The sequence below is a fragment of the Haemorhous mexicanus genome, chromosome 10 (assembly GCF_027477595.1).
Source record: "Haemorhous mexicanus isolate bHaeMex1 chromosome 10, bHaeMex1.pri, whole genome shotgun sequence".
NCBI classification, from domain to species: Eukaryota; Metazoa; Chordata; class Aves; order Passeriformes; family Fringillidae; genus Haemorhous; species Haemorhous mexicanus.
Genome location: NC_082350.1, coordinates 4,317,969 through 4,390,057, shown reverse-complemented (window position 1 = coordinate 4,390,057; position 72,089 = coordinate 4,317,969).

The following is a 72,089-nucleotide window of genomic DNA, read 5'->3' as shown; positions in this document are numbered from 1 at the left end:
GGATTTACCAGCCTCATCTCAATCCTTGCTTATGCAAAACTTTTGAATGTGTCCAAAGACAAAGTACACACTGAGGACTTTTTTTGCTGCTTCTTTGCAATGGCCAAAATGTATTCATTCCTGGCAGACAGCACAGCAGGCATTGTCAGTGTACCCCAAATAACTGTTATGCCCCAAGGCAGGGACTGGTAAGACTTTCATTCAGGTCTATCAGATAAAGGATAAGTTTATTTTACAGCCAGCCAGAGATGCACAAGCTGGAGGTTGACTGCAGCTTTACCAGGTAAACTTTCTTTTCCAGGTGTGCAGGTGCCAGCCCTGCTCAGCTCTTCTCTGACTGCTCTCACGTGCAGTGTGTTGGGATTATGGAAAGCAGGAAGTCTGCTGTGTCACATATTTTGTCTGTTTCTAGTTCAGAGATATTTGGTTTGCAGGAGAGAATGTGTGTGTATTTTTTTTACTCTAGATTTTCTTCCCCCTCTGTCTTTTAGCAAGTTTAATTGCTCATTCAAAGTCACAGGGAAGCACACACTGGCCCTGTGTTTTGATGAAACACCTAATGACTTTGGGCATGTGATTTATGGACACAGCTTCAGTTACATGGGGACTTGTGTCAAAACAGGCCAGAGATAAGCTTGCATTTATCTATGGAAGTTAAGGGATAATTATGTGAAAGCATTGCATTTTAAAAGAAACAAAGACAGACCTGTGGGAAATGCATTTTCACAGCATGTATTAGCAAAGCCCAATCAACCTCCTTGTGGGAGGACAATTAACAGAATTAAAAGTTGGAATTTTAATTATCATACAAATTAGAGGGAAATTAATCAGCTTGTATTTTATGACTTGACTTGGCTTTGAGTGTTGCTGCTCAAATTTTATAGCAAAACTTTGATTAATTGAGACACTGCATGAAAGCATAAAATCCTGACTTAGGGAGCATTTTAATGCCTGGCTCAATTTCCATCTGCCACCTACAGTATGGGAAGCAGCAACAATGAGCCCGTGCAGAAGCCAAGCCTTTGTTTGCCCCAGCAGAAGTGTCCAAAACCATTTCTCTGCATGTGGCCAAAATTGCTTTTTCTAAAAACCTCCTCTTTTTTATCTTCTAACTACTCAACATGTTGGTTTACACCTAGCTAGATTCCAAAGTTAGAGATTTTCACTGACTCATTGGAAGAATAATTTCACTATTAACCAAAGCCCAGCTTTTGCTTTGGTTTTGGTTTTTTGGTTGTTGTTTTTTTTTTTTTTTTGTGGTTTTTTATTTTTTTTCTGTCTTGGTTTTTTGGTTTTGATTTTTCTATTTGTTTTTTTAGTTGGTTTTGCTTTTTTTGGGGGGGTAAATGTTGCTCCCTTGTGGGTTGTCAAGAGTGAGGAATTTCATGTGAAATCTAAAAGCTTGGGTGGGACCTTTGGAACTTCTGCCCCAGACTCAGCAATGCCCTGCCTTGGCAGGTATTTGAATTTTGGTTTGGGTTTTGCTGATCAGAACCTGAAAGCAGTTAGAGGAATTTGTGGCACTGTGGGAGGATGGCAAGTTCCAGTTCAGCAGCTGAAAATGTGGTTTTGGTAAAATATTTACTCTTTTTTGATTGCTCTTTTTCGCCCCAATAACAGAATTTGAGGTTTGGTTCCAGACTGATAAAAGAGTCAAACCCTTGAGTGCTCCTTTACTAGAAAATGGGAGATCTAGATCAAGGTTCCCTACACAGAGAAAGGTGCTGAATTTGGTATTTGCACTTTTATCTTTCTCTTCCCTCCTCTTCCTCTAGTAAATACCTGTCAGGTTGGGTCTGCACATCCTGAAGGGTAGTCTTGCCATATTTGACACTGAAAATCAAAGAAGGCCTAAAGCTAAGCTCAACCCAGGGAAAAAATTAAATCAAACACTTTTCACTGCTTTGTTTGGGTCGTAAATATAAAATTCAAATACCAAAGTCTCACAAAAAGCAAACCTGTGCTTCAGTCAGAACACAAAGCACAAACAGATTGCAGAATAAACTAGACTGCAATTTTATAGGGTCTCAAGTTAAAAGAGGTAGTTTAATTATGATGCTGGATTTAGTTCAGAGCTCAAGTAATGATCTAGGAAGCTGGAGAGAAGCACTGGAAATGACTGCGTGCTAATGAGGACCCCAGTTGCAGCTTTCTGTGCTGGTTAATTTGCAATCTAAGTGGAGATCTGTTGGCAAGCCTATAAAATGAGGTTTTGCAAAAGTAATCACCACTTCAAAGTCTAGAGATACAGCCCGAGGAAGCAGAAGCACGTGGACTGGTAAATTTCCACTTTGAACATTGTTTGGAAAGTTGACATTGTTGCTTCCTACCTGCTGAGCTGAGGAAGGCAAATTGTCCTTCCTGACAAAATAGATCTGGAGCTCACCATTTCAAAATACAGATAGGAGTGGGGTTTGGCAGCTGTGCCAGATGTGCCAGCTAACTCAACACTGTCCATTTAGAAACACTAAGATGTTTGTGGATGTCTGGCTGGAGGGCAAGGGTTCAGTCTGTTTTCAGCTGTGGTTAAAGCATCCTCTCTTCTGCTCTGAATGTGCTGCTATTCAGTACTCAGCACTTTTCTGGAGTGGATCTGGGCATGACATAATGTGTGTTTTGGGGTGAATTCTTTGGCCACCTAAAGGTGAGCAAGGCCTCCAAAAGAAGTCCTTAAAGAATGGCAAGAGTGCTGTGTTATGTTCCCTGTGGAGTACCAGGTTGGTTTTGAGTGGGAAAGTATGGTAGGTAAGCCAAACATGCTACTTCAGACTGCCCTGAGTAGGGCAGTCTCCCTTCCCCTTCCCCTTCCCCTTCCCCTTCCCCTTCCCCTTCCCCTTCCCCTTCCCCTTCCCCTTCCCCTTCCCCTTTCCCCTTTCCCCTTTCCCCTTTCCCCTTTCCCCTTTCCCCTTTCCCCTTTCCCCTTCCCCTTTCCCCTTTTCCCTTTTCCCTTTCCCCTTCCCCTTCCCCTTCCCCTTCCCCTTCCCCTTCCCCTTCCCCTTCCCCTTTCCCCTTTCCCCTTTCCCCTTTCCCCTTCCCCTTTCCCCTTTCCCCTTTTCCCTTTCCCCTTGCCCTTCCCCACAGGGCTGCAGCATTAGAGGGACAGAAGAAAGTCAACGAGCTGGTAAAGGTCCAAGGATTTATTGCAGAGCAGGTATTATGCAAATCCAACTAATTACTTCACAGAACTGTCAGGTGGTCTGAAGGGACGTGGCCATCAGGATCTGCACCATGTCACACTTTCACTTGCCTGTCAGTTTGCTTTGAGCTAGGTTGAAAACAAAATGTTCTGTCCAAGGTACAAGTGCAATGGAATTACTCTTTCTTTTCCTAACACCTCGGTTTTCAGGCTCAGCCAGAGAAGTTGGATAAGTTGCAGGGTTTGAGTAGAGGCTCAGAGAAGGCTGGTGGATGTAGAATAGATATTTTCAGTTGGCAGGGACCTGCAGTGGCCATCCAGCCCAGCTGCCTGAGCAGAGGTGGCACAGAGGAGTGCCAGAGACCCACAGCTGGTTCTGAACAAGTCCCTGCCCAGGGTGAGCTCAGCCCCTCTGCCTAAAGAGCTTGAGACACACGGGCTCTGGAGTCACCAGTTCTCTGGCTGTGTCCCTCAGGGCTCCTTTGGGAAGCTCCAGACTGTGTGCTGTGGTTTGCAGGGACATTCTAGAGAGGAGCTTTGCTTGGCAGTGACAGAGGCATCCTGCTCCAGGACAGCACACCTGGCTCAAAGTAATCTCTGATCTGAATAGTAAAGGCAACAGGTTGCAGCCTGGACCCAGTGGTTAAGGGAGGGAGAGGTTTAGTTTACAAGATAGAGTCACATAAATGTCTTAGTCAAGGCTTCCATAACTGGATTTTTTAGGAATTATTTTGCCAATGGTGCTTGCCAGTACGTTAAATCAATTGTCCCTGTCCTTAAAATGAATTGAGGAATCCTGAGCTGTCATCCAGTTTAGCTGGGGAAATGGGCACATTCATGACCTCCAGCCTTGCCACTGTCTGCTGAAGCAGTAAAAGGGCTCTGAGTTTTCCCCCAGAGTTTGAAATGCAGAAGTCACTGACCCCTGTGTGAGATGTGGGGTGCCACTGCATCCCTGTGGTGAAAGGAGCTCCTTGCAGGGGACTGAACAGCAGAGTGGGGAGGAAACCAGGAACCTCTAGGCTGTCAGTGCTGCTTAAGGGAACTTTGAGCAGCATCCCTGCTCAGGGTGTCAGACAGAGCCCACCTGAAGGCTGCTGCAGGAGCATGTGGCCCCTGGCATTCCCTTGGCAATCTGAGCTCCCTGTGGGGCTCTTGGTGCCTTGCAGCCTCCTTGCTGTGTTGGCCTGGGAACACTGTCTGGTTGTAGGTCTGGAAATGAAATGCTTACACCATGTGGCATTTGTTACTTGAATAATTTTTCCTTTTAACTTACACACGCTCTTAATTTTTGACATGCAGGGTCACTTGAGATGTGCTCTGAAAACGAGGGGGTAGCTGACTCCTGTGACTTGATTTAGCCCAGCTGGCAAACTCACTCAGAAATCAAGAACTCTGTTTAAAAAACAGATGCTGCAATTGAACCTAAGTATTCTGTGGTAAATGGAAGTGTTTTTTAATTTTCTTTTAAGTACTGGGGTTTTTTTTTTTGAAGCATCAGGAGTTTGTTTCAAGTAAGACATGTACGTAAATGTTAGAAAGTTTTAAGTGTGCTTACAAAATGGGAAACAAAGCCAACATAAATGAGAAGTTAAATGGTTTACCCTCACTGGAGGGTAAATGTAGGGTAACTGTGACAAGAATTTCCCAAACACAGTATCCATGTGATGACTTGGCATCCCAGCATATGGCTCACATTAAAGTAAACCCTCCAATTCTGTACTCCAGATAATGAAGTCTACTTTTCCAATGATTGTGGAAGTAGTAATTCTCTTATCTAAAACCATATGTTAGAGGGGAAAGAATTCCATTCTTGCTAAGTAATTACTATTGGCAATTAATGAAGTACAGACTTCCCTGCCTAGAGTATCATTTTCTAACGTCACATTATTTTACAGATGCAACCCATGTTTAGAGTTATGTCTGTGGAGCAGATCCTATGAAATGCCTGGTCCTGACCATCCATGGAACATTAGATTAGGCAGGCCCTGAAAGCAGTCAGGATTTCAGGTCTCCTGTTCCTGGGCTGTCCTTACTGTTGCACATAGCTGGGCTTTTAAGCCCTGCTTTCACCCATCTCGTGCAGTCAGGCCTTATCTTGAGATCTGAGAACTCAGATTTTTAGTAAAATCTCCTTTTAACCTCCAGGCTTGTTTAATGGGACACTCACTGGAGCAGATACAGATGGGTGAGAGTCTAAACTTGAGAACAGAAGCAAGGAAAACCTTGGCTGGGGAAGAGGGGAAAGTTTGCATGATGCCTGAGTTCTGACAAGAGTTTGCCCCAAATGTCACATGAATTCAGTTACCATCTCTTTAACAGAAATCCTGTACAGCTTGGTTGACTTGGGGCCAGCTGCAGCTATTGTGAAAAGGAGACTGTTCCATGCCCACTCCAGACTGAATCTCCAGCTTCTGAACTGGAGGGAAGGTCTGAAGTGCTCTGCTTTCATCACTTTTAGTTCAAGTGCATCAGCACCTATCTTCTCTCCAGCATAACTTTCAGACCCCAGCCCCTGTTCACTGTCACTGAATGGTGGCATCAGTGGTCAAAAGCTGGCCTGGAGGTTTTCTGGCTGTGCCCTTTGGTGGGGTCTGTTTCTGCTGTCAGTGATGGGCATGCTCTCAGCTGTGGACCATGGCTGGGGTTGTGCATTCCCTTGGCAGCACCACTCAGTAAAGACAAGGGCTCTCCTGGCAGGTGTGGTGATCTTTATATTTTGGGAGAGGGTTTAGAGTTATCTCCTCCAGCTGGGCTTGTCTCCTCAGGGAGCTCTGAGCACTGGGCTCTGTTACAGGTGTGTATGTGCTCTTTGTTTTATTAATCCTGTTTCACTGGGGGAGAACAATGTTTTAAGTCAGGGAAAAGGCATTTGAGGATGTCTCTGAACAATGTTTGCTGTGTGAGACCTTCTGCCATCATTGTGCCAGTGCCTCATTTCACTGGGATTAGAGCAGGACTAGCAGTAACTCAAAAATACAGCTGCTCTTAGAGTTATTTAATTTGTCAGCTCTCTAGAACTTTACTTGCAAAATTATTTCATCTCAAGCAGGATCAAGCTATTGCTCTTGTGCTTCTAATGGACTGTATTTCTAGTATGGCATATGATAGGTGGGATTCCCTGATTTTGATATCAAATATTGGAGATGCACTGCCTTGTAAAACTGCAAAACACTAACTGAGGTCCTAAATGTGTAGTTTTGTCTTCATTTTTCTTAAAAATAACCAGTTCCTAGGGTGCCCTAATATCTTCCTACTAATGAAGGACATAAATCTTTCTATATAAGTATTACACAATTACAAAGACAATGTTTTTTTTCAAATTTGAACTCTCTAAGAGGGGAAAAGCACGGATGAGTGAGCTTTGTATTAAGTTAGTAGAGATAATTATAGGCTGGTGGTGTGAATGATTTTTATTCTTTGAAAACCTGTGATCCACCTCTCCATCCTGAAATCCACATCCCTACTAGCTAGAGGCTCCTAGCTATGCATCTGCACACTTTTTCAATCCATGAATGGATGGGAAGAATATAGGCTGCATTATCTTCTAATGCTTTGAATGCCACAGATTATGGGGAGAGTTCCAGGCTAAGGCCTCAGCCACCCTCAAGGAGGTATTCCACCAACAGATTTCTGAACCTTAGGATGCTAGATGAGGCTGAAATAGGAGAATCTGGTTATGTGGGCTACTGCTCTGGAAGTAATTTTACCTACCAGAGTCAAGATATTGAATGAGAAATGCATTGTGTTCTTGTGTTCAGTCTTAGTGCTGCAGATGGGTAGGCAGCATCCCTTTTCCCATCCCTTTTCCCATCCCTTTTCCCATCCCCTCCCATGTGCAAACCCAGGGCACCACAGGGAATATTCCTCTGTCTGCTCTGGGGTGCCCTGACCCCCAGGGCAGCACTGACTCTGACCCTCATCCATGGAGAAAGTTCCCCAGACTCCAAGACAGACTGGAACCCCCAAAAGTGTGCAATAGATTCTAGAGAGCAGTGTGGCTGTGTCACTGGGTGAGAAATTGAGGGTGTGGGATTTTTAGGATGTTGTGGATGGAAGCAACATGGAGAGCCCAGGGTGCTGTCCTGGGTTTCTTCTTCATGCTGCTTCTTCCTCCTTCTCCATGGGTTTGGGTGGCATTTTGTAATTGGGCAGAGAAGTCTGCACTGGGGGCTCTGTGGGATCAGTGATTGGGGTAAAAGGGAAAATAATCCAGGTGTCAGCTCTTCATGGGATAGTTTAGTCTTAAAGCCTGTGTGCCAAGAGATTGTTGGGCATTTTGTGCCTTCTAATGAAAAGGTGCTGCACTCCCAGCAGTCAGACTGTTTTACTGATAGGAAATAATAAACACCTGAGTCCCAACATGAAACCACTGTCTCAAATACCTTCAATCCAAACCTAAAAAATCTCCTTTGGCTGGGGAAGATCCACTTTCTGTGGGCAGTAACATGAGCTCTGCCCAGGCTTGGTGCTACAGGTGATGGAGCTGTGCCACTGAGGCTGTGCTAGAACAGCCCTCTGCTGCTGTTACACTTGAAATTGCTTCTGCTTTCTCTACATCTTGCTTTCAAATCCCCTCTCCCCATTCTGGTCATGTTTCTCCAGCAGTATTTCATCAGTGGGAGTTCCTGTTCCCTTGGCTATTGCTGCATAGTGTGATGACCAAAGCTTGCTTTGTGAGAGGGGAATTTGGGAGTAAGAATAAAGGCAAACCAAAATTGTGGAGTGTTTTTAACTCAGTGGTGTTTGAAGCTGCAGTTCTCCATGCTGTGCCAATTAGCACATTTCCACAGGAATCTGAATCTACTGTGATTTGAATGGAAGAAAACTGCACTGACTGTAAGCAACTTTCTCAGTCTCATTTAGCCTCTATTTGAAATTCTGACTTTGAGCCATTTCCAGGTATGAGCCTATTCCACGTTGGTTTTAAGGAATTGCTATGTAGAACACAACTGCTCTCTATTCCAGATAATCTAGTACCTCCAGACTGATGGACAGGATTTATTTGCATTTTTTTCCTCCAAGCTTGTTCTTTGTCCACCTTTGATGTTTTGCATTTGCAATGCTTGTGAGCAAATTGTGCTCAAGGAAGGGTATGGCTTCCCTTGCTCTTGAAAGGATTCTTGCTTATCTGGTATTGAGAGGGTCTGGCTTATCTGGCTGATGTTGAGAGGGTTCATCATAACTTTGATGTGAATTGGATTGATGTTATTTTCAGATATATGTTACCATCTTAAAGGTTTAGGTCAGTGCATGTTGCTTTTGGTATGCAACGTGACTTTCCAAAGCTAATGCTTGCTCCTTATCCTTGTGCATTAGAATTTGAGGCTTTCCCAAGTCCTCCAAAGTCAAACATCTTGCTAAGAGGAGCACAATTGCTTTCAGTTCTAGCTCGGTGCCCAGGGCTGCAAACATGAGAAGCAATCCAATTTGATTTGTGAATTCTGTTCTGTTCTCTGCACCACCACGTTCACACGTGGCTGCTGGGATGGGAGCCCTGCTCTCCTTACTGGTGCCTGCATTGCCTAAAGATTTATTTTTACCAGTCCTCATTTTTCATGGGCATCAAGTTCTCAAGGCATTTTCAAAGTGCTGGAAGATGAACCTAATGCAGTAACACACGTGTGGTTTCTTTCATTATGAAAAACTGTGCATCTTCTAGACTTAAATGATGAAAGTGAGATGAGGACTCTTACCCTTTGCAAGTTTTTTAGTTCCAGCAGTTTTTTGCTTGGATTTTTTTTTTTGTTTGGTTCTGTATCAAACTGAGGGCAATGTAGAAAGGCTTGAATGTCACTGTGCAGATTATAAAGTCACTTTAGCATTCACTCAGACCTAGAGAGAATGGATCTGTGGGCCCAGAAGCTGTTTATAGAACCATCACCTGATGCTATTAACACTTCCATGAAAAGTCTGGACAGTAGATGCCATGGTTTTCTCATAAAGAGTGTGTAGGAATTGAAAAAGATTTTCTGGTAGTTGTGCAGATGAATCTGCTTCTGCCTAAATTAAAAAAAAAAAAAAAAAGAATCAGACTGAAAGAGGGCAAGTAACTTGAACCAGGTGAGCCAAAAAGAAAGAGAAATTTTAAGTCCAAGTTCAAGTTACTCATCACTGGCCTGCCAGACTCTCAGTTCTCTCTGTGGAATGAGAAAGAATAACTTCTTCATTTGTACTTACAAGATTTTATTGCAAGTTAAATTAACTTTTTTTTTTACTCTAGGGAAGGTTATGTGTAATAATTGATATCCTCAAAAGAGAAATCTGTGAAAGATACAGCTATGTTACCTGTCAGTTAAAGGTTAGCATTTTAAAAGAGGGAAAAGAACCAACCAATTTTTCCCTGTGGGGAGAGGAGATATTTGCTATTTCCATGTGTGACTGTCTTATATAATTTTGAATAACTTATTATTCCTCCTCTACCATTATCCTTCCTCTTTCCCCACGTTAGACACCAATACAGTACAGGTGGTAAAGGATAAAACACTTTCCTGGATAGAACATCTGGCTGTTTCATGATCTGGCTTCTGAGCAGTCTAACCCAAGGGTGAGCTTGAACTGACTGACTGAAACCTGCCTTCATCTGCATCACCTACTTGCTCTTTGAGTGAGGATTTCATCTTGAGAAGCCATTTCCTATGGTGAAAAACAAGAGAGAGTTCTGCTTTCAAGTTTTAAAGAAGGTAAATATTTTGGATTCTGGCTTCTGTCTTTCTGCAGAGATTTGTGTGATCTCACCTGATGCTCAGTGCTTATGAAGACACCAAAGATATCTTTTGCCAGTACTCTTTAGTAAGTATCACATTATGTTTCACTGTGTGCTTGGTTTCTTCTTTAAAATTCCATGTATGGGATAGGAGAGCTTATAAACTTTATTTAAAAATAAAAAAAAAGTATGTGCAGGTTTTAGTTATGCTGCTCACATATCTAGAAAAAAGTCACATCTCCCCAGTTTGCCCTTTTAATGAGGTCAACCCATTCTAATTAAAGAACTATTGAGGAAGAAACCTCAAAATATAGAAATAAGCATGTGTTGCATTTAGGCATTCCCATTTTACACACTCCATCCTTATTTCATTTAAATGATTGTTTCTTTTTTCTTTCTTTCTTTCCCTCGTTAATGTTCCAATAACAAAACGTTTTGCTGAATAAACTGACAAGGGAAATCTATGCATAAATTCACAAATTAGTGTTCATTTTCCAACTGTGATCTGAATTATTGTCTAAATAATGTGGATGAAACACCTATTTCAAGAGCTGGCAGGATTTCTCCTTTATTTTGTCAGTGTGTATTTCAGTGTTTTTAGCAGAAGATTAATACACAGAGTATCTGTTAATAGCAGTAAATTGTCTAATGATATGCTCACCATCTTCACATGGGAAACAAAATGTTCTTTTCAACTGCAGATCTTAGGGGCTATGTTTGTGTGATAAACAGGACATTAGTGTAATTGCCAGTTTTACTTGTGCTGCAATGCCATAGAAAATGGCTGGATTTCCAGCATGGTTGGGAGTTGAAATATTTATCTGAGGAAGCCAAGTGCAGCCTGCTTGCAAGAGCCAGACACAGCAGATTAACAGCAGTGAGGTTGGTGTTTGAGTCAAATGTCTGGGGCTGCCCATCCTGGAATGCTCCCCACTTCTGACAGCTGGTTCAAGTGCAGAAAGGATCCATTTCCTCTTCTGGCTCCATGCTTAAACCTGGCCATCCAAGACCTGGATTAATTGCTTGGCAGGGTTTTTTTAGTGTCAGGCTTATTGACAGGAAATTACTTGGAAAAATCTCTGGGAAACTTAGGACAAACACTGACAGAATTGCTACATGTACTGCTTCTGACTGGTTACAGTGGCTCTCCCAGCATCAGGCTTTGCACTGTGGCAACCTGAAACTGTACCTTGAGATGGAAGCAGCATTCCTGGTTGTTGCCCTAAGGTAGAAAAATCATAGAGAAATCTTCATAAAATCAGGCCTGCTCTCTTGGAATCAGTGGCTGGCCTTGTCAAAGCTAGCATTTTGCAAGTTGCCATGTGAAAGCAATCCTGGTGTGAGCAGCTCATTAGCATAACCATCTATTTCTGGGTAAACCAAACAACTTGCACCTGTATGAACTGTTCTTGCACTGTTAGTTTTTATTTTTCTATCTCTTACAAACAACTGAACAACTGTCTGTGCATGTATACAGAGTTTGTGACCAATCAATACAGGATAATAACTTGTTACTGACCAATAAAGTAATTGGCAAGAAAGCTCCTGACCAATTGGAGTCCCACATGGGGTCTGTAACACTGTATAAAAAGGAGATATGTGAATCAAGAATGGCCTTTTTCCACCATGAAGAAACTGGAGTCCTGTGTGGTTTATTCCCATAATACCTGGTGGTACTTGAGTGGAATGTAATCTACAGATTTTTCAGGTTTAGACAGAGATATGTAACACCAATTGAATTTCCTACTCTCTTTCAAGGGATGTGGATGAGAACAAGAGTTGAAAATTAATGCCTCTGTTGTCTTAATGGAAGTAAAAGTTGCTCCAAGCAGTTTCTTAAAAAGCAAGGAGTATGCCAAGGGCTGTATGGATACACACATGAACAACCCTGAATGCTTCCTGCTCTGCAGTAGGTCCCCTGGGGAAACCCAGAGTGCAGAGTTCCAGCAGCAACTGCCTGGATCCTCTCTCCTGGGAAAGCAGGGAAAGCTCTGTTGGTACCTTTTGGTGCTCTTCTCTTCACCTGAAGTAAGGCAGGGAAATTTTTACCCATGGATCCTCCTGAAGCTGTGCAGCTCACTGGTGTCCATGTGAGCCAAAGTCAAGTCCAGGAAAGGATGCCTTCCACAGTCATTCCCATTAGTTACCTTGGGGTTCATTATACTCTAACATATGGAATTTCACATTGTGAAACACAAAAAATTAGCCTCCTAATATGGAATTGAAGTTCCTGCTTTTAAAAGCTCTTCTCATGCCAAGTACTTTTTCGGAGTGCAACTTGTAGCTGGCACATAGAAGGGAAGGGTGATGAGGTGGTGTGATGTCTTTCACAGGAGCACTCAGGGATCAGTCTGACTTCTTTAAACAGTGGTTTCGATTTTTTTCCTTCTCAGCTTGCTGCACATCAGGCATTCTTTTCCACTCTCATTTGTCTGTCAGGCATATCACTTATCTTGGAGCTAGTAGAAGGCTTTAGACCTATGATTTTTATTTTTTTTTTTGGTGGTATAATGCTATTTCAAACACATTGTCTCAGTCTCAAGTTGGAGGAATTTTTACCTCCCTCTTCTGTAGGTGTTCTCCTGGAGTTGGATGGTCAAATTTTGTAAGAGATATCTCATCAGTGCTTGTCCCAGCTCTTCCCTAAGTGATTGCATTGGATGGGCAGAAAAGGATGGATAATTGCCTATTGGATTCTGCTTAGGGAAGGTCAAGGTAGTCTCTGCCTGGCCTACCCTGAGCTTGTCATACAACTCTGTTATTACAGGGTTTATTCAAGCCTGTAATCAGCTGAGTTTCACTGAGATGGAACCATCTGCTTCACTGAGTAATTTTTTTTTTTGTGGCAGTGTGGTCACGCTTTGTCTACCCTTGACAGGATGGATGAAATGTCCACAGATTTTCTGTTCTGCACCCATTGTATTCTTGCTACTTTGAGTTTTCATTTAAGGAGCAGGTTAGAGGAAAGAAAGGAAAAGCTGTGTGGTGCAGTTGAGATGGTGGAGGGGAGGGATGGCATCCAGAGGAACCTGGGCAGGCTGCAGAGGTGGGTCTGTGCAACCTCATGAAGTTCAACGAGGCCAAGTGCAAGGTGCTGCACCTGGGTCAGGGCAATCCTCTTGCAGAAGTAGTCCAGCACAGAGGCCAGCTGTAACATTAACTTCCAGCAAGTGTTTGAAGGGGTTAAGACTAGACTTTTTTAAACACAATCCCACTCATGTCTGCAAGCTGGGTGGAGAATGGGCTGAGAGCAGCCCTGAGGAGAATGACATGGGGGTGTTGATGGGTGAGAAGCTGGACACGAGCCAGCAGAGTGTGCCTGCAGCTCAGAAAGCCATCCTGGGCTGCACCAGGAGAAGTGTGACCAGCAGGTCAGGGGAGTGGATTCTCCCCAGCCACAGCAGGCAGCTGGAACAAGATCTTTTATGTCCCTTCCATCCCAAGCCATTCTATGAGACAACTGTCACTTAATGAGTGCATGGCTAAGGATGAGATTTGTCCTGTCTTGGTTTGAACAGACAGGTGTCTGCTGAGGAATGCAGGAACCTCTCTTGAAATGGGAAATGCAAACCCTCTCCCTCTGAATTATTATGATTTTGAAATTAAGGGGCTCTCAGGCAAAGATATGGGAATAGGAATAACAGTTATTTACTAGGGAAACTAAAACATACAAATGTAATAGTACAAACAAAGAAAACCACACATTGCCAGAGTCAGACCATGCCCTGTCCCCTGTGTGTGTCAGGGTGGTGGCACAGTCCCATCCCAGGGGGGCTCAGGGTGGTGGCACAGTCCCATCCCAGGGGGGCTCAGGGTGGTGGCACAGTCCCATCCCAGAGGGGCTCAGGGTGGTGGCACAGTCCCATCCCAGGGGGGCTCAGCCCTCCTGCAGTGCCAGCTGTGGTTCTGCTGGAGCAGGGATCCTGCACAAGGGGGGAGTTTTCCTCTGCAGCTCCAGGGCTGCTGGAGGAAAACTCCAGCTGCTGGAGATGGGCCTGCTCTCCCTCTGGGAATGCAGGGCAGGAGAAAGCTGCTCCTCTGGGAATGCAGTGGGCAAAGGCTGCTGGGCTGTTCCCAGGGCAGATTGGATCCAGGTAGGAATGCTTGGCTCCTCCCCTGGGCAGAACATCTCCCCATGGGATGGTGGGATTTGATCAGCCCTGCAGGGACACTCAGTGGCCATGGACAGCAGAGATCTCCTGGAGGGAGGATGGGCTGTGGGAGAGATAAAGAAAAAACTGCCCCATGAACAGCAGAGACCTGCCCCAGCTCTGACAGATGGGGATAGAACACACACTTACCTTACAGCCCAGGGCATGTCCTCACTTAAATTTCAATCTACACTACAGGAGTGTAGTGCAGCCTGGATATGGCAGCATTTTGAACTTTGTCTAGGATTTTTAAGTGTACTTCTGGCAATGTTGTTTTGTCAAGATTATGTTAGTCCCCTTACAAACTTGTTATCAAGCCTGCATAATAAAATTTGTTATGCCTGCATGGAAGCTGCTATGAAATCCAACCATACTGTAGAATATCTTCAGGCCTTGGAGAATTCCATACATTCCAGTAATGAATTTCATAAGCATTAATTCTTGAAAGTTGTGTTTAATGTCTGTCTGGCCTTGGCCAAATCAAAGTCAGACCCTAGTCTTGCCTGTTTAAGCTAAAAGATCTCTGGGGAAGAGAATATAAACCACTCTCTGCATGTGCTTTTGAGGCTGCTTGAAAATTCTCTTTGATGCAAGTTTTAGCCTCGTCTCAAGGGTCTGCCTTCAGACTAGTTCAAAACCAGCTTTGCTGCTTTTTTGAGGTTTTACAGTGAGGTGAGGGAAAATCCATTAGATTTGAGGTTATAGAGTCTGTGCTAAGGAACTTAAAATTGTGGCACAAAGGCTGGGATGCTTAAAAAGTGTAAGAGGCTGGGTCACCACCAGTCCTTTAGACCTTGGCAGCAACAGAGAATTTTCTAGAAAAGTATCTCCTGCTGTTTCCTCATGCCATGATATTAGAGAAGCACTAAAATAGGTGGATGGGGTTCCAGAATTTTGGAATAGTGTCAGTGCCAAAATGTCTGATACAATGCTCTGGGCTTTGGTGAGAATTTGGGGTGAGTTTTTATGGGGCTTTCTGTGAGACTTCTGGTTTAGTCATACCGACTTACACATGGGAATTATTTTATCTTTATCCAACTTAGAAGTGCAATTCTCTTTAAATAAGATTTATCTTGAGTCTCAACATTGGAGAAGTTTACCCAGGTTGGAGGTGACCTGTGTGGAAGAAGTCTTTAGTGTTGCTCTTCCTGAGCTGCTTTCAGGTGACAATTCTTGTAACTGAGATTTTGGTTTCTGAGTCCAAGTTCAGCCCACTGATTTCATGAAAGTAGTTATTTCATAAGCTAGTGGCTTGTGTCACAGCCTAAAAATAATGTTTTTAAGGGTTTGTTTTTTTTAGGAAAGGTATATTCTACACCTGCCTTTCACCCTTCTGTCCCTGGGGCCTGCTATTTGATTTCCCAGGGGCAGTGTCTCAAGGGAATGTATGATACTCAGTGTGTGCAATGCTTCAAGAATTACATACTGGAAACCATAAAGAAACACTTTAGTTGGTCCATGGAGATGAGAGAAATAAGGACAAGAACTAAGAATTATTCTGAGCCTGTGTAAAACATCTCTTGCTGCTTTAAGTAATCAGATGGAATAAATTAAATTATGTGGGCTTTCATGAAAGACAGCTTAGCTGTCTTCAAATACAAAATTCCTCTTTAATTATTGTGTTCTGAGCCTTTGTCAGTGTGGAAATACTTTGTCAATGTGGAATGAGTATTTAGTTGGTTATGAATTTATATTGAAGAAGAGAAACTGCAGTATTATATCTATGTGTTTGCTTCAGCTTCATTTGGCAACTCAGAGCTCTTACATCCATTTGGAGTTCTTTTAATGTTGAAATTTTTTGTCATAAGAATAGCTTAGCAAATGCTCCATCTGAACAATTCATACTGTGTCTGCACATGTGATATTCTCTGCAGATGTGGTCTCTTTTGAGAAGGGGAGAGAAATAAATTCCCTGCTTCCCAGCTGAAGGAAACAACTGTCTCTCTGGAACAAATCAGAGGTTCGAGGCTGAAATTGCTTGAAGATGATGCCTAATACTTTGTTAACATCCTCTGGTTTGGGGCTCTTGTACTTGAAAACAAGAGGGTCACACTGAAAATAAACCAGGCTCCACATCTGGCTTTTCCTTTGAAAAACCTCTCTCGTGGTAATGTGGGTGAACTGCCCACCATCCCACCATTAACAAGTTGCTGACCTTTTTTTTTTTTTAATATGCTCAACTGAGTGTGAAGTGACAGTCTCTGTTTTCTGCTCTCCCTCAATGAATAGGCTGCTTACATCTGGAACTGGGGCCTGCTGCTACAGAAGATGCTTTCTGCATATTTTCCTCCACAGAAAATGGATGCTCCCTAAGCCAGTGGCTCTGGGCTGCTCCTTCTTGCAAACCAGGTGCAGATGGAGCAGTGAAGTGCAACTTTTCAGAGTCTGGGGTAAATTTAGGAAAGAAAGGACCTGTCTTGTGGACTGAGAAGGATTGCTGGGTGCTTTGAGCTCTTTGAGCTCTGCCACTGTGGAGTCAGAGTAGAGGAAATGGCATTGGTGACTCAGTACATTAGAGTACTGAGCCTCCCCTGCACAGACATCAGTTGTGTTCCCTGCAGGAAAATTCACTTATTCACGCTTGGGGAGGTGCAGAAGAGGAAGGGAGGGAGTTAAAACAGTTCAGTGTATACAGAAATCAATGGAAAGAGTCACATTAACTTCAGTGGATTTTGGATTTGGAACTTAAGCTCTATTATATGCTCTCTTCAATAAAGACCTTCTGTTTTTCTACTTGAGCAAAAGTTCTTGAAGACTGAACTGAACTTTCCCCTCAAGGTGCTTGCACTGTAGATTTATTACAGTTGCACTAAAGCAGCCATTTCTGTGCTTTTAATACATTAACAGGCTGCCAGTTGGATAAGATTGTATGTTTGGGTGGAAAAGAAATCTAGAGATGTGCTACAGACAGTGCTTGGAATGGTAATGAGAATGGCAGCTCATTAGGATTAGCAATGCAAAAAAGGTTCCAGTTAATGAACAATGAAAACATTTTGGCAGTTGCAGGGTTGATTATTGCAAGGCTGTTCATGCTGCTATAATTTAAGCATCTAACGTGACCGTCCATTATCAGCTCAGATTTCGAGAGGTTTATTATTCCATCAAAACATTAATTCTGTGCTGAGAGCTGGCGTGGAAGGCAGGCAAGCAACTAAGTTGCATTATATGTGCTGTTTTCTATTTGCTAGAGACTGTAAATGAAGCCAGCAGCCAAGTTCCTTAAGCCCAAATTAAAATGCCTGCTATCTTATTCTGATTAGAAGGGCTTGAGAGAGACTGCATGGGCATGAGCAGATGATGCTGCTGGAGAGGGTCCCATTCAGTTCATGGGCAAGCACAGCTCCAACCTGTTTTGGAGCTGTGGCTGTAGGAGATGAACCCTTCTGAGCACCAGCTGGGGTCAAGTGGCCCTGACTGAGATTACTTTTCGATGTGGAGCAGTAGAATTTTGTTGCTGCAGAAGATGGTGAAGCTTGACTTTGCTGTCCCCATGGAAAACAAGTGCTTTGCCCCTGACATCAGCTAGCACTGGGCTGACCTGCACAGGAAAAGTTGCTCAGGAGAAGAGTAGGGGATAGCAGGAGAGATGGGGAGAGCAGCTCCTGACTGGTGTGTCCTCTGCATGAGAGTGCAAACTGAGGTTCCAGTCTGACTGAAAATCCAAGGCTTCAGGCTATTTGCTTTTCTGGGCTTCTTATTACTTTGGTTTTAATCTGATGTGCAACCAAAACCACTTCTGAATTCGCAGTCAGCTCTAGTCAAAGCTGGTTTTCTCAGTGTTGGCAACTGTTATGGGCAATTCCTAACAGAGTAAAAGTGACCACAAGTAACTAAAAATAATGCTCTGTTCATAACCCAGGGATTGTTCTGTGGGACTGGAAAGATCTTCAGCTTGGAGGGAAGATTTCCCTTGACTTCTATTTTCCACTCTGATTATTTTTTAATTTGTTTACTTCCATCTAAATTACTCATCCTCTGTCTAATGGGGCTTTCACCCAGCAGTCCCCAGTGCCTGGCTCCCCTCTGCAGCAGATGGTGAGAGTAACCTGGCCCTGCTTCCACCATCAGTGAGCAGCAGAAGGTGCTGCCAGGTTGTTGGATGCTGTGGATGCCTTGTGGTTGTTACAGTTTAGCTGTAGAAAATTATGCTCCCTGACAATTAAGTAGCACAGTTGGTATTAGGCAAATGTGAATATTATTGTCTAGAAAATGGTACAGGGCTCTAATCAATGTGATTTTCTTATTGCTGTGAAATTGTCTGTGAAAATAGCAGCTCAATCTGATTCTTTGGTAAACTGTGAGCATTATTCCATGGCATGGTTGAGTCTGGGCAGAGGAGGGGTTTGATCACTCCTTCACCAGTTCTACCTTATTAATTACTGTGGAGGGAATTGTTCTCTAATCACATTTTGGGTTAGAGTTGGCAGCATTGTCACTAAGAATGGATCAGATTTGATGTGCTTTGTGATGTTATGGTTTTACCAGGGAGATGGTCCAGCAGTGGGCTGGGTCCCTTCTCATGCTGATATCCCACATAGCATAGCTTCTATTTTAACATCATGTTATCATCTAAAACTATATTTAACACACTGCTTAAGAGAATTAATGCAGCATAACTTTCTAACACAACACATACAATGTTCACTTTAATATTTGTGGAAAGCCAATCATAAAACATGCATTTTTCACATGCAGCAAGGTACAGGCTGCAGAGTCCAGGTCTGTACAAAGCAGAGCAGCTTTTGAGGTGCCAAGGAGCCCAAGCAGGGGGCAGGACAAGGAGTGCCTGGGGCTCCCTCAATCTTTGGGGTGCTTCAGCAGAGAAGCTGCCTGCCCTGTGGAACACCACACCTATCCCATGGTGACAGCACAGCTACTCTGCAGAAAGCTGCTGCCACATCTCAGGGAGTTAAATTTTCTCCCAGATGGCTTACTAAGTTGTTGTGATATCCTGGGTGATTCCCTTAATACCTCCTGTGACAGAGCTACTCATTTGCAAACTGTTTGGCAGAAGGTGACATTTGACTCCCTCCCGGAGCTTTTCACAGCACTGACAGCAGCAGAAGATAGGCCCCCCAATTTACCCTTGTCAAAAAAATGACTCTGGAACTCACTGACAGACGTGTTGTGTGAGGAGGCACTGCTTTTAGAGCTGCTGTCTACAACTGAACTCGTGCTCGCATTTCCTGAACCAGCATTTTGATGCCTTGTGCCATTGTGGAAAAGCTGTATATCAGCACAGCATTCTGCTGACCATTCAGAACAGCCTGTACATCAGAAGAACACATTATGAGTGCTTATCTCAAGTCAGAGCCCTGCCAGTGGGGATAACTGTGTGATAACAAGCAAGGTTACCTGAGGCACAGGAGGGAGAGTGACATGCACAGACACATTTTAGATCATGTCCTGCCTTGGTTTTTACAGACCAGACAATGATATTTTGAAAATAGAACAGTATTTTCTGTACAGAGTACGAGACAGCCAGATGTGTATTCTGTGGCAGGACTGGAAAAAACTGCCTCTTGCAGCTCCCTGTCTCAGAAACAACTCCATTCTCTATGTTTCCATAATACAATTTTTATCAAAAGTTCCTGCTCTGGGTCTTGGGTGTGCAGATTGTGTTGCACAGAGTGAGTGTGCTGTGCATAACCCAGTATGTACTCAGTGTGCCTTGCTCTTCAACCAGAGAAACAGTGCCTGGTACCAGAGTTCACCTAATGGGCATGGACTGAGGCTGGCTGCACGATTTCAGGCCTTGGCAGTGGATGTGGGTTTATTTGTTTGGGTTTTTCCCCTGAAAGCTTGGTTCTCCTGGGTTTATTTGTGTGGGTTTTTCCTCTGAAAGCTTGGTTCTCCTGTGTGAAAGGTGTTCTCCATGTGGAGGGATGGGTGGGAGCTTAGGCAGTGAATACAGCTTCTGTGTTCAGGTCAGAATAGCTTCTGATACAGAGGTGTGTGTGTATGGGCATATCCTACCTGAATCAGGGTGTTTCAGTTTTACTGGCAGCCTTGAAATGAACCCCTTAGGGATCTGAGTCACTTCAGCTCATTATATTCTTTTGTTCTTTTTGGTATTTGTGGCAGTTTTGGGGTTTTTCCAACCATTCTTTACAGAAGGCTGCTGCGAGCTCTGGGCGGATTTTTAAAATGCCTTTGAAGATCATGATACAGTGAAAAATATGTGAGGGAAGAGTTTCATCTTGTTGGGCCAGAGCTTTCATAATGACCATGGAGGCCAAGTCTGGGGGGCAGCTGCATCTGCTGGTGTGCTGGGAGCTGTGTGTGGAGGGGCAGAGATTGGGAAATGCAGCAGCTGCTTCTCATCTGCCTTTGGCATTTCTGTGCTCTGGGGTTCGTTCGGCAAAGGGAGTACAGCCTCCACCAGGAAGGAGGTTTGTGCTTCCCAGCCATGTTCTTAACTTTTCTGAATTCACTTCTTTGGATTTATATTGGGTCAGGATTCTGCTCCACCTGTCATTTCCTCTTTTTAGGGGTGGCAGCTGCAGGGATTGAAAATACCAGGCAAAATACAGAAGCTGTTAGCCTTGTAAGGCACATTGGGAGTGGAGGGACACTTGTCAGAGAAGCTGGACTGAAACAGAGACCTTGGAGCACTTATAGCTGAGGTAGGGAGCTGGTTTTGACCAACACATGTCAGCTGGTTTGGGAGATTTTTATGGCACAGTGAAATTAATTGGAGTTTGCTAATTGTGTTTGCAGTAGCTGCTGCACTCTGGCTAAAGGAAACACTGCTGAGACATCAGTGTGTGTCACAAACATCGTGCACAATTAGTGGTTGGGTTGGGCTTTTATTGTTGAGCCTGGTTCTTATGTTTACATTTGGACACATTGGAAGGTCCCTCCATATCCTGTGGGTAGGGGATTAAAAAATCTCCCATTGAGTTTCCTGGTATTTTTGGGGTCCCTCATCGTGGGGGAGGAAAGATGAATCTGAATCCATGTTCTTAGAAGGCTAATTTATTATTTTATGATATTATATATTATATGATATTATATTATAGAATACTATACTAGACTATACTAAAGAATAGAGAAAGGATACTTACAGAAGGCTAAAAGGTAATAATGAAAAACTCATGACTCTCTCCAGAGGCTCGACACAGTTGGACTGTGGTTGGTCATTAAGTTAAAACAATTCACATAAAACCCATGAAACAATGTCCAAACCACATTCCAAAGCAGCAAAACACAGGAGAAGCAATTTGGATAATTATTGTTTCATCTTTCTCTGAGGCTTCTCAGCTTCCCAGGAGAAGAGATCCTGGTGAAGGGATTTTTCAGAAAATATGACAGTGACAGAGTCTCTTAGTAATTGTGTAAATAATTTAACTTAACTGAATAGCAGCACCAAATACTCCTCACAAATATGTAGTGAGTTTCAAGGGATCCAGCTATCCTTTACCCTCTTCTGCAAAGTATTGCTGTACCTTACAAGGAGCCCAATTGATTTCACAGGAGCTACTAATAGATTCATACTCGATGCATAAAAAGTGGCATTCAGCATGGAAATTAATTCAGCTTTGATTGTGATCTTCTCTTAATATATTTCTAAAAAAAATTTAATTGGATAGCATGAGTATTCAACAAACCAGCTAATTTAACTTAATCTTGCACTGTCCTTATTAATAAAAAAAGCAAATTTCAATTTGTAATTCAGTCTCAATGAAAATCTGACTCTTCATTTGAAGAAATGTGATACGTGGAGACAAAGTAACCATTTCCTGGTCAAAACCAAATTTCCCCCTGGAGCAGCTTGCTGTCCTTCATCCTTTATACAGAGACCAGGCACTGAACTTCTGTCTTCAGGGCTGATGTTCTAAGCTGTGCCATGTGAATTTCCATGTGGTGGGAAACAGCCCTTGGATACAGCAAATAAGGGAATATACAGAAATGCACAGGCTTTTTAAAGAACCTGCTTCAGGTTAATAACTTGAGTGGTCACCTAGGCTCTGGTTGCTCCAGGAATTTGGAAAGCTTTCCACATGCAAGGACTGAGCCTAAACTGAGCTCCAGGCAATGCCTTCATTCACCAAGTTATCCTCCAAGGTGACAGGGTGCTCTATACAATAGATAATATGGCAAACCTTGGGAATAGCTCATGGACTTCTGGCTAACATATATGTGAGGAAAAAAAGCAGTCAGCACATAATGGGACCAAGAGAAACGCACTAGGAATTCCAAATCTGATCTATGTTTTGTAGAGAGAGCATGAAACCTGCTCAGCAGGCATTGACCTTCTCAGCAGAGCATATGAGCAGGGGATCTTGCACTCTCCATGGACTCTGAGAGCCCAAACTGAATTGAGATGTACTGATACTGGCCCAGCAAGAAAGCTGTTGGCTCATTCTCTGTGACTTTTTGCCATGGTGTATGGAGGCAATTCTTTTCCCTTGCTGCTAATGATGTACAGCACAATGTGCAGGGAATGGGCTGGCAGAAACCCCAGCAAGATGCAGCTGGAAATGATGGTGGGTCAGGCAAAGGCATCCAGTGATGTTGCCAGAGTCCACCTTTGCCCAGGGTGATATATTTGACTGCAGTCAGTCAGGAATTTAGCAAAGCAGCATCTGTGAGTCCTCTGTGGGCTGCATGGAAACCAGCAATGTTCCTGGAAGCTGAAAAATGAATCATTATTTTCCATGGTTCCTGTTTTATGGTCCTACAGGGTCTTTTCTTAGGCACTGAGGGCTGTTTTAAAAGGAGTCCTTTTACAGTTCATTAGATGGTTAAGATGAAGTTATGCAACGTCTGAAGTTTAAAAGCTGCATGAGATTTGGGAGTGCTGAGAGCAGGAGGTGGCAGTTTGGTGAGTGAACTCAAGAAGGAGCATTTAATGAAATCAGCAAAGACAAGACACTATTGAATTAGCCCATGAAAGCTGTTGCCCAGGGAGCTGTAGAAGTTGGGAGCTCTGGAGAGCAGCCATTGATGTGGATGTGGAATGCACTCACTATTGTGGTGTCAATTTTTTCCAGAGGGCTGTTAAGCTATAGTCCTGGGATTTTAATGGATAAATGTGATTCAGTGAAAGCAAAAGATTCCTCATCTTCCAGTTGAAATTTCTTACATTTTCTTCAGAGGATTCCAACAAGACCTGTGAAACCTTTAGGTCTAATCTAGCTGGGCAGTGCTGTATCCAATGTTCATGCTACATTAGATATTTGTCCTGTGAGAAGTTCTTATTTTTCCTGAAAATTTAAGACTTTTTTTGTCACCATTGAGTCAGGAACAGAATAGAAAGGTGACACAGACTCCAGGATTATCACAAGGCAAAAAGCCCTGAGTTTATTAGAACTCCTCATTTTATACTCTGTTTCTGATCCAGGTAGACCTGATTGGTCATTTAATTAACACATTTTACATCACTGTCTAATTAAGAAGACACCCTTTGGTAAACATCTTACGAGAAAACAACTGTTCAAAATACCAGGTACAGAAAGTTAAGATAAGAATTGTTTTCATTCTTTTCTCTGAGATTTTCACAGTTTTCCCAGAAGGATGCCTGGGAAACTATCTGTTTCTCTCTGAGAACATCCACATTTGCTCATTTAACCTGATTTTTTCCCCAACTTTACTGCAGTTTCACTGTCCACTGCAGTTTCACTGGACTATCACAAGGCAGTGAACATGAATTATACTTTTCCAGTGTCTGTAAGGATTGGGTTTGGGAGCTGAGATTGCAAGCCAGCAATTTGTTCCAACCTCCCACTAGATTCAATGGTATAGGTTAATTATTTTTTTCCTTTTTTTCCCATTCAGAAACATTACTGCATCTCAAAGTTAGGGGAAAATTGGATCAACTTTAATGATCACTTTAATGACTTGTCCTGACAGTCTGTATTTCTTCAGGAGGAAAACATTAACTGTCCCTAAGACACTTGTGTTTGCCAGACTGTGTTGTTACTTGCAGTGGCTCCTGCTTTTGGTTTTTGGAAATGGTAAAAACTACTACTACTCATATTTTTTTAAGAGACAACCAGTAAGTTTAATAGGTACTCAGGAAAATACTTTTGTAGGGGCCACATGTGAAAAAACCTTGCAGAAATCACTTAAAAATACCTTAGAATACATTTTTCTTTCTTAGTGAGGGTGCCTTGACCAGATATTTGTAAGGATAGGAATGATGAAGCTTGGATGTTGGAGTAATGAAAAAGCCTAATATTGTATAAAGTTTGAATTTGATAATTATGCTGCTTCTTCAGTACATTGATAATCCAAACAAATTTTGGGGGGATCTTAGTGGATCAGATTTTGTGGATCTTCTTTCAAGATACTGGCTTTTGTTTTGCATTCAAAGCATTCAGGGCATTGAGCTCTGCTTTACAGGTCTCTAAAATGTGCTCAGAGTGGAGTCTGTCAGGTGATGATCTGCTCTTTTAGGTGCTTAAATGAGTTTAAAATCATAAAAATTCCTACTCAAGGGGTGATTGCCCCATGCCAGCAAGAACTGTGTGGAAATCTGAGCCCCCCTGGAATTATCTGTAGTGAAGCAGACTGAGGGTGGTGCTTGGGAGGTCCAGCAAAACCATGTAAACTGTGAAAACCTTTTCATGGCAGTTCTGCCTTCAGCATCTTTGTCCTTTCAGCTTGTATGTAGCTGTGTGACATGATAGTGAAAGCACTCATTTTGGGACCAATTTAAGAGCAGCAACTCTCAGTTCCTGGTATTACAAAAACTCATTTTAATTTGCTTTAAGATGTGCCACTCCTTCTGCTGAAATCTCTTATTCTGAATGCCTCTGGCTTGGGACTGTTTGCTCTTGGACTCATGTTTGAATGCAGTGAGCACCACATTGGAGTTCCTGCAGGATGGTCTGTGGTGTTTGTGAGGTCCCCAGGATGAGGTGAGAAATGAGAATCTGACTCCAAGTTCTCAGAATGCTGATTTATTACATTATTATATGATATTATGATATGATATTACCTTGTATTATATTATTATATGATGTTATGTTATATTATGTTATAATATATGAAATTCTATACTTAAACTATACTTAACTATAGAGAAAGGATACATCAGAAGGCTAGAAAAGAATTAATAATAAAAACCCATGATTGACTCAGAGTCTGACACAGCTGGCTGTGATTGGTCATTAATTAAAAACAATTCACATGGAACCAATCCAACATTCACCTGTTGGTAAACAATGTCCAAGCCACATTCCAAAGCAGCAAACACAGGACTAACAATCAGATAATTCTTGTTTTCTTTCCTCTCTGAAGCTTCTCAGCTTCCCAGGAGAAAATCCTGGGCAAAGAGGATTTTTTCAGAAAATATCATGGTGACAGTGGTGGTGGAGCTTTGCTGTAACAGCCTTGCCAGCACTGACTTGCTCGGGGATGTGTCAGAGCCTCACAAATATCTCCAGTTAATGCATTGGTGTCATCCCCCCACTCTTCCCCCTGCATGTTTTCAGAGCACGATTGATTTCTCCAGACCTCTCTCAGTGTTTGGTTTGTGTGGAGCTGCCTGACAGGCTCCAGATGTGGTTTGCCCCAAGGCAGGCAGCTTGGGTTCCCCCAGTTCCCTGCCCTGGGAGCTGGGAACTGCTAGCCCAAAGCTGGCCTGTAATGCATCCTCTTCCTAACCCCCTGTCCTAGGGTGACGTTAGGATGCTTGGATCCCCATTCAGGTGTTCTGTGTCTGCTGGATGTTATGTTCTGTGCCTTCAGGGCTGGCTCTGCAGAGTGGAAGTTTGGTTTTGTTTTGTTATCAGCCGCTCCCCCACGGCTGGCAGGATGCACAGAGATGGGGCAGTGCAGAGTGCTGCTCTTGCTTTTTGCTTGCTTCTGCTTTGCTCCTGCTCTTGCTTTTTGCTTCTGCTCGTTAGTCAGTTTAGCTAAGCAGTCCAAATTTTTCCCTGGACTGGGCCCTGGCAAACACCCAGAGTCTGCACCTTGAGGCTGCAGCAGCTGCCCCAGGGCCAGAGGGACTGATAACAGAGCCACCACCCCAGGAGAGACTTTCTGAATTTGTCATCTTTGTCAGAGCAGTGACAGAGTGGTGTCACCTGGTATTGTTCATTTTGTGTGCTGGGGTGCTGTGCCTGTTAAATAAACAGGTTTTTTCCACTTCTCTCTGAGGAGTCCTTCCCAAACCGGTTGGGAGGAGGGGCCGTGTGGGTTTGCTTTCTGGAGAGGCCCCTTTTGGAGGTTTTCTCCCAAATTGGCCCTAAACCAGGACGCCCCCCTGGGATCACCTCCCTGGGGTGTATCAGCCATGAGGTCGGAGAGGATTCTCCTCGGGGAACAGCCTGCCCGACTCCTATTGTTCAAACTTAATGAGTTCATGGGATTGACTCTGCTGCAATTATTTCTTGGTGATGTATAACAAGTAGCTGTTCTTACAGGCTTATAAAATGTTCCAAAGCTCCATTAATTTGCCCTTCATTAGCTGTGTAATTTTGCTAATGACCTGAGATATTTAGAGGCATTGTCCTGTGAGAATTATGAGTTTCACTGTGAGGCCTCACAGAATCACTGCACACACAGCTCCAGCACGTCTTACTACCAGAAATTTGTTCTGCCCTGCTGCATCTAATTGTATTTTTTACTTTTGAACTGAAGTAGAGTCATCTCCTATTGATAAATGAATAATTATTTCATATACAAAATTACACATTTAATGCAAGTTTGCATTGTTAGAGTGTTAAATGATTAAATTTGTTAATTGTTTAATGTTGCTGGACATGATGATGCATTTAACCATTACAGTTTTCCACTGCATTGCCTTTTAAATTCTTATGTAGTGCAATATGCATTCTTGTTGCCTTTTCATCAGGTGTTAATACTAATGGAAATTAAAGGTTAGAGTCTGGAAAGGGAAGTATCCTGACTGTGATAACTGGAAAAAAAATGATGTGTGTCACTGGAGACCACAGTTGGTAAGGTGGTGGCTGAGGAGAATAGGGTGTCTGAAATACTCAGCGAAGTGGACTGTTTCATTTCCATTTTGTATTGTGCCCCCTCCTTCTCTCCATTGGTAGGATTTCATTTTTCAGTGTGAAATAGCAAAAACAGGGGAATTTCTTAAGAATTGTTGTGAGGGACAATGGGAGTAGTTCCTACTTTAGTCTGTCTGAACATCTCTCGTTGTCCATTAACCCTGAAGATTTGGATGGGATTTGTCCCATTTCCTTCCTGTGATAAGAACAGGAGTAGAACCTTTGTGAGGCCTGGACTCTGCTGTGCTCAAGAGTGTAAATCCTTTGCTTGGAGAAGGAAGGATTGGTCTCTCTAATGGAGTGTGGTGGAGAAAGAATCCCCGTGGCCTGTGTCACTGGGCTGGTGTTGTTTGTGGAGGGATGACCAGGATGGCTCCATCTGCCTTGGCCACTGCTGCTGCATGGGAGCATGGCTGTTTCCTGGAGTGAAGGCAGCAACTGAACCACGGGGAGTACCAAAATCATGGAATCATGAGTTGGAAAGGACCTTAAAGCTCATCTCATTCCACTCCCCTGCCATGGGCAGGGACACCTCCCACTGTCCCAGGCTGCCCTGAGCCCTGTCCAACCTGGTCTTGGACACTCCCAGGGATCCAGGGACAACCACAGCTTCTGTGGGCACCCTGTGCCAGGGCCTCTTCACCCTCACAGGGAAGGATTTCTACCCAAAATCCAATCTAAACCTTTTCTCCATCAATGTGAAGACATTCTCCCTTGTCCTGTCACTACATGCCCTTATAAAAACTCTCCATGTTTTTTGTCAGCTCCTTCAGGTACTGCAAGGCCACAGTTAGGTCACCCCTGGTCTCTTCTCCAAGCTGAACAGTCCCAACTCTCCCAGCCTTTCCTCAGAGCTGCTCCATCCCTCTGATCATGCTGGTGCCTCCAAAGCAGCCTTTCCTTGCTGTGCTGGGGACCCCAGCTCTGGATGCAGCTCTGCAGCTGGGACCCATGCTGGGGCAGACCCTGCCTTGGGGCTGGGGGGCTGCATGTCACCAGGGAAGTGCCAGGGGTGGGCAGCAGAACTGGACAGAAATGCTGCATTTATGTCCCACAGCAGCCCCTTATTAGACTGGGCTTTCAATTTTTTTTCAATTTTCCCTCTTTCTGCAGCTTGTACCTGTAAGAAGCCAACTGGCCTCTGTGTTTTGGGTCCAAGATGAAGGGTTCCAGAAGGGTTATCTTTACTGATATTGAAGTAAATCAGCTTTGATAGATCAAGCAGATCAGGCAACATCATATCACCGCTAGACCAAAGTTGAAACAATCCCTAGGAAAGCCAGAAAAGCTTTAGAAACTGACTTTAACACTATCTTTGAAAGCAAAGTCGTTTTGCTTCAAGATTATCATCACAATTTAGATGCTGTACATTGTAGTCGGATAAAGAGGGAATTTGGCAGATGAGCTTTTGCCTCTGGAGCCTCCAGATGACTGGAACAAGCTTCCCTTTCAGCTTAAATCAGCAAACAGCATAATCCCCTTTAAGCCTGGGGTTTAAATGGCTGTTTGAAGGAGGATTGTGCAAAATCTATTTCCAGTAATATGGTTACTGGAGCTAAAGAGTATGTGTTGTTTTCATGAGATTTTTGGATGGCCCTGTAGTGTGCATTAAATTATTGCAAGAATGACACAGTTGATGGCTTTCACTTAATCTTTAGGTGTATGGGCTGGGCTCTTTGGTAAAACTGAAAGCACCTCTTCGTTCTTGGACATTTTTTTCACCATGTTACACAAAGCAGCTGTCAATACCCTGAGCATTCCCTCTGCAGGAAAGGTGCTTGTTGTGTCCATCAAGGGTCAGTTAAAGGTCCCTCTCCTGACATGTAATGCCAGTGGGGGAGAAATTGGTTGAAACCAACAGCAGCAGCCTTTCCCCACCTGTGTGCTGGCTGTGGCATCTGTACCTCAGGCACTGAGGCTGTGTCCTTAGTCCTGTTCCTTTTTGGGGGACATATTCCTGCTGAAAATTGCCTTTCCATTCTGGTTGAATGTCACATTCACATTGTCTGAAATAATCCCTTCGCCCAGGATTTTTCTCCTGGGAAGCTGAGGAGCCTCAGAGAAAAGGAAAACAATTCTTATCTCATTTGCTTCTCCTGTGCTGTGCTCATGTGGAATGTGTTTGGAGATTGTTCACCCACAGGTGATTGTTCCATTGCATTCTGCTGGGAGTTGTTTTCACTCTTTGGCCAACCAGGGCCAAGCTGTGTCAGGGCTCTGGAGAGAGTCAGGAGTTTTCATTATTATGTTTTTGGCAATCTGTAAGTATCCTTGCTGTATTCTTTAGTATAATATAATATAGTATTATAAAGTAATAAATGAGCCTTCTGAGAAGATGGAGTCAGATGCATCACTCCTGCCTTTGTCAGGGCATTCCCTGCAAATACAATAGTTTGAAATCCTGATTTTTATGGAATCAAGGCCAGATTATGCTGCACTTCTCCCTCTCCTGGGTGGCCCAGCCTGGGGTCCAGCTCACTGGAGGCTGGGAGCCTTCTCCATTTCTTTGGGCATAGTGTTCCTGAATTTAAAAAAAGCCTCTTCATGGGCTTTGGTGACAGAGTTATTTTGTTAAGAGATTAACTGTGTGGGAATGTCTGTTAGGAATATGAGCAAAGAAATTTCCTGAAAAGCTGCAGGCAGCACTCAAATATTTGAGCTAAATCACAGGTTTCTGCAAATAAATCACCACATGTTCTCTGCCTTTACTAGAGGAACTGACAGTGGTTCTACCAGGAAATAAATACCAAAAGCAAATTTCTTACCAGATTTCCCCATCTTTACTGGTTTTGTTTTAAATGTGTTGGAGTACTTGTGGACTGCTCTTCCTTATTTCTGTCTTCCCCCATGTCAAAGTTGAGGGCAGAAGCTGCAGCTATCTTTTATAATTTTCCAAGGGAAGGAGGAGCAATTAATATTGAAATAATATGAAAACTATCAATGGGGGAAGAAGAGTGTTTTATTTTAAGACAAATGCTACTTCACTCATGCTCTCATGAGCACCAACATGCATGTAGACAGGCCAGCATGCAGGCAGTGAGGCAGGTTTCCCACGTGGATTCCTCAAAACAAAGAAGAGGACAAGCTATGCTGGCTCCCTAGTTCCTATTATGCACCCTGCAACCTTCCTAAGGTTAATTAAGTATGTGCTGGTGTGGATTGTGCCCTTCAGGAGGTCACAGTGGTTGTGTTCCTTTTGTCTCTTGTACCTCCCTTCTCTCCATTTAGGATTTATTTGTTTTCTTATCTAGGTGTTGACTTTTATCTCCCCTTACTCTGTGTCTTCCCACCACTGTTTCTCCATGGGTTCAGTCTGTATTTCAATACCCTGTATTGTTCTTATCTGGGTTGTGTTGGATCCTGACCTGCTGTCAGCATTTGACACCCTTTTTATCCCTGCTCCTGCTGTTCCTTCTGCTGTTCCACCACACCCAACCCTTCCATTTGCTCCCCATTCATGCCACTCTCCACATTGCTATGAGATATTTCTACAAAGTGGCCATAGGAGTTTTCAATCTGTACCATCACACCCCACTCTGTATCCCTGCATCCCCCTGCAGCCTGCTGTGTGAGCCTGGCAAGTTGCATGAGCACTTAATTTATTTATCATTTCATATTTCAAATAATTAAGTGAACTGCTGGCACTGCACAGATAATATCTGTAGATCTTAACAACTGATCATGTATGGTTATGGTAATCTGGAGAAAAGGCAAATGAACTATGAAAACTGCTTCATCTATAAATAAAACCATTTAGCTTCAAAGCAGTATTGCCATGGAAATTCTTCACTGATAAAGGATGGGAGTGAGGCTTTTCTCATTTAGATTTCCTGAGCCTTTTTATTTTATGCTGACAAGATGCCAGAGGGAAAAGAGCTATAAACTCAGTATTGCATATTTAAAAGATGGTATTTTATTTCATCTTCTTCATTCCAAATCTTTCCATTTACAGTATACAGCCATGAACTGAAATTTGTAACAAATGAGGAAAAAGAGATAGGAAGTACTGTTGCCAAGGTAAATCTGGTGCTTACTGAAAACTTTTGAGTTTGTTTAGAGGTAGCTTCTGTCCTGTATTTGTAAATACTCTTCTAATCAAAAAAAAAGCTAATCAGAAAGCTTTCTCTGAGCCACACACAAGTTGAAGAGCCTCAGAGGACAGCTGAGAGAAAACACAATCCAATCTCCAGCAAGGCAAGATTCAGAGGATGCCTGTCTTGCTGGGGCTTGCTCTGTCAGAGCTCTGGGTAGGACTGAGCTCCATGTGCCATCAGCCTCCCTGCTGTGGCACTGAGGAGGGACAAGGAGCTGCTTAGGAGCTGTCTTGGATATTGCTCTGCACCTTCCTAGCAGCCTGAGTCTCCTGTGCCTTGTGCCTGCTAATCCCTGCACAGCAGAGTTAGCAGTTATCACCTTCTTCTGCTGTTCTGAACCCATAATTCTGCTATTACTGTATTTGTGGGGTGGCAGTGGTGTCTAGGTGAGGTAAGGGTAAGTTATCATATTTCTGTGGGGTGATTCAAAGCAGTTTATAGTGTTTCTTCTGACAAAGTTTATGCTAAATTATGTTGTCATGGACTGGGTATAAAGAAGGCATAAAATCACCCTTTATTTTCTTTTTGTGAGTTGGCAGAAGTGAACAAATTCAGTGCTTTGCTTCTCTGCCTACTGTGCTTTTTGATTTCATAGCAATTATCTGCATTTACCCTCTCCTAGAATGACAATTTGATACTGAGGTCTCTAGATCCTACCAGGCTTTGGTTTCTGAATCAAACACAGAGACTGCTGGATGAAGATCTTATATGGAGCTATGAAATGTTGGATCACACCTTTCCTCCTGTGTCTCTCTCTGGAAACTCCTCACACAGCTGCACAATCTTCAAATAAATCTGGATGGAGAGTGGTGCAGTGATACAAATGGAAGCCACCTAACAGCAAGGTATGGAGAAAGAGCTCAGTTCAATTTCCATTTTTTAGCATACATTAAAAACAATCAGGCAGAGCAGCCCATCAGTGTTATTGGGAGAAGCCTGGCATCTTTATGAGTTAGTGATCAACAGTTAGGATAACGCTTCCCTTTATTGATCAGAGCCTGCTGCATTCAATTAAAATGAGGAGTAATTGAATGAAATTAAATCCAGCTCACTGGGGGCGACCAAGCATGCCATGCACGTGGTGAATGTCACCCAAAGGAAAACTTCACACTGGTAATGCATCCACTGAGCCATCCTGCTCACAGCAGGGGCTGGCTGAATGCCCTCTGCACACACAGATTGCTGATCCCTGCAGCCTTGGCTCAGGGATGGAGGAGTGCAATCACCTGCTGAGTGTGCACCTCATTTTATCTGCCCCTGGTGACAGGCAGAGGCGTTCCCTTCTTTGAGGAAGTGTGGTTGGGATGGCATGGTCAGAGAGAGAAAGCCAGATAAACCTTCCCAGGAATTGTTCTGGGCAGTTTGGGAAGGCTGAGGGAAAGAATGTAAAAAATCTTGCAGTTGGTGTTTTGAACAGTTATTTCCTGGTACAGATGGATAATGAGACGATTGGCTCTCACAATCACAAGATAACTATTGTGGGAATATTAAGAAAAGCTTTAGTGATGTATGGTTATGTTATTGTGGTTTAGATGTCCTCTGTTCTCCCCACAGCTCCCTTTCCCCCCTGAACTGTTGTCTGGAACAGGTACAAGAAGCTGCACAGGTGTCCCTTGCATGGGGCAGTTGGGATGGCAAGGCTTGGTGCTTCGGGGTGAGGCATGGCAACACCTGACCTCCAATCCAGGTACAAAGCAGTCTGCACTGATAAATGGCAAAGCAGAGCTGCCTGACAGACTTTGGCAGGGGCCAGGGCTGGCTGATGAACCCCCAGGGGTACAAAAGCCTGAGCATCCATCCTGAAGATGAACTGGCCATGTGGTGTGCACGAGGGGCAGTTCCCAGCACTGTGAATTTTTCCTTATGTAGTCCTTTGTTGTGTTTTTGTTAAGTTTAATAAACCTCTCTAAATGTTCAAAGTGAGCAGTAGTTTCTCACATTTCTCATATGGTGGTTTACCAGAGGGTGGTGTCTTAATTAGCCAGTGGTGCCATTGTGTTGATTAAAGGACCAGTCAGGTCCACCTTTATCTGAATAGTGTATAAAAAGGAATGGGTTTCTACTAAATTGGATTATTGGCCTTCTGGAGACCTAGAATGTGTCACTTATCACCTGTTCCTGACTCAGTGGTGACAAGGAAGAGCATCACTGACCCATCCTGGGTCTGAGAAACAGCCACTCACTTTTCATAGTTTAGGAAGGTTTATTAAACCTTATCAAAAATACAACAGAAGAGAGAAAAAAGAAAAAAGGTTACAGCACTGGGAGCAAAAGATTTTCCCTGCCATGTGCTCAGCCCCCTCACAAAGGAGGTTTTTCCCTTTTTAACCCTTTAACCCCTCCCAAAGTTCTGTCCATCAACCCCTTCTTCGCTGTCCAGTGGGGGAGATCCCTTCCTCAGATCCTGACTGGAGCTCAGGTGTTCCATAGTGCCAAGCTGACCTTCCCAGATGTCCCAACTCCAGCTGTTCCTTGATAACCACGTGAGGGGGTACAACATAACTATAAATCTATAAAACTTTTCCTAACCCATATACATGATATTTGTCTGTTCATTGTGAGAGTCAACCATGGCACCACTCATCTATCACCTGGGCTCTCTCCAAACCCATGCTGCAAACAGCAAAGCCCCTGGCTTTGGGTCACCCTGAGAGGGAAAGCAGCACACAGCTGATTTGCAGTCAGAAGTGCAGGTTCCCTTGAGAAGGTCATGTCTGACAACCCAAAGGAGAAAGCTTTGTTGATAAGACAGCAGACTTTAGGAGCATCAAAGCGTTCAAAATGGCTTAACACACAAAGCAGGGAGAGTTTGGCTCCTCCGTGACCCTGGGAGAGCTGGATGCTTTCAGCACACCCCTCCTGGCTGGCTTTGCCTCTCCTCAGCAGATGGTGTTGCAGTTCTTCCAGCCCTCCACAGCCAGACACCGACAGGGGCTTGGTTTGCTGGTGAGCCACAAGGTTATTTCACTCCACAACGCTTGATTTCTCTTTTTCTCACCTGCAGAAATCAAAGTATTCCCATACCTATCACTTAGCAGTTACTGCTCAGAACAGTTTGTTGCCTTTTCAAGTGGAAATCTACAGATTTGTCACCCTTTGAGGATTAGATGAGTGATCACCAGCCTCTTGCCAGGAGCACAGACAGCTTTGGCTCTGTGCTTGGCTGTGCTGTGCAGCAGTAAATTAGACCACCACTATCTTCTGTGGGGAAATGCCAATAGGACTCCTCTGGCGTCCCCAGTTGCCCCAGGAGGGAAAATCATCAAAGCCAGATTTTTCTTTTTTCTTTTTTCCTGAGAAGATGAATTGCAATAGTGAATTGTCCTCTAGCTTGCCTTTTTATTTTTTTTTTTCCCCGGGGAAAAAAATGGAGATATTTCACCTGTGATAACTCCTGTTGCATTTTTTCATTTTTTGCTACAATTTCGACTGACTGCTGTAAAACAATCCCTGGCCTTGTGCGTGTGAAGGTCAAACAGCAAATGAAAAATCTTCATTGAATGCATGGAGCAAAGGGAACATGAAAACAGATTAAATGTTTTCTTCATCCTCTGGAATTAGTTCTATTGACTTGGTAAAACTTCGTTTTCTGGACTAACAGGCTGCTGGCCAGCATGTTCCCAACTGCATTGGGGGTTCCTTTTTCTCATGAGGAATTAACCACAGCCCACATTGGTGCAGTTTTGCATTTGGCAGTGAACTTCAGGCAGAAGCAGCTCACATTTTATGGTTCTCTGATTTGTGGAATGTGTAAAAATCAGCAGAGTGAAGATAGTTAGCTTTGCATATTTTTTAAATCACAGAATCACAGTTTCTTTGGCTTTGTTTAATCTTCCAAATTCATGGCCTGACTTTATGATACTTTCTTCTTCAGGAATCAGGATCTGTAATGCTTTAAAAGCCTATGCAGAGGCTGTTGAAAGCAATAATTCCGTTTTGAGGGCAAGATCATTTGTCTGAACATGGTAGTTCTGTGTTGGAAGCAAGAGGGTGGGGAAGAAACACAGTGAGAGACATACACTGAACTGGTTTAAAAATTAAACTGGGCAAAGCTTTCCCTATAGATAGAAGTGTTACTTTATCTGCTGAACACTGATTTAATAACACAGAAACTCTTCTGGCAGTGAAGCTGGCTATAAAACTTTTATGTCACCGTAATTAGAGAATCAGCACCTCAAATGTAGGTTTTATTTAGTGATTTTTTAAATCACTAAATTGCCTTCAATGAACTTTCTAACAGCAAGACTTTCCAAATGAGCTTTCCTCTTTTTCCTCTTTATTCTCCCACCTTCATGCTCTGTGGGAGCCAAAGGGCTTCCTATGTCTTGAATGCTCATTCTAGGGGCAGGAACCTGCTTGAAAAAAATCTTGCCAATTTTTTTTTTTTTTTTTTGCATGTTCCTTTGACCAGAGGAGCATTTTAAAGATTCCAAAGAGGACGTTTCCATCTGGCACAGCTGTGGCCAGATGTCCTTTACATCTGACAACCTGGGAATGGCATCCTCAGGAATTACAGACTGCTAAATGAGGGAGCCTCTTGTGGGAACTGAGCAGAAGCATCTGCAGGAAGTGCTGGGTGAGGTGGAGGTGTTTGGGCCACTGCTGTGTATTCTGTTTCCAACCATTTGCTGGAAGAACCTCCAAGGCTGAACAAGTCAGCTCCTGCTGTTGCAGGCAGAATTTTACTTTGGGTTTATTCAATTTGGGATTAAAGCATTCACCTGCAAGTTAGTGTGTGAATTTTGCTTTAGCTACTTTAATCCATTTTCATTACTTTTCTGTAGACAAATCCACAATTCCTTCTTTTGACCTTTTTATTTTGTTCTTGTGCTTGCTTTATTTTAGCAGGCTGTGATAGGTTGTGCATCAGACATCAAGTTCAGCCTTCAATGGAAAGAAACAAGACAAGATGAGGAAGATAATTAATTTGCCTGGTGTCTGACAAGAGCCTTCTTATTACATATACACTGGTCTTTAATTATGATGATGATTTGGGGCTTTTTTTGAGGGAAAATGAGACTTCTCTGTGGGAGAAGAATATATTGCCTACAGCAGTATCTCAGGCATGAAATATTGTGATCAAAAAACCCTGATGAAGGCAGGAATGATGGATCTGACTCCATGTTCTCAGAAGGCTCATTTATTACTTTATGATACTATATTATATTAAAGAATACTATACTAAAGAATACAGCAAGGATACTTCCAGAATGCTAAAAGATAACAATGAAAACTCCTGACTCTCTCCAGAGCCCTGACACAGCTTGGCCCTGGTTGGCCAAAGAGTGAAAACAACTCCCAGCAGAATGCAATGGAACAATCACCTGTGGGTGAACAATCCCCAAACACATTCCACATGAGCACAGCACAGGAGAAGCAAATGAGATAAGAATTGTTTTCCTTTTCTCTGAAGTCTCTCTCGCTGCCTTTCAGCTTCCCTGGAGAAAAACCCTGAGTGAAGGGATTTTTCAGAGAATGTGAATGCCACTCTGCAAGGATTCTTTGGCTATCAAATCCTTTCCCCCACATCCAGTTCAGCTGTGTGGTGCTGGGAGTGTGACAGAGGAGAGGGAGTTGCAGGGGCCAGCCCAGCTCAGCCACCCTCACCTCCCCGTGGTGGCAGCAGGTGGGCAGGGCTGTCTGGGAGGTTTTCCTTGTGCACAGCTCAGAGCAGTGGTGTGGAAGAGCAGTGATGTGCTCCTGCTAAACAGACCATCATGGGAATTGGCTTCAGCTCTCTGGAGCTGCTCATGCAGAAACTTGTTAAGGACTGCAGAGGTGAGTGCTGTCTGCCTGGTGTTACACAGCTGCTGTGTTCAATCCATGCTGGGTCTTCGTGGGTTAACCATTTACAAGTGTGAGGTTTCTTGTGACATGCTTGGCCAAATCTAATGTGCAGACTTCAATTTGATGTGAGCAGAGTGTTGAAAAATGAAATGTTTTTGAAAGTTAAATTGCAGTCATTTATATGAAAATGCCTCAGGTAACTCGTTCCCCCCCCAGCCCCCCCAAAATATACTAATTTTATAGCACATTAATAATTCATGTGCATATTGGTTGCAGACATAAAGCACAAAAATATCCATTCTTCTGTAAAGCACAGATTTTTGAAACAAATAGGAATTGCTATGATCTGCTGATAGTACTGCTTGATTAGCTCCATACTGTTTAATTGCTGGTGAATGCTCATGAGCATTCGTGGACACAAATGAGAAACAGGATCCTCTGCAGTGGTTTGCAGGAAGTGCCCAGAAACACATCTCCTGTGCCATCAGATTTATGGGCACAGCAAGATTCACTTGAGGCAGCCAAGTTCAACCCTTGGCTGCACTCTGGTTTGCTAAGCCAGTGTGGGAAGAAGATATTAAATACAAGGGATAACACAGAGAGACACTTCCTCTGGGCACTAAAACAGGGATCTCCAGGGAGTTGTTGATTTGTGATGAGTCATTCTCTGTCAAGAGTCAAGGAGGGGCACGTCTTACCCTCCCAGCTCCTGCAGCACAAATATTTTATAACAGGGACTCGGCCACTAAAGGTCCTTTGGCACATTGCTGTATTAATATTGCCCTCTGAGGTTTTTTTGACTAAACATCCTGGTGCCATTAAACATTAAAAAATCCTTTATCTCTGCTCCCAGGTGTGTGTTGTATACAACAGTAATGTCCTGCTCACACGTGGCTGAGTTTTTGGGGTGTAAAACAGACCAACAGCCCCCATCCCGTTAGCGCTGTCAGAGCTGCTGTCCTACAGAGCTGAGAAAACTGCCTCTCACTGCATTTGAAGCTGGTGTAGGTTCTGCTCTCCTGGTGGCACTTGGGCTATAAAATGAGTTGGATCAGGTGGATACCTTGATGCCCATCCCAGAAGGAGCTGGAGAGTTGAGTGAAGCAGGCCACAGGTACATGCACAGCTCAGGTGTGCTGATGGAACTCGACTTCTGCTGCTCTGGGGCAGGGTGTAAGTCACTGCCATTGGAATGAGGGACTTAGGCAAAGTGAATTTTACTCTGGGTCCTGAATTTATGCATTAAACTCTGTCACCGTGATATTTTCTGAAAAATCCCTTCACCAGGATGTTTCTCCTGAGAAGCTGAGAAGCCTCAGAAAAGAAATGTAAACAGTAATTATCTGTTTGCTTGGAATGTGCTTTGGAGGGTGCTTACCAGCAGGTGCATCTTGGATTGGTTCCATGTGAATTGGTTTTAATTAATGACCAATCCCAGTCCAGCTGTGTTGGACTCTTTGGGTCAGTCACAGGTTTTTATTATTCATTCTTTTCTAGCCTTCTGATGTCTCCTTTCTTTCTCTTTAGTATAGTTTTAGTATATAATAATATAATATAATATAATGTAATGTAATGTAATGTAATGTAATATAATATAATAAATATAATATAATATAATGTAATATAATATAATGTAATATAATGTAATGTAATATAATGTAATATAATATAATGTAATGTAATGTAATGTAATGTAATATAATATAATATAATATAATATAATATAATATAATATAATATAATATAATATAATATAATATAATATAATATAATATAATATAATATAATATAATATAATATAATATAATATAATATAATATAATATAATATAGTATAATATAATATAGTATAGTATAATATAATATAGTATAATATAATATAGTATAATATAGTATAGTATAGTATAATATAATATAATATAGTATAGTATAATATAATATAGTATAGTATAATATAATATAATATAGTATAATATAATATAGTATAATATAATATAATATAATATAGTATAATATAATATAGTATAATATAATATAATAATAAATCAGCCTTCTGAGAACTTCTAGTCAGATTCTCATCTCTCATCTCATCTTGGGGACCCCCCTCTCACAACTCCACAACAAAACTCCATGCTGATTTTTCAGAAATGCCAGAAGTTAATGACTTGTTTGCTTGATTTTACTTCGCCTCCCGTGATTAGTAATTAAATATGGCAATGGAAAGCATTCCTGCTCCAGGGGATGGACTGTGGGAGACATGGTCATTCTCTTTCAATCCTGCTTGCCATAGCAGGCAAGGCCAAAGCAGTTTAATTTTTGCCAGGAGGGTTTCCCAATGATCCATCCTTTTGCATTTGGGTGTGGAGTCAGATCCCCTCTGGCCAGGGGAGCGTGGCCATGTCCTGCCTGGAGCTGCTGGAGAGAGGGGTGATGGTCACTGGGAGGATGAGGCCCCAGAGCAGTGTGTGGTGCCTCTTGGCATGCAAGTCCAGCTGCCAAGAGAGCTGTCCCTGAAATAGTGGGGTGTGATGAATCCACTCTGAGCAAGCTGCTGCAGACAGGAGAAGCAGCCCATGAAATATGGGAATGACTTTGCAATGCAGGATGATGAGAACCCTTCTGGAAAAAAAAAAAAGAAAAGATGAAAGCTCTTTTGCTGCAGGTGAGGCATGCTGGGAAGAATAACTTGCCTGTGATTACTCTGTGAGAAATATTTGGGATTTTTTAATCCATCAGCGCATTTCTGTCAGCTGTTGGCAGCACTAGGGTAACTTTATTCAGAGATATGTTGAAGATATCAGTGTACAATTGGAAGAAAGCAAGTCTGAGCATGTCACCTCTGTTGCTGATAAATGTCAGCCCACTCAAGGTGCTCAACAGTTTTCTGCAGAAGTTTTAAAGTTTGCATTAAAACTCTTCTTTAAAATTGCTTTTCTGCAACATAATAATTAATATTTACCCATTTACAATAACTTGACCAAGTTTGCATAAACACATTTCAATAAAATTCTTACACATTATCAAACTGTATTTAGTTTTCCTTGAAAATATTTCCAGTTATCCTTGCCAGTCTTTAAACAGCTTCATTAAAGGATTTCCCTGATCAGGTCAAAAGAAATGCACTGGGAAAAAAGGGCAGCATGAATGTGGAGTAGAAATGGGAGAGATTAAGTGTGAGATGTTCAGTTCAAGTGCCTTTGTTTTGTGTTTGGAAAGGTATTTTAAATGTATTTTAATTAAATACTAATTTAATTTTAAATGTACACCCAAACTTTACAACACCCCTTGGTGGTGAAAAGCTTAGGTCTGCCTTAGTAGAGAAGCTCTGTTTTAGAGGTTTTTTCCCCCTCCAGAATTTATTTCTTCTCTGTCTTTGGATGTATTGACTGCAGGACGTGGTGTACAACATTATATTTATGAGCACTTTTAGGAGGGAAAGTTCAGATATTTAGGGCTGCAGACAGGGAGGTACTAATTTGAATTTTTTACATGCAGCTCCCAAATATTCTTACTCTTAAAAGAACTGGCCAAGGGAAGTTTGGCCAAATGCAGCTATTTCTTATATAAATTATTTCATGGGTCTGGTTTTTAATTTCTCGTGGTGCCAGATGCTAAGGGATACAGGCATTTTTTAAAAACAGAATAATAATGATAATTGCAAGTATATTTTGGGGAGTATATTTTAGAGGAGAGGACTGCAGCAGGACCTTTAAAAACTCCAAAAGACTTAAAGAACTCTGTGCTGGGTTTTTGCTCCTGTGGTCTTTTAGTGAGGTGTATTTTCTTTTGAATGTGCCTTTGAGGACTCTTGAACAGTAAGAGAGAATAATCAAATCACTTAAGGGTTGATATGGCTTTTTCTGTGGATTATCTGGATGTGGCTGCAATAACAGTGTTGTTTTCCTCTGGCAAATCACTGCTGTGGGCTGCCATGAAATGCCTGCACACTTAAACTTTATTGCAAATTTAAATTGCATGATTTTCCCGGACAGTAATTCCCCAAAGCATTATAAACCAAATCATTAATTGCTGTTCCTAATGTGCACCATCCATTGGAAAACATTAAGCAACACTCACAGTTGCCTTTATTGTTATTGCTCTTTCAATCCTTGAGGCAGCAGATCATATGGAAACTCCTGGGCAATCTCAGAGTGACATCCTGAGCTTCTGACAGAGATGGCTTTGGGCTCCAGATGTTCTGGGACCATACGGTATCTGCATATTGTCTTCAAGAATTATTACAAAATGGACTGTTTTGGAGGGGAGAGAGAACCTGATCATAAATATTGATCACTGCAGCTGCAGCTTGAATTACTGTAAAAGTGTCATCATGGAATTCCAGACTTTTCCTGTTTTCACTCACTTTTGTCTATTTTCCATACTACTTTATAAGTAAAACTCTATTTTTCAAAGAACCCTTTGGTAACCCTGCAGATTGTCTGCAAACAAACTGAGCATTTTCTTGACAGGAACATCTGAACTAAGATGCACTGTACACACAAAATGCAATTCTCATCAGGAGATCTAAACCCAGTGGCTTTCCCTGCAGAATCCTGGTGTCTCATTTTACCTCCAAACCCCTAATAACCCCAGCTGTAGGGATGAACACTGCTTTTCTGCCTGAGTTCCACTAAAACCTGCTGCAGCCTCATGATTAAGCCTGAGTGCAAGGTTTTGTTGAATTTGACCTTTTCTATTTTTCCTGCAGATAAGTATATTTCCAATTCCTTGAGAACATTTGTTTGAACAAAGCCACCCATTCCTGGGTCTGCTGGAGTGCTGTGCAATGCTTGCTTAGGTGTTGCTTTCTTCCTGAGGCCCCTTGATCCCAATGGCATCCACTGAAGGATTTCTTTCATGGGGTGCCCTGGGGTGGCTTTATGATGCTGAATTCCATCCCCATTTGTCTGTTTAGCCCTGTTTTCTCCCAAATTTGCCCTGAAGAAGGACATGGGGTCACAGTCAGTGGTTCACAGCTCACTCTGCAGGTGTGGAGTGAGCCCATTTCTGGTGTCCCTCAGGTGCAAGAGGAGAGGGGCCCTGACCATCCAGCTTGGATGTGGCACGTTCAGGGGAGATGGGCTGCCTGTAAAATGTATTCCCTAGAAGCACAGAGACAGTATTCCAGGTGGGATCTCATGGAGGTGGGGTAGCAGAGGAGAGTTAGATCCCCCACCCTGCTGGCCATGCTGCTTTTGATCAGCCCAGGACAAATTGGTCTTTGCTTGTAGTGGGCTTTCAGTGCTGACTATAAACTAAGGCCTTTGGCTTAAGAACAGGCAAAAAGACTGGGGAGAGGGTCTAAATCCTTAAAAATTTCTAAAGAATCTTCTTTTGATTTTGCTTTTAATTTGTGGCATTAAACAATGGCTCTGTGTGCCTGCTTGCAGAGAGCTGCCTGCATATTCTGTAGTGCTGATCAAATAAACCCCAGGTGTCGAGTGGGCAGGATGCTCCTGATGCAGAGCACCTGACTGCTGTCTCACACCCAGGGGGCTAAAAGCACTTCTGGGACCTTGTGCCTTCTCAGTGATGTTTTGCTAGAAGCTGCTGTGCTACTCAGGACACAATGGCTGTGAGTGGATTAGGAGAGATTTTGATGCTGAATGTGTGGAAGATCTCCTGTTTGTTTGTCACCATCATATTTCCTGAAAAATCCTCTTTGCCTAGGATTTCTTTCCTGGGAAGCTGAGAAGCCTCAGGGAAAAGGAAAACAGGGAGAGTGTCTGGGTTCCTACACTGAGTTACAGTGCACTGAGTTCCTTTTGGAAATGTTAGGAATTCATTTACCATCCTTGTGCTTCACTTCACTCAGCTCTAGGAAATGTCACAACCAGAGGGATAACAGAATATTACATAATTTCAATGCATCCCTCCCTTCTTGCCCCCAAAGTTGGAAATGAATTGAATGTAATCTCAATTTTTCCTCAAATGCAGTCCAATGCCCTTAGATAGGAGTGCAGGATGGTACAAAGGATTTCTGCACACCTCTGGGCAATCCTTTACTGAACCAGGACTCACCACTTGGTTTGCTCTGCAATCCTTGCCTTTGCCCTCCTGTTGCAATTGCTTCCATACCCAAAATTTGGTTTAGTTTTCAGTTAGTTACTAAGAATAACTCAATTACCTAAGTTACAAAATTGAATCCTGATTTGTTCCAAAAGCCAATCACCCTAAAACCACCAAGTCTCTAAAAACACTTTCACTAAAAGAAAAATATCCAAATTCCTGAATGTCAGGGAAGAGCTGCTAAGAAATGTCACTATACAGAAAGTGCTTGGACCTGGTAGAGGGAACCTCAGAGTCCAGCACCCACTCACCATCACAATGACACGTGTTAATGAGCACATCCCATCCCACTGCAGGGCATTTACAAGGTTTAAAGAAGTGGATTCCACTTCTGATCTTTGCTTTCCTGTCCATGATCCTCTCACACTCCACCATGACTCCACACTACATTTTTCTTGAACATAGGAGGGCCCTTTTCAGTGGCCTCCAAGGAATCCTCAACAGTGGAGCAAGCCTTCAGGGATAAAGGAAAAAGATTATTGAACTTTTAAGCCATATTCTTTCCCCTCACCCAACCTCAAATACAATAAATTTAATTTACTCCAGAAGTTCCATCTTAATTTATTCCAGCATATCCTTGTGGGATTCTAGTTGAAAACTGGCAAATCCAGCAAACAAGTCAGTTTTGGATCAGAGCTCTCTGTTTGTCTCACTCTACTCAACCAACAGATGAGCTGACATAATCAGTGCTCCCTGGAACTGCCACCAGAGCAAAACTTGCAGGATTTTCACCCCAGAAACCTGCCCTGGTGGCAGGGTGAGAACCTCAAAATTAGCACTCCATCTGAAAGATTCCAATAAATTCCTCTCTTGCTAAGCAGTTTGGAGACTGTCTTTAAAAAAAAAAAACAGTAAAGGGAAACTCCTTCTATTGGAATGTGTTTGGAGATTGTTCACCCACAGGTGATTGTTCCATTGCATTCTGCTGGGAGTTGTTTTCACTCTTTGGCCAACCAGGGCCAAGCTGTGTCAGGACTCTTTTCACTATTATCTTTTTAGCATTCTGTAAGTATCCTTGCTGTATTCTTTAGTATAGTATAGTATTCTTTAATATAATATAGTATCATAAAATAATAAATGAGCCTTCTGAGAACATGGAGTCAGATGCATCATTCCTGCTTTCTTTGGGGCAAATACAATATGAGAAGAATGATGTGGTAGCACAAATCACCCAGCATTTTTGTATGGGGCTGTAACTGTGCTGAAAAAGGGTGGATGTGAGCCAGGATTATTACTGGAGAGCTGAGGGACAGAACAAGAAAAATCTCATCTTCCTTTGGTCTCTAACTGGCCATAGTAATTGGCCTAATGATGTTATCCTACAGTTATTTATGTGCAGCAGTTCTGGGCTGGGTTTCATTTATTTATGTGCTGTAGAGACAAAGATATGCATTTTGATAGATACCATATGACTCTGGTTCTCATCCCCCAAATTCTTCCCATTCCCCTCATCTTTTATAGGAGCAAGAAATAATAACAGATGTATTTCTTTCCATAGTTTTAAATGTTGGGGTTTTAGCCCACTGCTGTTCCATCTGCTTGTTGCCATGAACTATGGGAGCAGTGAATTTTCTTGACACTGTTTAGGATACTCTAAAAAGAGAGAGCAGCTAGGAAAAATTTATAATTGAAGAACATAAAACACAAAGCAAACGTGCTTCCCTTCCAAATCCCAAGTGTGGATCTGGGGGTGCTCCTGTGCCTGGGTGGGGGATGGCTGAGTGCTGGGCATGCTGGAAATAGAGATATCACTGCAAGAGGTGTGCAGGAAAGAGGATGGACAGACTGACTGTGCACCTGGCTGCAGGAAGAGGTGCTTAATATGGGGCTTTCTCTGGTCCAGCCAAACTGGTCATGGGATCTTATATTCTCAATAAGCATCCCAATACCTGGTGTGACAGATTTTGTATCTGTTACCCCATAAGAAGTAGCAATAAAATGCATGGATGTCCCAGTCTCAGGGGAAATCCAATTAAAATTAAGTATTCAGTGTGGAAACTGGCCTGGTGTGAGAATTTTGGACTTTCTACTTGGCACTCCTGTCAGGATTCTGTTTATTCTCTTATCTTTGTCACCACATCTAGTGGGTGAGGACTGGCTGAAAGCAAAGACAGATTAGCAGGAGGGTCACAATCCCCTCCTCTCATACCAGAAAGGCAGAGTTTAGCCACTCAAACTTTTGCTGCCCAACGTGGCCTCAGCCTGGTCAGAGGGCACAATCCAAATTTCATCAAACTCTCTCCATCCACTTTGGGTCAGAGAAAGCCAAAGTGACACAGGTAATTGTTTACTGACATTACAATAATTTACATTGCAATAATGTACAGAAGGGGTTGATGGACAGAACTTTGGGAGGGGTTAAATGGTTAAAAAGGGAAACACCTCCTTTGTGAGGGGGCTGAGCACATGGCAGGGAAAATCTTTTGCTCCCAGTGCTGTAACCTTTTTTCTTTTTTCTCTCTTCTGTTGTATTTTTGATAAGGTTTAATAAACCTTCCTAAACTATGAAAAGTGAGTGGCTGTTTCTCACACCCAGGATGGGTCAGTGATGCTCTTCCTTGTCACCACTGAGTCAGGAACAGGTGATAAGTGACACATTCTAGGTCTCCAGAAAGCCAATAATCCAATTTAGTAGAAACCCATTCCTTTTCATACACTATTCAGATAAAGGTGGACCTTTAATCAACACACCATCACCATTGGCTAATTAAGACACCACCCTCTGGTAAACCACCATATGAGAAATGTGAGAAACTACTGCTCACTTTCAAAATTTAAAGAGGTTTATTAAACCTTAACAAAAATACATCAAAGGACTACATAAGGAAAAATTCACAGTGCTGGGAACTGCCCCTCGTGCACACAACAAGGCCAGCCAGAGGGCACAATCCCAATTTCATCAAACCCTCTCCATCCACTTTGGGTCAGACAAAGCCAAACTGACACAGGTAATTATTTACTGCTTTACTGATATTACAGTAACTGACATTGCAATAATGTCATGGGAAAGAGCTGGTGTTTCTCCTGAGCTGAGCTTGTGAATTCTGCCTTTCCTACTCACATCTGGTCAAAGAATTGTCCTCCTTGAGCCACTGCTGTGACATTGTGTTGGAACAGGAAAACACACCTGCAGGCATTCCAGCACCGTTGTTTGTAGGGCAGGCAAATGCAAATTCCATTCCTTACCTTTTTGTGCAGATATTTGCCCATTTTGGCCACATTTTGAGTGGTTTGGGAAGCTGTGACATAACTGGTCAGTGACAGTTTGCACCCTCTTAAAAATAACTTCAACACAGTGATTTTATTAAAATGTTAATACTTAGAATTATCATCTGCCCTTGGAAAATGCCTCTAATTGATAACAGAGAAGCACCAGGAATTTATGTAGATGAGAATCTGCTGGGCCCTTTATGAGAACTTAAAAATATATGTAAAATAAAAGTACTTTGTGAGTTACTTGCTAACATTAAAAAAACATATAGAGTGGCTAGCTTTACCAAGAAGTAGACAAAATTTAATTTTAAAGATATTTTTTTAGACCAGTGAAGTAAAAGGAATTTTTAATATTTTTTGAGGGCAAAAAATAGCTTGTCATTGTATATTAGGTGTGACCAGAGGTTTTCTTTAGCCATTTTTATACATCAATTGTTAAGGAAGAGATTGTATCCAATAATACAGTGTGTGTATATATATATATATATAATTTTTATATCTAGATGAAGTATCTTATATATATATATATATAAAAAGATGCTTCATGTTAATTTTTGTATATGAAATAAATATATATATCTATATACATCTACATACATCTATATATATCTATATATATATCTATATATATGGTTTTGTATATTAAAATTAACATGAAGCATCTTTCCAAAACTGAAGTAATCTGTAGCCAGAGTAAGGAAATGGAGTTTTCTGAGCTCTGGAGCCCAGGAGGGGTTGTGGCTGTAGCTGAGGGGACTTTGGCTCGTTGTCAGCTCAGGTTCCTTGTCCCTGTTTGCTGTGAGAGGAGCTGGTGCTGGGTGTGTGCAGCTGCAGAGCTTTGCCCACAGTCAGGGTCTAATCCAGAGCCCAGGGAAATCACTGACAGCTCTCCTGGGACATCACCCATGCCAGGAGTGGATTTCAGTGCTCCCCCTTCTCTCTGGCTCTCTTCCCAGTGATGTGAGAGGAGTTTTCTCTGATTTAGGACTGCTGAGCACTGGGGGATTTCTCTCTGCTCCAGCCAAGAACATTTTGTGGGCCTGTTGAAATCACCCTGTATGGCTGCCTGATTTACCTTTTATTTTCTTCCAAAACACAAATCCTGAGTTAGGAAGGGCTGAAGGAATACTATGTCTGGGAGCACATTGCCAACACCACTGGTATTTAATGACACTGCCTTGGGAATTTCTTTTGAGCTTGCTTTTTCCTATCACTGTCTTAGAGCAAAGAAAGCAGGAAACCTTTCCTTTGTTGAGGCAGAGCCACAGAATAAATACCTGAGCTGGGGCAGAGGGGCTGCTGGCAGTGCCCCAGGCAGGCACAGCCCCTTCCAGGGTGGAAGGGTCAGTGGGAATCAGTCTGTGCTGCTCAAGAGTTACAGAGAGGTGTCAGTGCCACCCATGCTGGGAGTGGGGGAAGCTGGCATGGTTTTCTCCTTTTATTGCAATGTTTTAAGGTACCTGACATGGCAAAGCAGCAGCAGCAGCTGTGGATGGGCAGGGGCTGGGTTGGTGCAGGGAAAGTGATGCCTTGTGCAGGCTGACCTAGAGCAGAGGCTGGACAGGGATAAAGAATGAAGCTGGGATTTATTCAAAGGATCTCCGCCATGGATCCACCTTGGGCAGCACAAGAGCCCAGCCAGGGCTGCACCCAAGATGAACCAAAATGGCCCCAAAATGAACCCAAGATGACCCAAAATGGCCCCAAAATGCACGGCCGGGCACAGGGTCTCTCCCTGGGATCAGCTCTGCTCCATTTGCACCTTGCAGTTCATTGTCCCAGCCCAGCTTTAGCCCAGGCACTCCCACCCTGCTTGTTTTTCTCTCTCCAGCCCACGGGGTTTGTGCTCCTGGGCTGAGATTTGGATCATTTGTCCTTGGTGCCCAGCTGGAGCAGGAATTGTTTTGTCTCCCTGCTCTGTGAGCTCACCATCCCTAATGTGAGCCCAGTCCCACACACTAAAGCAGCACAGAACCTGAAAAATAGAAAATCTAAAACCTGAGACATCACAAGCATTTACTGAAGGGAAACTTCCACTGGTTTCCTGAGAAGTGTTTGTTCAGCTTACAGGACAGGAACAATGATTACATCTGAGCATCCTCAGAACACAGAGCTCCTTCATGGATTAAAAGGCAAATCCCCCAAAACATGCAGAAATAGTCAGGCACTTGACAGTTTGTCTGCAGACCACCTAGTCTGGGTAATTTTGAGGAGACAGTTGTTTCAGTGAGGACAACTGTGGGTTTGAACATTTCTCTGAGACTTGTTTCTAATCTGTAGCATTTGAAGCAAATCAGTTTGGATTTTTTAAGCGTTTTAAGACTGTGCTTCTTTGTAACATCTGTTAGGATGCCACCCATGCATTAATAGGCTTTGCAGAGCTGTGGGGATGTAGAAGAGCTCCAGAATATGTTTCCAGTTGCCAAACTCCGAATTATGGAAATCATTATCAAAGTGGGGAGTTGTGAGTTCATTAAGAGTTGAATTTTCAGCAGAAGTCAAAGGGGATTCAGGCTTGTAGTAATCTGAAGCTCATTTTTGTTAATTCCCCATCAGTAGGTAAAAGTTTCAGAAGATCATAAGTACTATGCACCTGGCTCATTGCTAAAACCTTTTTTGTGTTAAATGAGATCTGCAAAATTCCCAGTTCAGTGAAATATTGAAATGCATACTGAAGTCAATCCTGTTAAATCCAGCAATTAATTCAATACCAGGGAGTTTTGAGCACACACCTAAAGCTGAAACATGCCCTTAGCTTCTTTGTGAGAGAAGTGCTTCGTTCTTTAAAGTTTTCATGTGACTCAAGAGCAGAGCTGTGATCTGCATTATTTTATCTGGACATGTTTGGTCTCCTCCAAATACTTTTCCAGCCTCTCAGGAAAACTGTCCATCCTCCCAGCAGAGGTGTTGTGATCTGGCTCTGCATCCAAGTGCTCCAGAAGTCAGGAAACCACATCAGGGCTTTGTTTGGCATAAATGCTGAAAGAAGAAAGCCACAAAGCTGGCCCTGAGAAGAAATGGGAGGGCTTTAATGATGCTCTTGAGCATCCCATGAGCAGGCTTGTTCAGCCACTGAAATTATAAACTGGAAGGCAACAACAGAGGTGCCACAAGACTTGTAACCAGTGGCAGGAGGCCCACCCATTTGCCAATAAAATTAATGCCAATAACTTAACTTCTATGCAGTGGTTTAGAAATTCAGCCAGAAATGCAGCTGCTGACCATCCCAGCAGTACTCTGGATTCCTCCCCTGAAGGTGGCTCAAAGGAGCCCTCTCAGCTCCCAGATGGTGCTGCTGCCCTTCAGGTCTGAGTTTCATTCTGTGTTAGAGCAGGAAGACAACTGAAAAGCTGTTGAAATCCTGCCTTCTCCTGAATTATTTGCTGTCCTGAATTTTAAAAAGGAACGTTTCACTTTATCAGCGTTCCCTCAGATAAATGCTGCCTTCAGCCTTCTTGCCTTTCATGTTCTGGGTGCTGCATTATGTCCCTGAGCCATTCTTGTTCCGTGGCAGCAAGGCTGCTCCTTCACCCACCTTGGCTGCTTGCAGAGGTTCTGCCTGATTCTGTGGGAGCCAGCATGAAAACCTCTGGTTTTCAGTATTTTCAGTATTTTATTTTATGTTACAAAGTACAATAAATGATAGAAATCTCACCTGAAGAGAGGGGGGAGTGAAGGATGAACCATAAAGTCAGCTCCTTAATCTTCTAATCTGATTTTATTGCAGCTGTAACAGGGCAATTTCAGTTAAAAGGCTCTTGTCAGACAACAGTTACTGTAGGAAACAGACTTGTAAAGGCAAATCAGGAATTGCTCTGACAAAGTGATCATTTGCTCAAAGCTCCCTTCCACTTAAAATGACCAGAAATTAGTCTAATGAGCAATAAAGAGAATGAATTCACAAATGCTGCTACTCTAATAATTGGTGTTTTTGAAAAGAGCAAAAAAGCTTTTCTGGAGGGTCTATGGGAATTAATTTCATTAACCACATTTCAGAACCAGGCACCTTTTCAGAGGCAAATTCTCCTATTACCCCTCAAACCCCCAAAATCTGGGTTGAACTGAATCTCCAGGATACTTCTCTGTATAGCACAGCCAAAAATCACCTCAGGTCTTGTCTCATCTCCTGCTGTATTGCAGATGCCTCTGGCAGTGGGATTTTATTGCTGGCCATGCCTGAAGCATTTATATCATTTTAACATGACCACTTGAGCACTAAAGAAGTAGAGCTCATTGCATTTTTTGCAATTAGCTGCCCTCTTTCCCTGTTTTGTAAAGAAGACCTGGAATGATTCAAGGTCATGGAAGATTTGGCCCTGCTTTCTGCAGCACTCTGAAAATACCTATTTGGATTTCTTTGGCTAGGGATGGTAGAGGAGCTAAAAAGTTGGGGATCTGCTGAAGGCTGCCCTGGAATGCAGCAAGGGCTGAGTGCTGAAGTCCCTGAGAGGCTCTGGAACCCTGAGCAGTGTGAAACTGTAAAATGTTGCTTTTGATACAGCCAGAGTGATGTGAAGGATTGGCTTTACCTCTGAGCAGACAGAAACTGAGCTTGCTGAGAGATTTAAGAACTGTTGATAACACAGTGCCTGTCTTAAGGCACTCCTTATAGAGGGACAGGCACAGATTTTAGCTTGGTGCCCACAAGCTTTAGGAAATGATTTCTGAATGTCACATTCAGCAAGCTCTTTTTGCAGTGCTGGGGCTCAAATTACCAGCCATTGTTGTAACCCAATTGTCTGAACATTTGAATGTGCTTTAAAATAACTTAAAAAAAAGGTATAATTTTCTGACGTTTGGGCTTAAAGAAGAGCTCTCTTGCATGACAAGTTTCATTCTGGAGTGAATTTTTACTGCAGAGTTATAAACCCCTGGAGTAGCAGTTTCTAATAAAAATGCTGCCAGACCCATAATGATAACAGCACAGTAGTGCTGCTGTAATAAAGAGAAAAAGGGAATCATCAGGCTTGCTGCTTAAATTATTTTTTTTTTATATAGTAGGCCTTTGAGAGAGGATCCAATGCTGATGATATTCATGGAGTACTACTAAGAGCTATAAAATTGTTGACAAATATATGGTCCTTCTACAGAATACCAAAAAATGAGATATTTTTCATTTGGCAGTTCGAGAGTTGCTGGTGACAAAGGAGCCAGTGAACATTAAGTCTTGAAATTATTTATTATGAACACCACATCTCACAAAAAAAAGAAAAAAAAAAAGCAGAAGCAATATTAGAAAGCATCTGAGTGGAAAAACTGATTATTTTGTTATTCAGTGCCTGCGTTGCAGGACATTTTTTATGTTAGTTATCTGTAGCACTGCACAGTGTTCACAGAAACTGCTTTTTCTCTGTTGAAAAGTTGTTTCTAGGGCACAATGCTTATCTGATGGGAGTGAATCAAAACGGTGTTTGTTAGGCTCAGGCAGATATGGTGAGGTTATTTTGATCCCTTCAGGGTTTCTGGGTTTAGCACTGCCCAGGATGTGGGGGAGGCAGGGAGGGCTGGAGAGCCCCAGGGCTGCCAAGCCCCCAGCTGAGCAGTGGGGATGTGTAGGCACAGAGTTTGTGGTGATTGGGGTGGGGCAGAGCCTCGTCCCTGTGCCAGACAGGTGAGCACTGTTAAAGGTAAGGAGACAGGGAGTGCCTGGGGCACTGAGCAACCACCAAAGGGAGCAGAGGGCACACAAGTGCACTGCATCCACACGAGGGCACAAAAGGTGGGGCTAAAGAACAAGAAGGGCAGAGTCTTGGAGCCTTCTGAAGTGATGTGGTGTTGCTCTGAATGCTTAAATCCTTCTGGAACTGCATAGTGACACTCTGTGTGTCCTGGCTGTCTCAACTGGCATTCCAAGAGCATCAGGATTGGTGGGAAAGACCAAGCAGGTAAGCTTGGGGTCTCAGAACATTTGTATGTAAAACTCTCCCTTGACCTCACAGTTAACTCCTTACCATGTTGGGAGATTTTTCCAGCTCAAACTGAGAAACTCCAGCACAATGCCATGAATCCATTTATTTGGGGTGGAAACTGGAGGGAGGTGATTGTTGGCTCCATTCATTCTGTTTTCAGAGAAACCTCCCAAAACCTCAATACTGTAGTTTTCACTGAATTTACATGGCTAACAGAGCAGGTTTGGGGCTGACCCATTCACCATGTGGCAGCCTGATTAAGCTTTTTTGGGTTTTGAGGTGTCAGTGACATCCCAGGGAGCAATGTCTCTGCAAGCAGGATAATACACAGCCTTGCAGTTGCATTTCCAAGGCTGGTGGGAAGTCATCTATTGGAATAAATCCCACAGAACTCCATTTTCTTCGTGGTGGATAAAGGCCATTCTTTATTCACATAACCCATTTTTATACAGTTGTACAGACCTTGTGTGTGACTCCAATTGGCCAGCAGCTTTCTTGCTAATTACTCTATTGGTTAGTAAAAGGTATTTTACTTGTTCAGCAGATCTCTCTGCTCTTGAATTGTTTACATGTTTTCTTCACTGGTTCTCATAGGATAGATTTCATTTTTTGACCCAGGAATAGATTGTTATGTTAACAAACTGCTCACACCAGGATTGTTCTCACACAGCAACTTGCAAAGTGCTAGTTTGACAAGGCCAGCCATCCATTTAATAAGCAGGCCTGATTTTAGGAGGCCTTTTCTTTATAATTTTTCCACCTTCCTGCAGCAGTCATGCACACCCTGCACTGCCTGCCCAGTGCCTGCAAGCCCTCCAGCTCTGCCTTTGAGGGGTTGGAGGTTGGTGCCAGTGGCTGCAGCTGCAGCTCTGGGTGCCTCCTTCTCTTCTGTAGGGTGGGGTCTCTGCTTTTCCAAAGGGGAATCAGAGGGTTTGGTGGAGATTAGAGCACAAAGCTTCAGAGGAAGGCAGCTGGTGGGGTGTGGGTGTGAGGAGGTCCCAGGAGTGTCTCAGGGGACACCCAGGGGCAGCAGAAGGGAAGCCCCTGACTGTGAGGCTCTTTTTGTACCCTTCAAAGTGAGCTACAGCCTCAGGTTTTGCTGAGTGCCAGGTTTCCCAAAGCCCATCACAAACAGGGGTGCCCAGCTCCTGTTATTTGGGAAAGGGAGAGAAGGTACAACAGTGGTTTAACTGCTGGAATGACATCCTAAAACCTGGCTTGGGAAGCAAACCTGTTTCTAGATGCTGTTTCTAAAGTGCATTTCTAAAATTCTGTTTCTAGAGATGTAGCTGCCCAGTGCTGACACAAATATGGCCAACTTTGTCTGAGAGAAGGGCACAGCATCTTTTTGGGTGCTGATTTTTGAATGCTTCAAAACCAACCTGACTTAACACTTGTACATTTTGGGTTTGGTTTTCTTTGTTTCCTTTTGCCATTTGTTGTGGGTACCAGAACAACAGACCTGCATAACCAGACCTGTTCTTTCTGTCTGCCTAGGCAGGTCTGCATGTCTGAGCCACATAGAATCTGCATGTCTTGCAAGCATTTCAAGTCAAAATTTGTTTTCTCTAGCTCCTCTTGGTCTTAAAACATCATTGGCATTACTGAGTGGTTTTTCTTTAGGTATTTCCTCTATGCAACAGCACTGTCCAAGGAATGCATTCAGGATTGTACAGCCACAGCTTCTTGTAAGTTTCCAGAATCAAGCACTTGTTTGGAGGTCCTGCTTTCCATGACAATGCCCAGTCTGTCTTCAGGTTCTCTGTCTGCAGGGTACCAGAAGTACTCTGAGCAAAGCTGATTTAAAAAAATGTTGAACCAAGTGCTCAGTGCTTGTGGAGATTAGCTGGATGTTGGTCTCCAGCCAGACCAGTAGCTGAAAGGCTTTATTAATGTTCAGAGTAGGTGGTTTCCTGCAATAAAAGTAAAGAGCAGGTTGCTTAATGGGCAAAATAAACCTTATTTTAATTATAACAGCTCTGGCTGCCAACATGCTTTAAGTATAATTATTTTTAGTTTAAATATTCTCCCTGGGTATGCCAGGTCCATTTCCTTCTCTGTCTTATTCCATTGCCTGGCTTAGATCTAATATACCACAGGACTTGTGGGGGTGTTGTTGGTTACAAAATGAGTGAGTTGTGAGGAGAGAGCCCAGGGCTGTGAAATGTGAGGGCAGAGCTGAGCAGAGGTGTTGGCTGAGGGGGGGACACCTGATCTGGACCTTAAATACAGGGGAGCAGTGAATCCAGGTGTACTGGAGAAGAGTCTGCACAAAATAATGTACATTATCTGCTCAGCCTTTCTGTACATTATAGACATCTGGATTTAAGGTCTGCTGTTGAACTCAATTTATTTGTATATTCATATTATTTATATATTTATTTTATGTATTAACTCTGGGTAATTTCTTAGCGAAGGGTTAAAAAATAAGGCTTTAAAATTCAAAGCAAAATCTTTGATAAAGGTGTCCTGAGAACTGTTTTCTAATATTGGAAAAGGGGGACACTTTACAGAGTACCTTCAGGCCCATTATACATTTACATAAAGTGGTTTGGGTGGGGGTTTTATGTTGGAATTTTTCTTACAGCACTGTCTCATTTGGCAATCAACAACTCCACTCACTACTCTACCAGTGGGTTTGGTGTTAGTAATGAGTCTAATGGGATGTAGGAATCTTGTTATGGCTTGGTGTTCTCTAAGGATTGCTGAAATACCTTTATTTCCTCTCTGGCTCAATTGTCAGATGTGGCAGCACAATGGGGAGCCCGGGATGGAACATCCATTTCTGGGCAGCTCATTCCATCCATCATCACCCTGGAACAAAGATACAAGGCCAGTGTGAAAAGAATCATCAGCAATGTGGAAAAGGCAAAGACAGAGAAAAGAAAAAGCTGGTGAGAAGCAGCCCTGGGCTCTCTGAACCCCAATCTCCCCGCATGCCCCTGGGAGCAGGGGACTTTCTGTGTCACAGCACCAAACTGACCCACACAGCTCAGTCTGAGCCTTCAGCCTTGGAGCCTGAAAGTGTTCAACCTTCTGTGGTCAAGGAGCAAGAGCTGAGGGTAGCTCAGCATCCCCTCTGGGCTGCCTGACCTCCTGAAGCAGGCAGTTGGAGATAATCCACCTTAGCAGACTGCTCCTCCTATCAAGTGCGTTTTCAACCCACTGGAAATCCTCATGCAGCAATGTTTGTCCTTCTGAAGTTCTGCCACTAATGAATTATCTGTGGAAACTTCAACTCATACCAAATTCCAGAGGAAGGCTGCTCCATCTCGTGCCTGGCTGGCAGCCAGACAGATGCCAAGGAAACCTGCTTCCCCCTGCAGAGGAGCCTTTAGTGGCATGAGCACACACAGGCTGTGCTGAGTGCAGGGGGATGATGCAATTTAACACAAACAACAACAGCTGCACTCCTGAAACCTTGCACTTCTCTTGCTTTAATTGTAGCAGTTACATAGGTGATGAAAAGGAGGAAAAAAAATCAGTTTTTCATGAGAAGGTACCATCAGATGCACATCTGCACTCTGCTCAGCAGATTCTGAAAGCACTGCCACATGTGGAACTCTTATTCTGTTGCAGGCCTTAGATCTAATACAACACCAAAATTCCTTCCAGGCCACCCTCAGAGGTAGTGATATGCACAGTATTTCAATTTAAGAACACACAAATGGCCTCCAAGAAGTGAGAAACCAACTAATTAAAAGCAAAACTAGAGGCTCACCATGTGTTTGAAATTGAGGCTGCAAATGGGGAAGAGTCTTTCAGGTTCAGACTCTGGTCAGTCACACAGAGCTTGGCTGTGTGAAAGCAGCAAATGTGCCTCAGGGAAGGGATAGCTGCTTGGGGAGTTAATGTGGAAAATCAGGGGTAATGGTAGGGCAATTTCTGAGGTTCTGTTTTCTCTCTAGATTTTAATCCTGCAGCTCTTTACTCGCCTGAGTAGGAGATGGTGTGCTGTGACTCAAATATCACAGAATCACAGAATCACCAGGTTGGGAGAGACCTTTAAGACCATTGAGTCCAACCCAGCCCCAACAGCTCAACTGAGCCCTGGCACCCAGTGCCACATCCAGGCTGTGGTAAACACACCCAGGGATGGGGACTCCACCACCTCTCCGGGCAGCCATTCCAGAACTTAATCACTCTTTCAGTAAAAAGTGATAAAGTTCTGTATTTTCCCAATATCCAACCTAAATTTCCCATGACACAGCTCGAGATTTGAGTCAATAACTTAATTTTTTGGACCTGCCTGATGTGCCTGAGCGTGACCTTGAACCCTTGAGCCAAGTTCAGTTCCCTGGATGGTTCTCTCTTCCCAAACTGCTGATAAAGTGCAGGAAGGAGCCATGTCCATTTTCCTGGCCTTCTGTGCCTGCTGTCCAGCATGCAGTGTGGATCTCCTGTTCTAGCAGTACAGGGGTACCCAAGGGGTCTTTCCAGCAGTTTCCAAGGATTCAGCAGTATCTGTTTTTCTAGAAGATGACTTTTAGGAGGTGACAACTCCAGCTCTGGGTTTTTCTGCCAGTCTGATTTTTCACAGGAAGCTTAAGCCAAAGTTAAGGTCATCTTGTTCTGCTTGCTGGCAGGAGGTTATAACCTGCACTCAGTGAATTTTTCATTTATTACCATGAATTTCACATTTATTACATTGAACTTCATCTGTCAGTTTTTTAGCCCTGTCAGGTCTGCTCTGCAATGTTATTCCACAGTTGTGCAAGATGAAGTCTTATTTACCACCTGGAGTAAGTTACTTTGAGCAAACTGTGTTGTTCACATTCCTTTGTAGAACTTTTATAAAAGTTTGAAGGACCTGGACATATCAGTCTCTGTCCTTCAGGAGAACTCCTGGTGATGTCCCTGCTGCAAAAAATAACTGGTTCCTGCTCAGTTTTCTGTCTCTTTGGCAATTATTTATCCTTGTGAGACCCTTCCTTCTGATTATATGGCTAATTAATTTCCTTAAAAGCTGCAGCTAGGCGGACCTTGCTGAGTGCTTTTGGAAATTCCAAGAGTACTGGAGGAACTTAATTCTACTTTTCTTCTTGACCTGTTCAGGGAATTTCAGTGGGACTGTGAAGCTTGACTGCCATCTATGAAGCTATGTTTGTTTTTTCCCCAAATTTGTTTTTTCCTAAATGCTACGCTTGATTGTATATCACAAAATTATTTCTTTATTCTGTATTGTTTGCCTTGGAGAGCCATTGGGTTTACTAGTCCCTAATTTCCTTGATTTTTCCAGGAATCATATCTCCACTTCCAGCACCAGGGTGATTTGGATTAAGAGGCTGAATATCCCAACTGAGAGTCAGAAACCTTTCATTCCTAGTTCTTTAGAACTCCTGCCTAAATCCTCTGATTTGTTGGCTTTGCTTTCATCTTTTCCTCACAATTCAATCTTGGAACAATCCTGAGACAGCCCAAAACCCAGTCCTGGCCTTGGAAGCTGACAACCATCCCAGTGAGCTGCTCCCCTCTGACCTACACTTGGTCCAAGCCCTCTACAAAAGCTGCATTGAATAAATGAAATATGAGCACACCTCTCTGCAGGTATGGGAGGGGCAGGTGTAGGACCTCCCCTCAAGTGAGCAGATGCTCAGAATAATCAGCTCAGCCTTTGATAATCTATTAGTTTTAACCTGTGGCAGCCAAGATTATGTTTGAAGTCATGACTTCAGGTGAGTCAAAAACTCACCAAAATTAAATTACATTACGGAGCAGGTAGAGACTTAATTTACATCTCTGGTGCTTTCATAACAGGATATTCCATTGGGACAAAAAGATATTGAGTCTCACTGAATCTTTCATGTGTGGACAGTGTTTAAATAATTGATAAATCCTATCCTTTGTTGTGGACTCGCTATTTTTTCCATGATTTTCTACCTTCCATTGAAGGAAGCAACATTAATCAGAAGTTAAAAGTTTAAGTTATCTCTTCCTAAAGGCTCAAGGGAAATGAAAACAGACTAATAATTTCTTAGCAGCTGAGGAAGAATTCCCTGAGCACTGTGACATGACAAATTGCTGGCTCTCTGCCATATGGGGAAGGAGAACATTCCTGGATAGGGATCACCAGTGCACAAAAGAGAAGGATGACACATTCCTCCTTTATAGTTATCAAAAAAGGCAGGTGGGGAGGCACGATTAAGCCATGCCCATAAAAAAATTGCACAGGAGAAACTGAATCCTGAAAGTTCTGTTACCATTACCAAAGGAAGAAGAAAATAGGATGAGGGAAATTTGAATAATGAAAGGGGCAGAGGGGAAAGTATTAAATAGACACATGGAGGAGATGTGTTGAATTTACTCCACTAAAACATCCATCTTTTAGGGAGTTTTTGGTAAGCATTTTTCTTTGAACATGGAGCTCTTCATCCTTTTTATTTACTCCCTAACATGGGAGAAGTAACTCCACCTACTGAGATGAGGGTTTCCCTCATTCCCCTGCTCTCAGCTATTCCTGGATGACACCAGGTTAAAGTATGAAGGGACAGGACCAAAATTTGTGCCATCAAAACAGGAGATTGGGGTTTCAGGGAGCCAACAACTCGTTGGGGTTTTAACCAGCCAGCTCTTGGGGTTTCAACCACTGTGATGGGAAGTGATCACAGTGGTTAAAACCCCAAGTACAAAGAACAGCTTTACTGGGGTGCTTGCAGGGCAGGAGATGCTGTGTCAGCAGAGCATGAATTAGGAGGCAAAACGTTCCTTATGCTCCTCTGCATAGGGAATGGGAGATGAAATACACCTCTACAAAATGCTAAAGAGGAGTATGGGATCCCTTCCTGCATTTTATCCATGAGTACCTGTGTCAGCACTCCACAGCAGGAAAATAAATCACCTTGACAGGAGATAAATGGTGCTGGGCTAAACCCCCTGCCCATGGGGAGAGCCAGGGGCTCTCTTGGCTTCCCTCACCCCTTTCAAGTCAGAAGAATTCCTTGGTTGTTCAAAACAATCTAGGGGAAGCAAAATTTGGATGAAACGTTGAATAAATTGTCAAATGTATTGATTTATTTTGGGCCTTTGATGTGTCCAGGGGCAGGGCTTAGGACCTGTGAGGAGTTCAGGGCCCTGGCTGTAGATGTTTGGTGAGCTGATGTTTGGTGATGTGAGCTGTTTGATCCTTTTGGAGAACTCCTGGTGATGTCCCTGCTGCAAAAAATAACTGGTTCCTGCTCAGTTTTCTGTCTCTTTGGCAATTAGTTATCCTTGGGGATGTTTGGTGAGGCCTTACCTAGTCTGGAAGGTGAAAGGCAGGAGTTGTGCAGGAGGGTGTGCTGACCTGGAGCCTCTCTCCCGCGGCCCGGGGCTGTGCGGGTGCCCGGCTGGGCGCCCCCGGCCCGGCCCAAGATGGCCACACCGAGCGCCACTCCCGCATCCCCTCCGGAGCCCTGGCAGTGGTCACCGTCTGCGGCGTGGGTGGCGCGGGCGGATCTCGGCTACGAGGGACCGAAGCAAAGGAAGGAGGAGGGACGCCTGTATAAGTACCAAGGATCTTTTAATGCTCTCCCCCGGTGGGTTCAGGGACAGGCGACCAAGGGGGTCTGGAGGGGGGGCGCTGATGAAGGGAGTGGGTGTGATAGGAGGAGACACAAAGCTTACCAATAGCAAGGACCCAGGGAGGAGCGTGGGTTACAGCTAAGCCACTGAGGATCACACAGGGGAGGGGAAAAACCCCAGGGGCAAATCATACATCAAATTAAGGAATGACTGACACAGAGAATGCTCGAGGTAATGGGGGTGGTCACCATGACAGGTGGGGGGGGGGGCAGCTCCAATAGGGAGAAACCATTGTGAGGGAAGTACATGGGGGGAACCGCGGACCGAACCATTATTGAGTTACAAAAGGAATAACCGATTCTAAAACCACACAATGCCACATTGACCCATGGCACCTTTGTCTGTTGTGCTGTGCCAGTGAAGAGGTGCTGGCCTCGGGGTGTTCCTCCAGTGAGAAATCAGCCTCTTTGCTATTAAAAATCACCAGAGTGACAGTGGCACTTTTGAACAGACACCGAGTGACTCCAGAGGAGGACGTGCAGAGGTGTTGCTGTGTTTCCTCCAGGAAACGCTCAGGCTGGTTAAACAGAAATCAGGATTCGAAGCTGTGCCTGACCCAAATCACTCTGGTGCAGTTATTCCCATATGGATTCTGTGTTCCAGGGGTTTGGATGATTTCATGCACACAGGAGGAAACTGCTGTTTGCAACTTCTGCTCAGCTATTGAAATATCCAAGAGTAATCTCCTCTGGTCCTACAGATTTATGGGCCCCTTGTTTGTATGGCCAACCCTGCATCCTGCACACCTTGAAGAAATTTATTCCTCTTCCCCATCAAGTCTGTTTGCTTTGGGGTGTTGTGTGCAGTATTCCTAAGTGTTTGTGGCAGGGGAGAGGGAAACAAATGATATCAGGTTGGGAGTAACGATGTTCTTGCAAAAATTAACCCAAATTATCTTCCAAGCCCTATCTGTTTGGCTGCTGTGTTGAGCAATGTCCCTTTGAATGGACAGTGGAAGTTTGACAGTTCTATTTTAAGCAAAAATTATTTAAAGAGTTGCATAACATGAAACTTGTGAATAGTCTATGATAATGTCTGCAGTTAAAGATATTTGGTTTGCTCTTAGGAACACCTATATATATTTCTTGTATTTGTTTTTGATTTCCTGTATACGATGTCCCTACAAGGTGAAGGAAGAGGCTTTGTGGCTGGGACAATGACACATTTTTGGCAGAGCCCACAGCAAGGCCCAGCTATGATCTGGACAAAGACATGGATATTACACATCCTGCACTATCCTGTCCTTCTCAGTCCCTTTCAGATCAAAAACTCTCTTTCTGTACATGTAAATGTGAAAACAAGTGTGGACTGGGATTTGGTTTAGATCTGTTAGGCAGAGCTGAGTCTTAAGTGCCAGTGGAACTGGGAGAGCATTAACTAAAAGGTGTCTGGCAGATATTTTCCTTCAAATGAAAGGAAGTATCCTGGTTATACTTAATCCAAGTGATATTTTGGGTTTAGATTCTTATTTTATTAGCTTTGTTGTGTGGGATCCCTGTAAGTTAACAGCTCCATTTCTCTTCAGTATATGAAACCTCTGTAACTCCCTCTTGTAGCTGATGTGCCAGGCACTCATCAGCCTCATGCACAGGCAGTCCCCAAGGTGTGCTGTACTGCACACCATTCTTCTTGCTTGACACTTGCTCTCATCAGCATTTAAAACTCTGATATGATGGTAATTAAACCCTGGATACTCTCCAGCTTTTTTTAGTGGCTTAATCATGCTTTGTGCTTTTGATGAAACTTAGTATTGAACACCAACAGCCCTGCTGATTGCTCACAAGCCATAAAGAGAGGGGCAAGCCATTCTAAGCCATTCCCACCTCATAGCATTTTCCATCTTCCCCAGCACTGTGAAGAAATTGCATCTCTTAATCCTCTGTGTGTTGAGTTTTCCTTTGGCCATCCTTCTGCATGCTGAGCTGGATAGAAAAGCTCAGGGGGCTCTGTTATCTAAACATCTCAAATGAGACAATTTGAAGCTGCATGGATCTGGAGTTACAGTGCAGTTCCCTCCAGCTGCCTATGAATAGCCTTCCTGCCAGCAGGGAATTTGATTCTACCTCAAATGATTTTATTCATGTGCTTAATAATGCTGGACAGTTTGAAAACGTGGACTTTGCAGTCCTGCCAATAGGTAGTGCTGGGTTTCATTTGGACACTGACAACAGAGGGCAGAAAGCAAAGATGCCTCCCCTGCAAATCTCCCCACATTCTGGGGCAGATCCAGCCTTGCCTTGAGGGGATATCATCTCCTCAGACATCTCAGAGTTTGGAGGTTCATTGCACACGGTGTGAGATGTGTAGGAGACTGATATAATGCCTCCCACTCTTCTGTCAGTGCTTTGTAAAGAGCAGCCTTTGCTTTGAAAGTCATATAATTAGCCAAAATAGCAAACAGCAAGTCAGCAGTGCCAGCACAGAGCGTGACAGTGCAAGTATAAGCAAGTTGGGGTGAGCTGCATTGCAGATGAATCAGCCTTTTCTTTTCTTTTGCTCTGCATGACTTCTGCAGAATGAAATGCTTCTCTGGGGTCAGAAGGAGTGGAAAGGCCCAATACTTTTCTCTTTGGGTAATTCATTAATATTTATCCTGAGCCAAAATCACAAAATCCAGGCTATGTGGAGGAGCTAGGTGAGGAAAGTCCAATGCACCAGGAGTACCAAAAACCTCACTCCAAACAGAACAGCACCATCAGAGGCTTTTGCCAGGGTGGCACAGCTGGTGAGCTTCAAACCAAGGCAGTGTTAATAGTGCTGTGGTGTTCCCTGTGCTCAGTTCAGATTAACCCTGTATCTGCAGCTCTTTTAAGGTTCTTGATGTGTGTGTGATGTGCACCCAGTTCTCTCCTTCCTCTCAGCAACATTCCTTGTTGTTTGAGCTCTCTTGCTAAATGGACTGTCTGGTCTCTGTGTGTGCCCCATCCATCAGAGTATGGTGTGTCTGTTTTGCATAGTGTAGATTCTTTCAAAGTTAAATAAAATTCCAAGTGATTTTATTTATTTTTTTGAAGCAGGGAAAGCTCTGAAAATGGTCAGAGCTCACAGTTAACACCCCCATTCTCTTTATAGTGTTTGTACCTAAACTGTGTATTTCACAAGTAAAGACTTTCAGCTCTGGATCTTCAAATACTTTCCTTTTTTTATTTTAACAAAAAATGTGAGGAAGGTTCTGTTCCCAGTTTAATTTCCTTTTCCAGATGTGCCAGTCAGGTTGAGTTAGAGGGCTCCCTCCCACCCATGACTCTGTCAGACTATAGAGTGTTACAAATGCAGGACCAGAACATGTATCAATCTGCTAACAGCAAAAGAGGATAAAATACCTTTTATAAAAGAATAAAAAATAATTATTATAATAATTATAAAGTATTTAATATGATTAATAAATATTAATATTAATTATATTTAATAAGAGGAAAATCGGTTCCTCCTATGTCTAGCTGCTGCTAGAAAAGCATTGTCCCTTCAATCCTGACTCAAATTTCTAACACTAGATATCTCCTTGATGAGGCTGTAATATTGTAGCCTCTCTTGACCCCAGAACCTAATAAAAAAAGTCTGGGGAGAGACGTTTTCTGTCAGTTGTTCCACTTAAGTTGAGAAATTGGTGAGTTAGACGTGACTTTGATGCAGTCCTATGTATTTATAAAGAATTTACAAAGGCCTGTGTCCCTGAGCACAGCAGGACTCAAGAAAGCTCACTTAAAAGCTGTCCTCTTTGGCTTTTCCTCGGGCCATGTTGTTAGTGCTTGCTTGTGTGCAAGGCTTTATCCCTTCTGGCTTTCCAGAGCACAGCTTTGCTGCCCTCCCTCTCTGATCATTTCCACTGATCAATGCCTTGTCCTCTGAGTGTACATGCTGACATCCTTGGGAAGCTCTCCATGGAATAATTAGCTCTGTTTGCTGGGGGATTCTAACAGTTTCCTTGCTTCATTTTTGCCTGTCTTCTCTCTGGGATATTATTCTAAGTGCAGGGCCACCGACGAAGGAAGGAATGATGAGTCTGACTCCATGTTCTCAGAAGGCTATTTTATTACTTTATGATACTGTATTACATTAAAGAATGCTATACTCTACTAAAGAATACAGCAAGGATACTTACAGAATGCTCAAAAGATAACAATGAAAACTCCTGACTCTCTCCAGAGCCCTGACACAGCCTGGCCCTGACTGGCCAAAGAGTGAAAACAACTCCCAGCAGAATGCAATGGAACAATCACCTGTGGGTGAGCAATCTCCAAACACATTCCACATGAGCACAGCACAGGAGAAGCAAATGAGATAAGAATTGTTTTCCTTTTCTCTGAGGCTTCTCAGCTTCCAGATCTGAGATAAAAAAAGAACAGTTTTCCTCTGCTAATGGAATAAGTTATTTTAGTATAAAGTACAAGCTAAGAATTGCTGTCTGTTTCCAGTTTAAAGATATACAAGGTCTATTCAGTGAAATTTCCCTGGGAGGCAGCTCCTGAAAAGCTTCAGAAATGGGAAAATCTGCAGATTCTTTTAATGTAAGCTGCTATAGATGCTTTGGGAGTGCAGAATCAGCAAGGACAAAAAAAAAAAAACTATTTTGTGGAATAGATGTGCTGGACCATTGCAAACTCATAAACAGATAAACAAGCAAAGATTTTCCAGATGATGGTCTCAGCTGAGAACAGCTGATTGGGCCAGTTAGCCCTTGTGATGTAGCTGCCTTAGGACTGCTCTGAGCAGCCTGTGGTGGGTGATGATTTATGGCACCTCTGTGAGCAGAGCAAGCAAAGGCACGGGCTGCAGAGCTGGGCAGGGGAGAAGTCCAGTGGGGGAGCTCAGCTGCAGCACAGAACTTGGCAAATCAGGACAGCAGCAGAGAGGTTTTGGGTGTCACACCAAAGCCAAGGCTGAGGGCTGTGCTCTGGGAAGGGGCTTGAGGAGTGTTGGGGGTCACTGGAAGGGTGCAGAGGGCACCCACTGGGTCAGGCCTTTCAGAGAAACTGGGAGCCCAGTGACTCCATGGAGGATTTCTTTCTCTTCTCTGGTGGAAACAGTGGGAGAGCAGCTGTATCCACTGTCCCTGATTTAACAGGGTTTGAGACACTGCAGAGTGTAACTAGCATCCCATAGCCAAATCCAGATGAATAAAGCTATTGTAAAAGCAGGGCAACCCTGGTGAAGGGAGAAAATGATGCATCTGACTCCACTGATATCAGAAGGCTAATTAATTACTTTATTACACTATATTATCCTATACTATATTACATTACATCTAAACTGAATCTGCACAAGCACTCAACTCAACTGCCCAGAGGCTCGTGGCTGTCAGCCCACAGTCCCCACACACACACCTGGATCCAACTGGTCAGTGAATCAGAACACTCACACCAGAATCCAATCACCAATTCCCTTCAGGTGAACAATCTCCCACAGTGCATCCCACTTGTGAGCAACAAGAGGAGCAGCAATTGAGATAAGAATGGTTTTTTCTTTTCTCTGAGGTTCCTCGCTGCAATTCCCAGAAAATCCTTGGGAAGTTGTGCCTTGCTCTTCTCTGTGAAGAGAAATGTGGCCACACAAAGCCAGATTTGAGAGGAGTCTGTCTCACAGAGCACTGATCTGGGTTTCAGTGGGGCTGGGACAGGAACCTGCTTCAGAGTGTGAGTTTCAGACAGGTTGCTAATGATTTTTAGGTGAAGAAACTCTGTCCCTGAAAGGATTTCTGTTATTGAGAGAACAGTAGTGACCATGAATGAGGTTTGAATGTGCTGAGAAGTGGGAGAAAGCAGGAGAAAAACACAAACCCCTAAAATCAACAGTATGAGAGGCAGGTTTCCAGTGACACAGGTTGGAGGGGAAGCCTCACCTTTGCTAATACTGGGTGGGATGTTGGTGCACTGATTCTGGCTGCATGTTTTGTGCTATTCCAGTCTTCCTGAAAATCTCCTTGTCTTCTTCCCTTTTCCTGGAAGACTTGTCATTTTCCCCACAGATGTTGCAGGCTGCAATTTAAGGGGTTGAGGGTAGGAGGATGGATAGAATTATAATGGATGTAATTATGGAAAAGATGATCACATCAAAGATTAAAGAGCAGAGTGTTATGAAAGATGGCTGGCTGAAAGCAGGCATTTGCCATAGCTCAGGCTGGTGTCTGTGTTTCATGGGTTGCCACTTTATGAATGACAGAGATTGGAGAGCCTTGCTGCCCATAACTGGTGAAGTTATGAAGGGAGATGGATGGCTCAGTGCCTCTAATGAGAGAGGTGGCTGCAATGCACTTTTTGGACAGAGAAAGGGAAATGTGGGCAGCACTGCTACTGCACAGTGAATGGGTAATTACAACAATGGGAAGTATGAGAACCCTATTCAGGAAGCAGTGAGAAAAACATTCTTTAAGCCCAAAGCCTCTTGGTAGAATACCCAGATGTGGGCAGATTGGCTTTATGCTGGATTTCAGGAAATGCTCAAAGGCACAGGTAGGGAGCAGTGTGTGGAATCACATATCCTCTGGACAGAGAGACATGGCTCTCCCAGGAAAATCCTGGGAATCTATGTAGAAGCTGTGGGAAGCTTAGAGGAAAGAATTCAAGCAATTCTTCTCTCTCTTTCTGTAACCATTGTTTATAGATATGGCTCTCCAGAGTGTGCTGTTCATAGTTCACCAACAGTGTGAGAGAAGATTCCCAAAGGCCAGTCAGGTCTTAGGTCCACCATTGTTTCCATAAGAACTGTAGATTTCTAAAGACAAAGTGTCTTTTCATGCCTTCTGATGATGGAGTCTCTACATCACCTTTGGCTGTTACCCCTTTGGTGACAGCAATGAACTGTCATTCCTATAATGACAAAAATGTACCCAGGTCTAGATCCCTGAACAGGTTTTCTAGGAACATTTTAAGAGAAAAACTTGGTTTTTTTCCTAGAATGAAAGCTTTGGCAGTTAAAGGGATTTCTAGAGACAAGGATCTGAGGAGGACATGAGCATCCTTGGTAAAGAAAATAGCTTACAAGTATGGAAAAGGACAGCCTGCAAAGGGAGAAGGCAGCCCAAAGCTGTGCTTTTCTCTTTCTTCTGTTAGAGAGTAACTCTCCACAAGATCAGATTAAAATGGTTTGAAATAACCTGAGTAATTTGTGATGGGTGGAGGACAGGAGTCTTTCATATTGAGGCCTGGATGCTCCTTGATATCCTGTCAGCTTCCATCTTTCTGTTCATGATTTAAATTGCCTAATTGCTGTGGTTTCATTCATGTCATTTAACTTCCTCTTACCATAAAGGAAGTTTAATTCAGCACTAACTGATTATTTAAAGACTGTTTTTATGTTTGTATAGTATTGGTGCTTTAAAGAGATTTCAGAGCTAAAACTTCTTGAAAACTATCTGCAGGTTCCAGCTGAAACATGCAAGATAAATTTGAACCTGTTAGTCTGAAAAGAGGAAGAAATAATGATAAATACAGCACAAAATTAACACTTTGTGCTGGATGGTGCCTGTGCTCTTCCCTGGCACCTCTGTGCCCTCTTTACCTTTCTGTGGCCCTCTCTGTGTGTTTGCCTGTGGCATCAGGCTGAAGGGAGGCTCTGCCCTTCCCCAGGACAAGAACTGCTGTGGCCAGTGGCTGCTGCCTCCAGCCTTTGAAATGGTTAATTTGTGGTTTATTTCCATGGCAGTTGTTCACTCCTGGGCTTGCTGATCAATGCTGGTGTTGGGCTCCTCTGCCTGTGAGGGCAGGGCAGTGTGAAAGCACAGGCTGTACCTGAGGGCTTGGGGCTGTTTTTTCTTCCTCTTTCCTGTGAATGATTTTCTATTTGAGATTTGCCTCTGAGGGACAGTTCCTATAATGATGTTTTCTGCTGGCTTTGTGCCCGTGTTCTTCTTTTACACATGCAGTTCTACACCTACAGAGCACAAACAACTGAATAATACATTTTTCAGTTCTTTTCAGGCACAGTCTTATGACATGAATTTGCAGAAGTGTCTTCCTAAGGAGGCTTTAGGTAGATTACTGTTTTCTATAAATTAATATTTTTCTGCAGATGTGGGCTTAAATCGCTTTTCTTGAGGATTATGAATCTTGTGAATTGTTTCCGTGATGCTTTTAGGAAAATAAATAGATAAAACAGAAATAAGAATTGTTTGTGCCAAGGCTTGATAGATGTTTCCTTGTTTCTGGGAAGACACAGGCAAATGGCTGTTTTCTTCTTTTTTTTTTTTCCCCCAAAGCTACTGAGAGGTAGCCCAGCACTTAATGGGAAGCTGAAATTTATTTGCTGTGTGCAGAGCTTAAATACAAATACTGTAATTAAAAATTATAACCTACCTGGAGAGCTGAAATGAAGCTGTATGTTATTACTGGGATTTGGTACTATTGTATTTGCATGGACCCCCGGGGCAGGGAGGAATGAGGAATCTGACTCCGTGTTCTCAGAAGGCTCATTTATTACTTTATAATATTATATTATGTTAAAGAGTACTATACTATACTAAAGAATACAGAAAGGATACTGACAGAATGCTAAAAAGATAATAATGAAAACTCCTGACTCTCTCCAGAGCCCTGACACAGCTTGGCCCTGGTTGGCCAAAGAGTGAAAACAACTCCCAGCAGAATGCAATGGAACAATCACCTGTGGGTGAACAATCTCCAAACACATTCCACATGAGCACAGCACAGGAGAAGCAAATGAGATAAGAATTGTTTTCCTTTTCTCTGAGGCTTCTCAGCTTCCCAGGGAAAAACCCTGGGTGAAGGGATTTTTCCAGAGAGTGTGAATGCCACATGGTGCCTCAGTGCAGTGTTTCAGCAGTGACACTCCAGCCCATCCAGGGCAATTCCAAGCATGGGCAGCACCCTCACTTTGTGCTTTGGGCTGCCTTGACAGGCTGGCTGCAGAGAACCATGGGGTTTAGGTTGTTGTCTCCTCTGCTGTTTGAAAATGGGTTGGAAATGTGGCCATTTAAAACATCTGATGATGCAGGCACTGCCCTAAGAGTGCCAGTGTCCAGTCCCCAGTGAGCCAATTCCCACTGGAAATGTGTAGTCCAGTGGTGGATGTCCAAAACCACTTTCAGCAGTCTTGTCCAAAGGCTTTTTTATGAGTCTGCCCCTTGTGTGGTGTCTGGATGGGAATTTACCTTGCAGTATTTCCTTGGCCCAGGAGCCTTAATGGGAATGCATGAATTGCACTGTAGGAAAATACATCAGAATTGGTGTCCTCAGCTGGCAGCTGCAGAGCTCAGGGCCAAAATCTCTCAGTGCCAAAGGATTTAGGTGCCACATCCAATGGGTATTTGCTCTTTAATATTATTTGGTGGTTTGGGGTTTTTTTTTCAAGTACTTGAAAGGACTGTCCTGCATGAGCTGAAACTCTGTTAAATGTGTTTGCTTTTTAGGAAGTTTTCAGCCTCACAGCTGGAATGGAGCTGGCTAGCAGCTAACTTTGGTGGAAGGGGTCTGAAACCTTCCCAGTGATCACAGGGACAGGCGGAGCAGCAGCTGATCTGATGAGGTGATTAAAAATCAAGCATCCATGACAAATAACCCTTCAGAGCAAGTTAGCTTTTGTGGGAGCAACTTGAGCTGACCCTGAGGTGGAATAATTATGCTGAAATGACATGAATTGCCCAGCACACTTACACATATTTTAGTTTCTTGCCCTTCTGATCGTAATTAAGTGACTCTACCAGATCAGAAGCTGTTTTAACTCATTTGGAAATAAAATTACTGTGCCTACTGTGCTGTGTAAAGTTTAGGAAAACCTTAATGAAACAAATTCTGTCAGGGGAGGCTGCTTTACTCTCCCAAAGTGCTTAGTTTAAATCAAATGGATATGGATTTCTAACTTACAATACAAGGAATAAATGTGTGAAATCTCTTTGTGGGTAACCATTGATTCAAACAGCACTGAATATTGCAGTGCTGAGAAGTCAATTTTTCTTATCTAGGACCTCTCTCCTTATACAGGTCCCTGCCACCAGGGCTCACCTCAACAACCTTTTATTTTCATTTACCTTCCAAAGCATTAAACTTCATTTCATTGGAGTGTACATGCTCATTCAGGGTTTGTCAGTGAAATCTTGTTCAGTTGGTTACAGGACTTCAGGACCTGAGCTGCTTACCTGGGAGAATTGTGCATCCAACCCAAGAACGCTGCTCACAAGCTTTGGTTTTGCACAATTGCTGCCACCTGATCTGAACTGAGAACTCAAGTGCTAACTCACTATATTAGAAACTGAACAAAAATCAAGGTTTTTTTGTAAAAGACACTTTGATGGAAGACTGAATTTCAATTTCAAGTGATTTAGCATTTCCCTCAGATAAAGTTTAGCATGGTTTTTCTCACATTTCTGACCAAACTTTTGTTCTGATGCATTGAAAGCCTTGTGCATTACAGTAGGATCTGTATTCTGGGATTTGATGGTTTGTGTATTAATTCAGCTCTTCTATTCCTGCTTCTCATGTTTAGATATTACTATTACAATCAAAGGCAGGATTATAAAAGGTCAAGATATTGAATGAAACCTCTGATGTATGAAAACCCAGAGAAGGATAGCTGTAACTGTCATGTTCTCTTTAAACAAAACAAAACAAAACAAAACAAAAAAAATATCAGTGCTATTTTAATGAAAACTGTGTAGGAGAAAGACCCTGGTGAACATAAGTTAGAGTTGGAGCACTCAATTCAATTTTATTGCTTTAAAATCTATGAAAATCGACAGCAGAAAAATGGATTTTTGAGTTAAATCAGAATTAAATGTTCCTGCTCCAAAATTGTAACATGCTATTTAGAGTGAAACAACTTATGAAGAAGAGTGGATCGAGACTGAGACCAGGAATTTAAAATTCTGGCCTTTTGCTTCACTTCCCTACCTGCCTTAAGTGAGTGGTATACAAAAACTTTGTTTTTATTCACTTGTATTTACTCATCCCCAGTGCATACAGTGGAAAACTGGGTGAGCTCCTGCTGTCAGTGTTCTTTTCTGTCTTGATCACTTCTCACTAATGGTGTTTTGGTTTGAAGAGACAGGTGTCTGCTAAGGAAGGCAGGAGCCTCCCCTGACATGGAAAATGCAAACCCCCTCCCTCTGAATTATTATGATTTTGAAATTAAGGGGCTCTCAGGCAGATATGGGAGTAGGAATAACAGTTCTTTACTAGGGAAACTAAAAAAATAATACAAATGCAATAGTACAAACAGAAAACCACTGCCAAAGTCAGACCATGCCCTGTTCCCCTGTGTGTCAGGGAGGTGGCACAGTCCCATCCCAGCGTGGTGGCACAGTCCCATCCCAGGGGGGCTCAGGGTGGTGGCACAGTCCCATCCCAGGGGGCTCAGGGTGGTGGCACAGTCCCATCCCAGGGGGGCTCAGGGTGGTGGCACAGTCCCATCCCAGGGGGGCTCAGGGTGGTGGCACAGTCCCATCCCAGGGGGGCTCAGGGTGGTGGCACAGTCCCATCCCAGGGGGCTCAGCCCTCCTGCAGTGCCAGCTGTGGTTCTGCTGGAGCAGGGATCCTGCACAAGGGGGGAGTTTTCCTCTGCAGCTCCAGGGCTGCTGGAGATGGGCCTGCTCTCCCTCTGGGAATGCAGGGCAGCAGAAAGCTGCTCCTCTGGGAATGCAGTGGGCAAAGGCTGCTGGGCTGTTCCCAGGGCAGATTGGATCCAGGTAGGAATGCTTGGCTCCTCCCCTGGGTGGAGCCTCTCCCCATGGGATGGTGGGATTTGATCAGCCCTGCAGGGACACTCAGTGGCCATGGACAGCAGAGATCTCCTGGAGGGTGGGCTGGCTGTGGGAGAGATAAAGAAAAAACTGCCCCATGAACAGCAGAGAACTGGCCCAGCTCTGACAGATAGTGGTAGAATACTCATTTATCTTACAGCCCAGGAAAGGTTTTTTTAACAAAAGACACTTGTTAGTTTACCAGCAGGTGTTAGTCAAGACCAGGCCAGTATTGGCCACCTGCTTCATTGTCATATTTTGCAGTTTGCAGTGAATGTTCTGGGTTCATTCCCAAGTGTGATCTCCTGTTCAAGGCTTGCATGCAGTGCCAAGAGGGAATCTTCTCCTGGCTGTGAGTGACAGTGGCTGCCAGCTCACAAACAGGACACACTTATCAAGTGGTCCTTGCTGGTCCTGCCAGGGCCATGCACTGCTCATGGCATGCTGCAAACAAGAGATCAGCTGTGGGCATTCACAATTTTGTCTGCATTTGTGGGACTACAGGGTTTCCTCCAGCTGGGCTGTGTTGACTGAGAGAATGAAGAGCTCTCCCCATCAGCCAGCTCTGCTCAGTGTGAATTAGTTTGGTGTGGCTCATCTTTGGCACAGTGCCCCAGTGCTGAGGGCAATAGCCCAGCACAGGTGGAGCTCAGACAGGTGTCTTTGGGGCTTGCTGGAACTGCTGAGGCTTGGGGGTTTCTAGTGACCATGCAGAGGAGGTAATCTCTGAGGAGCACTGTGACCAGAGGACACAGCCTCAAGCTGCCCCATGGGAAATACAGGTTGGATATTAGGAAAAATATTTCAT